The sequence below is a fragment of the Leucoraja erinacea genome, unplaced genomic scaffold (genome assembly GCF_028641065.1).
Source record: "Leucoraja erinacea ecotype New England unplaced genomic scaffold, Leri_hhj_1 Leri_929S, whole genome shotgun sequence".
Lineage (NCBI taxonomy): Eukaryota > Metazoa > Chordata > Chondrichthyes > Rajiformes > Rajidae > Leucoraja > Leucoraja erinaceus.
This window is the reverse complement of record NW_026576871.1, coordinates 1-63,498: the sequence shown is the minus strand read 5'-3', so window position 1 is coordinate 63,498 and position 63,498 is coordinate 1. Positions and strand designations below refer to the sequence as shown.

Here is a 63,498-nt window from a genome sequence, read left to right as displayed (position 1 = left end):
CCATGGTATTTCCCCTGCAACCACTGTTCTGTGCAGGACTGCGGCAGCCCACAGCATCAAGATGGCTTCCTGCATCGGGTCGTACATAACAGCAAGGAGGGGAAACAACGCTCAGCTCAATGGTGGTTTCAAATTCATCAAGTGAATGAAAGATAAAATGGATTTGATGTGAGTAAAGTATCACTTCACATCAACTTCATACCTTGGCCTGTCTCATCCCTCACCACCTCCCTCACCCTCCATCCTTCACCTCCTCCATTGTGTTCTCTCCTACCTCCCTGCAGCAGCTCGCTCTCCATCCCCAACACCTCCATCTAACCCTCACCCCTCCTCCAAAAATAATTTTTCGCACACCCTCAAGTCCAACATCCGCTCTCATCACCCTGCCTAATATCCATCCCCCTACTCTTCGTGCCATCCAGTAAACCCCCATTCCCACTCCCTTCAGCCCCTCAATCCCGCAACCCCCCTCCCGCACACTCTCTGTTCCTCACCAAAACCCACCAAGATATCAAGTATCCTCTCCACATGTACCTCCCTCCCCACTATCCATTCCCTCACCCTCTCCATCACTCCCTCCTCTCCTATCCTCCCATCTCCCCTCCCTCTCCCTCCCCCTCTCTTTCACCCCCTCTCCTCTCTTAGAAACATTGAAACATAGAAATTAGGTCAATCATCCAACTCAGTATCCCGTACCTGCCTTCTCTCCATACCACCCTGATCCCCTAGCCACAAGGGCCACATCTAACTCCCTCTTAAATATAGCCAATGAACTGGCCTCAACTACCCTCTGTGGCAGAGAGTTCCAGAGATTCACCACTCTGTGTGAAAAAAGTTCTTCTCATCTCGGTTTTAAAGGGTTTCCCCCTTATCCTTAAGCTGTGACCCCTTGTCCTGGACTTCCCTAACATCGGGAACAATCTTCCTGCATCTAGCCTGTCCAACCCCTTAAGAATTTTGTAAGATTCTATAAGATCCCCTCTCAATCTCCTAAATTCTAGAGAGTATAAACCAAGTCTATCCAGTCTTCATTGTTTTCTCTAACCTGAAGTAAACTTGCATCTCCTCTCTCTCCGTCTCCACCCTAACCCTCTTGCTAACCCTCTTCATAGACTTCAGCACCGCTTTTAACACAATCATCCCACAGCAGCTGGTGGAGAAGCTGAAGCAGTTGAAGGTGGATACTGGCACTTGCAACTGGGTCCTTAACTTTTTGACACACGGCAGCAGACAGTCAGGGTGGGAAGTCAGACATCAAGAACCATCGCTGTGAGCACTGGCTCACCCCAAGGCAGTGTCCTAAGCCCCCTGCTGTTCAGTCTGCGGACTCATGACTGTACTGCCAGACTCAGCAATAATTATATCAATAAGTTCGCTGATGAAACAACAGTGGTGGGTCTCATCAGTGACAATAATGAGTCGGCGTACAGGATGGAGGTGAAGCTGCTTACGGAGTGGCCACCATAGTGCCGGTGCCGAAAAGGTCTAAAGTCACCAACCTGAACGACTACTGCCCGGTTGCCCCAACTCCAATACCAATGAAGTGCTTCGAAAGGCTGGTCCTCTCCCACATTAAATCCAGCATCCCTGCCTCACCGGACTCTCATCAACTTGCATACAGGGCAAATAGATCAACAGAGGATGCCATCTCTCTGGCTCTTCACACTGTCCTGGCTCACCTGGACAGACAGGGCACGTATGTGAGGATGCTCTTCATTGACTATAGCTCTGCATTCAATACGGTCATCCCCACCAAGCTCACCACCAAACTCCACCAGCTAGGCCTCAGCTCGCCGATATGAGATTGGCTCCTGAACTTTCTGACGGAGCGACCACAGGCAGTGAGACAGGGCCCGCACCTGTCATATAACCATATAACAATTACAGCACGGAAACAGGCCATCTCGGCCCCACAAGTCCGTGCCGAACAACTTTTTTTTCCCTTAGTCCCACTTGCCTGCACTCATACCATAACCCTCCATCCCTTCTCATCCATATGCCTATCCAATTTATTTTTAAATGATACCAACGAACCTGCCTCCACCACTTCCACTGGAAGCTCATTCCACACCGCTACCACTCTCTGAGTAAAGAAGTTCCCCCTCATGTTACCCCTAAACTTCTGTCCCTTAATTCTGAAGTCATGTATTGTACTTCCGGTGGCGCTGGTGCCAGCAGCCTCCACCTACAGCCCGGTATCTTTTTGTTTTTTTGTTTATTTAGTTATGTTAAAGTGTGTTTTTTTTGTGTTTTTTTGGTGTTTTTATGTGGGGGAAGAGGGCACGGTGCGGGGGATACCGTACTTCAGCCGCTTCCTGGTGAGGACGCGACTATTATTCGAGTCGCGTCCTCGCCCCCCCCCCCCCCCCTCCCCCCACAGCGGCCTACCTGCCTGGATTGGCGCGGCCTTTCCTGCCAGGATCGACCAGAGCTCCAGCAGCGGCAGGACAGCGCTGAAACATCGCGGGGCTGGCGATGCCTTACCGGGGGTCGCCGTCTGGAGTCCGGAGTGCTGGACCTGCTGCACCGACATCATGGAGCTGCGGTTTGCAGAGCTCCCAACGCGGGCGGCGCTGACTACAACACGGGGTCCTGCGACTCTGCCCAGCTCGGCCAGCGGACTCAGGAGCTGCAGACTCCGGCAGCGGGAGGCGGCTGATCAGAAGGTCCGGGCCGCTGAGGAGGAGGATGCTCACCGTCGGGGTTCGGCGTCGGCATTCCACCGGCCCGGCGTGAGGGCCTGAACATCGGGCCATCCGGGGCGGCGACTGCGGGTGCTTGGAAGGCCCCGACTACGGATGGACACAGAGGGGAGGCTGGCTGGACTATGGTGCCTTCCTCACCTGGGTGCCATTTATGTTATGTTGTGGACTTTATGTGTTTGTGCTTTTTAAAAAAATTTTAATTCAATTTCAATTTTATTTTTAATATGTTTTATTATTTATTTATTATTTATTTTTATTATTTTTCTTGTGATTTGTTTTTAACGATACTGCCTGTAAGGGAAATTCATTTCGTTGTCTCAAATTGAGACAATGACAATAAATTTGAATACAATACAATACAATAAAATGTCCTCTTGTTTGAATCTTCCCTATTCTCAAAGGGAAAAGCTTGTCCACATCAAGCTTGTCCACATCTGTCCTCCACTATTACCCTGAGCACCGGTACACCACAGGGCTGTGTACTAAGCCCCATGCTCTACTCCCTCTTCACTCACGACTGTGTTCCTGCATTCGACACCAACACCATTGTGAAGTTTGTAGACGACACAACAGTGATTGGGCTGATCACCAACGGTGATGAAACAAAATACAGAGCGGAGGTGCAGAACCTGGCGGACTGGTGAGCACGTAACAACTTGCCACTAAACACCTCCAAGACCAAGGAGCTGATTATTGACTTCAGGAGGTCCCATAATGGAGAATACGCCCCAATCTCCATTTACGGGGAAAGTGTGGAGAGAGTGTCCAGCTTTAAGTTTCTGGGCACTCACATTTCAGAGGATCTCACATGGTCCACCAACACCGCTGCGCTGGTCAAGAAGGCACAACATCGACTGTTCTTCCTGAGGACATAAAAAAAGACTGGTCTGCCCCAACAGCTGCTGACAACCTTCTACCGCTGTGTAACATGCCTTGATTGCTACACAAAGTCTTTTACTAATAGTTTATTATAAGCACTACATACATACTATGCACTAGCTGTCCGTGGTCATCACTGGAGCTAGAGAGCGAGCTGGAGGTGGGGACACTACAATTATACAAGAAACAATGGGGAGTGGTTAGTAGTGGTGAGGTCACTATGTTAAATGAACATGCACTGATCTACATCCCTCCTCTTGGAAACAAAAGCATGGCAATACACAGAGCGACCACGGCTCATACGCTAGGAATACAAACCGCACCGGGAATAGTTAATCGTGTCATAATACAGCTAAGCGTGCTCCCCGTAACGGACAGGCGGCTTGACCAACCGCCCAGAGCGGGTGCGCAACCCGCATTCCCCCTCAACCGCAGGAGCAGCAGGGACAGGCAGGGACAGAGGTGGGAGAGCTGGGCGAGAAATGCACCAGAGATGGAGGAGAACAGCGAGGCGAAACGGGCACACTGGCAGGCGAGGCAGGGGAAAGAGGCTTGTGAGTGCGGGGCACAGAGAGCTGGGAGGGCTGTTTCCGTGGCATGCGAGGAGTGACGGGCTGGAAGAGCTTCGGGCAAAGTGGAAGGGATAGGCGGCTGAAACTGGTCCGCGGGAGGCTCATTGACGAGCAGGAGGTGCTGGCTGACCGACGGTAGACAGTGCCTTCATAGTCGATTAGATATGACCGGGGAGAGCCGGCATTACCAACTACAACGGCCAGCCTGTGATGTCCGGAGGGGGACTGCATCCGAACCACCTGGCCTGGGAACAGGCGAGGAAGCGGCCGGGCTGACTTGTCAAAGGAGCGCTTCTGGATGGCCTGCTTCTCGATGATGCGCTCCGTGACAGCGGCAGGGTTCTGGACCGAGGGTTTGAGGGACTGTTGCGAGACAGGGAGCGGGGGTCGAGTGGTGTGGGACATGAGGCGCTGGGCAGGCGAACCGAGCGTGGGGTGACGGGAAATGTTGCGGAGGTTGAGGAGGGCAAGGTAGAAGTCAGAATGGGAAAGGCGGCAGTGTTCCAGCAGCTCCTTGGCGCTGCGGACAGCGCGTTCTGCAAGGCCGTTGCTCTGCGGATATTCAGGGCTGCTAGTGATGTGGTGAAAGTTCCAACGGGCAGCGAAGGCACGGAACTCGGCGCTGGAGAACTGGCTGCCGTTGTCCGATTGGAGGGTCACCGGGGATCCAAAGGTAGAAAAGTGGCGGCGAAGCTTCCCGATGACGGCAGCAGAGGTGATGGAAGGTAGCTGATCCACCTCGAACCAACTGGAGTACGAGTCCACCAGGACAGGAAGTGTTTGCCACGTCATTCGAAAATGTCAGTGGCAACAGACATCCACGGCAACTCGGGGGCCGGCTGCTGCATGAGAGGCTGGCGCTGCTGATGAGGCAGGAGACTGTTGCAGGCAGCGCAGGCGGAGACCCTGTCCCGGATGTCTTGAGCCATACCCGGCCAGTAAAACTGTCTTTGGGCCTGGGACAAAGTGGCCTCCACCCCGGGGTGGCTGTTGTGGGCAGATTGAAAGTAGTGATCCCGCAGAGCGGCCGGCACCACGTCCTTGTGACCCTTCACCACCACGCCGTCGTGCAGCACCAGTTCATCCCGAACCAGGAAGTAGGGTACGGCACCAGCCGGCAGGGAAGAGCGTCGGTCAGGCCAACCACGGCGGATAACGCCCGCAAGTTGTTGTAGGGCAGGATCATCAGCAGTGTGTTTGACCAGGGACTGCATCTGCTGGGAAGGAACAATGTTAACGTTCAGTACCATCAGGTCAGACGATTCGCATGGATGGCGGGCAACGGAAGGGAGCGGCGCACGGGATAATGTGTCGGCCACAAACATATCTTTGCCCTTGCGGCACACAATCTGGAACGTGAAACGCTGGAGCTGCAGCATCATCCGCTGCAAACGGGAAGAGGCGACATGGATAGGCTTGTTCAAGATAGTGACCAATGGCTGGTGGTCAGTCTCAATGGTGAAGGTGTTGCTCAGAATGTAGTCCTTGAACTTGGAGCAGGCGAACACCACGATCCTTCTCGATCTGAGCGTAACGCTGCTCGGCAGGGTTCATGGTGCGAGAAGCGTAGGAGACAGGCAGCTGCAGGCCATCATGAAGCTGCAGACAAGCGGCACCGAGACCGAACTTAGAGGCATCACAAGTGAGGACAATTGGTCTGTTCAAATCGAAGAACTTGAGAGTCGGTGTGTGTGCGAGCTTGGACTTCAGAGCCACGAACGCCGACTGGTGATGCGGGAGCCAGACCCATGCAGTGTCCTTGATCAGCTCCCTCAGGGGAGCACTCAGTTCGCTGAGGTCAGGTATAAACTTCCCCAGGTAGTTGACCACGCCTAGGAAGCCTGCAGGAAGCACTGCAGGCCGGGTACGTCAGTAGGAGCTGGCATCTCGGTGACGCTGCCGTTTTCTGGGGGTCGGGCATTAAACCCCCCGCCGTGAAAAGTTTATGAAAGATCTGCAGGAGAAGGGGAATGAAGCTCCGATGTCCTTGCTAAAGGTACAGCCGCTCTTCACCCACCCAAACCAAAAAGAAAGGATGATCACGGTGCACATGTTCAACCCACATGTGCCCGTAGTGGATGTCCTCACCTTCCTTGCTCGCTACGTCGACGGAGCAGGGAACTGCGTGGACGTAAAGGACCTGCATGGGATTTGGACGAGCAAGAGGCAGGTCAAAGTAAAGCTGAGGATGGACAAGGAAGGAGCTCTGCTCCACCCTCCCTCGGTTTTCGCAATTGGAGGGAACAGAGGCTACCTGAATTACGTGGGGCAGCCCAGAGTATGCAGAAAATGTAACAAACCTGGGCATGTGGTGGCTCAATGCACTGCAGTGGTCTGCAAAAACTGCAAAATGGAGGGCCATGAGACCAAAGACTGCCAGACCAGCAAGAACTGCAAGCTGTGTGGGGAGGGAAGCCACCTTTACAGGGCCTGCCCAAAAAGAGCCTGCTCATACGCACAGGCATCAAGAGGGGCGGTTTCCAGCACCCCCAGGGCAGGTGAGACACCCACTACCACTGCCAAGCCCCCAGCAGAAAGGGGAAATAGGGATGAGGACAGCCCAACCACCTCGAGCCCTCAAGTGCCAGAAGAACTCCAGCACCAAGCCCAGGAGGGAGAGTCAATGGAGGAGGAGGAGGGAGGAGAGCAGAATTGGACGATGGTGAGGCATGGAAAACAGCAGAAGGGTCACAAGGAGCAGAGGCCAGAAGGGGTTGGCAAGCGCAAAAACCCCCCCAAAAAACGGTCTCTCTCCCTGACGGAAGGCAGCAACCTCTCCTCGTCGGAGGATGAGGCGACCGGGAAACCCCACAAGAAGAAAACCGGGGAGGAAAGGAGAAGGTCCATGCCGATTGTCCACCAGCACCAGGAGACCGAGAGCAGAGCAGTGGTCGAGGGGTCCCAGCCCCAGGACATCGGGAGCAGAGCAGCGGTCGAGGGGCTCCAGCCCCAGGACATCGGGAGCAGAGCAGCGGTCGAGGGGCTCCAGCCCCAGGACATCGGGAGCAGTACAGCAGCCGTTGGGCCCCAGGCCCTGGAGACCGGGATCATCGCAGCAGTCGGTGGGGCCAAGCTCCAGGGCATCGGGAGCAGTGCAGTGGTCGAGGGGCTCCAGCTCCGGGAAACCGGGAGCATTGTAGAGGCCAATGGGCCCCAGCTCCGGGCAACCGGGAGCTTTGTAGCGGCCGATGGGCCCCAGCTCCGGGCAACCGGGAGCAGTGCAGCGGCCAATGGGCCCCAGCTCCGGGCAACCGGGAGCAGTAAGTTAGTCACCGTGCCCCAGCCACGAGAGACGGGGGAAGCGGCGCACCCAGAAGGGGGTAAAACGAGCAGCCCCCCCCCCAACGACACCTCTGGTTACGACACAGGAAACCCAACTCGTTGAGGAGGGCGGGTACCTGAGCCCAGGACAGGTGCGCCAATTCACTGAAGCGGTGGGCATGAGGGAACATGAAAGTGGTCAGTGACTCTAATGGAGCTGAAACTGGCATCCTTAAACGTGCGCAGTGTGAAGAGCACTGCGCGATGTGTTAATGCCTTACAGTACCTGGCCAAGGTCAAGGCAGATGTGACTTTTCTGCAAGAGTGCGGGTTGCCACACCTCCGCTGCTATCGGAGGTGGTCGCGATGGTGGCCCCACGGACTGTCGGTGTGGTCGGGGGGCAATGACTGTCGTGCTTCCGGCCTGGGGATCTTGCTGCGGGGAGGGAACTTCGCCATCACTGAGGTCAGGGAGGTGGTTGCGGGGCGTCTCCTCGTGGTGGATGTTATGTACCGTGGTTCTCCGCTCCGGCTGATAAATGTGTATGCCCCACCCGTGCGGAGCGAGCGGCTGGCCGTTCTCCAGCAGCTCCCAGTGCTGTTGGCCACGTCCCGGCAGCTCGTTCTGGCCGGTGACTTCAACTGCATCATTGATGCGGCTGGACGATCCGGCAGTGCCGACAACAGACTGGACATCACGTCCAAGTTCCTGATGGAAACGGTAAAAGACGCAAAGCTGCACGACGCCTTCAGCGACCCTGCAGGCGGGTCACAGCCGCGGTTCACCTGGTCGAGATCGGACGGTTCAGCCCGATCCCGGATAGACTTTGTCTTCACCACGAAGGCCGTCACGGTGAGACACACCGACATCACGCCGGTGTTCTTCTCTGACCACTGCCTCCTTCAGGCTTCCTGTCACCTACAGGAGGACCGGAAGGCAGGCAGAGGGACATGGAAGTTAAACGTGAAGCTGTTGACCCCAGAGAACGTTGAGGAGCTAAAGAGGGACTACGCATGTTGGAGAACGATGAGGCCCCTCTTTGACTCCCCCACACTCTGGTGGGAAGCAACCAAGGAGAACATTAAGAGGTTCTTCATAGCCAAAGGGGTTCAGAAAGCAAGACAGAGTCAGAGGGAATTGTGTCAACTCCAGACAGATTTGCATACAGATAGCTCCTTTTGCAGTCACTATACATGTATGTGAGGGAGGAACTGAGAGAGGTGAAGGACCGGGCAAGCTCGGCTCTTTACCTCTGAACCCTCCAACATCATCTTCCGATCCAGGGTCCGCCATGTGGGGGGGGGAATAGGTGCACACGTTTCTTCTTCGCTACATTCACATATATAGCTCTGTATAACAGATGGGAGTCCGTGTTGGGCGCAGACAGTCAGCTGAGGGTGTGCAAAATCCTTTTAATTCATGGTATGACAGAATTCTCACAGAAGCACCTATTCCCAGAGTCTGTTTGTCCTGGATTTCACGCACCTATAGCGCTTCAGCAAGAGGGCAGTCAGGACCAACCAGTCCAAACGCAGGACTGGGATCCGCTCTTTGACTGAGTAAAACTTGCCCTGCTAAGGCAGCGGCTGAGGTTGTAGATGTCCATGTGGGAGGGGAGAGGGCAACCAATGATCCTCTGCGCTGTCCTGGTTACCCTCTGAAGCCTCTCCCTGTCTGCCATGGGCAGCTGCCATACCATGCTGTAATGCAGTATGTCAGCAGGCTCTCGATGGACGAGCGGTAGAAAGGTCAGCAGCAGGTTAGAGTCTAGGTTGTGCTTCCTGAGGACCCTCAGGAAGTGCAGCCGCTGCTGAGCCTTCTTGATGACCGCTGTCGTGTTGTCAGGTCCAGGAATGTCAGCCGCGATATGGACGCCGAGAAACCCAGACCTGGAAGGTGTTGACCCTCTCCACACACTCGCCGTTGATGTGTAGGGGGGCTAAGTGCGGTGCTGTGCCTCCTGAAGTCGACAATGAGCTCTTTTGTTTTCCTGGTGTTCGGAGCCAGATTGTTTTCCGAGCACCAGGTTGTCAACTTCAGGACTTCCTCCCTGTAGGCTGCCTCGTCTCCCTTTGAAATAAGTCCGACCACAGTAGTGTCGTCAGCAAATTTTTGACGATGCGGTTGTTGTTTGTGGGCCGGACTACAGTCGTAGGTGTAGAGACAGTATAAGAGGGGGCTTAGCACACAGCCCTGTGGGGAACCGGTACTCAACCTGCGAGTGGAGGAGAGGTGGGGGCCAAGTCTCACAGTCTGGGGCCGGTTTGTGAGGAAATCCTTAATCCAGGCACATGTGACAGGGGGGAGGCCGAGAGTGACCAGTTTACCAATGAGGAAACAACTGCTCCTTCTGCAGTCGAGGGGGGTGGATGTGAGGGAGGAACTTAGAGAGGTGAAGGACCGGCAAGCTCGGCTCTTTACCTCTGAATCCTCCAAGATCATCTTCCGATCTAGGGTCCGCCATGTGGAGCAGGATGAGACGTGCTCACGTTTCTTCTTCCATAAGGTTCACAGGGGGAGCTCTGTGATCAACAGCCTTAGGGAGGAGGACGGCTCGGTAGCATCCTCGCAGACAGACAGACATGCTGAGGGTCTGCAAATCCTTTTACACGGAATTGTATGACAGAAAGGCCACAGACAGCACCGCCTCCCAGAACTTCCTGTCCTCTATCACGGTGGTGTTGGAGGACAGCAAGCGGGAGAGTCTGGACCGACCACTGACCCTAGAGGAGCTGACTGGCTCCATCCGCTCCTTTGACTCGAGTAAAACTCCCGGAAGCGATGGCTTACCGGCCGAGTTGTACTCGGCTCTGTGGGACTGGGTGGGCCCGGACCTGCTGGAAGTGTACAACGACATGCTTCTAGCAGGCAGCATGTCAGACTCCATGAGGAAGGGCAGCATTACCCTAATCTACAAGCAGAAGGGGGAGAGGAAGGATATAAAGAATTGGAGACCCATAACATTGTTGAATGTAGATTACAAGACCCTGTCTAAGGCCATCGCCAACCGGGTCAAGTCTGCTCTGGGACGGGTAATCCACCCGGACCAAACCTGTGCTGTACCTGGCAGGAAAATCTCAGACAGCCTAGCGCTGCTGAGAGATACCATCGCCTACGTGCAGGACAGACGGGTGGATGCCTGCCTAGTCAGCTTGGACCAGGAGAAGGCCTTCGACAGGATATCGCACACGTACATGAGGGATGTGCTCTCCAAAATGGGTTTTGGGGAGGGAATCCGAAATTGGATCAAACTGCTCTACACCAATATCAGTAGTGCAGTCCAAATCAATGGGTGGGAATCGGACAGTTTCCCTGTAAGGTCTGGAGTCAGGCAGGGTTGCCCTCTCTCTCCTGTCTTGTTTGTCTGCTGTATTGAACCTTTTGCCGAGTCCATCAGGAAGGATGCGAGCTTAAGAGGAGTGACATTGCCAGGCAGTGGGGGCATTCAAGTAAAGACCTCCCTGTACATGGACGATGTCGCCGTCTTCTGCTCGGATCCAAGGTCGGTCCGCAGATTGATCAGCATCTGCGACCAGTTTGAGTCGGCCACGGGAGCCAGGGTGAACCGCAGGAAGAGCGAGGCCATGCTCTTTGGCAACTGGCCCGACCGATCTTCCATCCCCTTCACCATCAAGCCTGACTTCTTGAAGGTGCTGGGGATCTGGTTCGGGGGGGCTGAGGCGAGTAACAAGAATTGGCTGGAGCGGATAGCCAAGGTGGGGAGGAAGCTGGAGCTGTGGAGGCAACGCTCCCTCTCCATAACCGGAAAAAATTTGGTCATCAGGTGTGAGGTGCTCTCGGGGTTGCTGTACTTGGCACAAGTGTGGCCTGTCCCTCCCTCCTACGCCACGGGGATCACCCGGGCCGTCTTCCAGTTCATCTGGGGGTCGAGGATGGACCGGGTGCGACGGGTCACAATGTACAAGTCGGCAGACAACGGGGGTAAAAGCGTGCCCAACGTCGCCCTCACCCTGATGGCCACCTTTGTGTGTGGCTGCATCAGGCGGAGTGTAGAGCCAAGGCACGTGGGCACTAAGTGTCACTACCTGCTGAGGTTCTACCTGTCCCCGGTGTTGCGAAGGATGGGCCTGGCGCAGATGCCACGCAATGTGCCAGTCAGCTGGACATTGCCGCCCCATCTGTCGTCTGTGGAAAGCTTCTTCCGGACCAACACCTTTGACCACAAGTCCATCGGGCAGTGGTCAGCACGGAATGTCCTGCAGGCACTGCAGGGAAAGGACTCGATGGATCCGGTGGCGTGGTTCCCAGAGCAGACTGCCCAGCTTGTCTGGCAAAATGCCTCATCGCCAGAACTCACCAACAAGCACCAAGACCTGGCTTGGCTGGCGGTGAGGGGAGCCCTCTCAGTTAGATCCTTCCTGCACCGTCGGAACCTCACTACTACCAGCTCACGCTGCCCCCGGGACGGTTGCTATGGAGAGGAGACGGTTGCCCACCTCTTTGCAGAGTGTGGGTTTGCAAAAAGAGTCTGGAGAGGTATGCAAGGGTCCCTGGAACGCTTTATCCCGAACAGCTCCGTCACAGAGGACTCTGTGATTTACAGACTGTTCCCAGGGACACATTCAGAGACTGACATCGAGTGCTGCTGGAGGGTCATCAACTCGGTCAAAGATGCTCTTTGGTCTGCCCGAGCGTTGCTCACCACCCAGCAGAGCGAGATGTCCGTCAAGGAATGTTGCCGACTGGCCCACTGCAGACTGCAGGAGTACGTGCTAAGGGACTCGCTGAAGCTTGGTGCAGCCAATGCCAAGGCTCGGTGGGGGAGGACCACAGTCTAGGGTCCTTCTGCTGCTGGACATAGGGGGCACGGTATGGTGGAGATGCCCCTCAAATTAAAAATTAAATTAAGGGAAGGTATCCCACGCCAGGGGGCCACATGAGTGGCACGGGTGGGGGACATTGTTTGTGGAAATGAAAATGTCAGAAGGAATTTTCGCACTGTAAACACTGTATATATTAATTTCTTGGACAGGGGCCACAGAGTGGCACGGGTGGGGGACTGTTTGGTTAAATTTGACAAATGTAAAAAAATTGTACTGAAAAAACTTGTATAGTCTCAGAAAATGTCGGATGAATTTTGTTTGTTTGAATGGTTCAGGAATTGTATACATTTATCAATGAATAAAGTCTATTTTGAAATTAAAAAAAAAAAAAAAAAAATCTGTTCTTATCAGTTTAATATCTGATACGTCCCTTATCTAGGGACCATATATTAAATTGATTTTTGGAACAGGGAGATGGAATAGGGGCTTGCTCCGTCCACTCCACGCATCGACCCAGTATTGCAGTGCCTCTGGGAACGGTGCACCTCCCATTCGGGAGATTTTCGAAGTTTAAAAGAAAGACAAAACTTACACTCTTCACGCTTGCATAAAAGCTGCGTGTCTGCCTGCTGCTCTCTCTCACTTTGTGTGTGTGTTGTGCGTGCTGACGGGACCACTCAATTAAGTGGATGCTGCTCGCATTTCAACCCAAATGCAACTGGAACTTCCAGGAAGGAGAAAAAAAGCTTCAGCAAAATGTTCAAAGTCACAATTGCCGGCTCTGCCAATCAAGTCGTCACAGCGAGCAGCGAGCTAAGGTAGGACTCACTGACTCTCTGACGGGGGCAGGGGTGAATTTAGTGCCTTCACACGAGTGAGCGGCTGCAGGGAGAGCCATGGTTTGGTCAATGTGGCGGACTCGTCTCCCCGACAGAAGGCGGCCGGCACACTGCGCTGTCGGCTGTGTATTGGCAAGACATCTGTCTGACTGTCTGTGGCGGTGGGATGACTGGCTGTGGAGGGTGGCCGGGTTTGCACCGTCGCCAGTTTGCCTGGGTGGGTCAGGACAAGGTAATCCCGCCACCCTTTGTACCATTAATGGATCCACCTTCATCTTCTCCATCTTCTCCCTTAGCAGCGGGGGCTGAATTGTGGGTAAAGGCGCTAGGAAGTCAGAAAGTCAGCAGAGTGTGGCGCTGGAGATGCAGCAGGGCTGGCTGGTGTGCCTACGCCCTCTGCAGAAGTCATGTAAATAAGTTGCATCATCGACACTGAGTGTTGGGCTGATATGCAAGTTGTGCGAGGATGGGCTCTGAGAAGCCTCTCACAGCTGGACATAGAAGTCTTCAGGAATTACGGTGAAAATTAAATTAAGGGAGAGGGTCCCAAAGCAATCCCATGAGTGGCACGGGTGGGGTCCTATGGGTTGTGGAAATGAAAAAGTCAGTTGCAAAATATACTGTGTAAACATTGTATATAGAGATTACTTGGACAGGGGCCCAGAGTGGCACGGGTGGGGGACTGTTTTTCAAAAGCAAATGTAAAAAAATTGTACTGGAAAAACTTGTATAGTCTGCGAAAATGTCGGAAATCGTGAATTTTGTTTTGGGGAATGGTAACAGGAATTGCATATATTTATCAAAAAAAGGTCTATTTTGAAATAAAAAAAAAAATGTGAAATAATGAGAGAAGGATGGCACCCAAACCCCGAAGCTTTAAACCCTCTGGTGCCGGGATCCAGGGCCCGCTTGAACCTCTCCGTGCCGAGGGGTTCATGACAGTATGATGGCGCGACCCTTGGGAGCCACCACAGGACCCCACCCAATTTATAACCCCAGATTTCAGAGGCACGAAACGCACCGGAGGGCGACAGGCCGAGATGGATCCAGGGCCGCATGCGTAAGTCAGGGGTGGGTGTATGCTGGCAGAGGCATAGGAGGAGGGACAGGTCCAGGGAATGGACTATCCTAATGTTTAAGAGACATTTGGACACGTACAGGAATCGGAGGGAGCAGGGTCGAGGCCGAGGTTGGGCAACCAGCACCGGAGGTGGGACATGTCCAGGTGTGCCGGTGGGCAACTGGGCTCGACACGGCCTGTTCCATGGATGCAGGACATGCAGCTGCACAAAATCGTCCCCATGGGTCTTGAGTGGGAAAGGCCTGTGGTAAAGCCTCTGGAGTGTGGCGTCCGGCCTGGGCATCACAGCGCAAGAAAAACGTATGGGCAGTTTCCTCCGGAGCGCTAATGGCACATGCGGGCGAAATGTCCCATGGCGGGACATCGGGACACACCCCGCGAGCCTGCCAACACCTCTCACGAAGGCACTTTAGGGTGGATGAGGGCGTTCCCTGCTGCCCCCCACCCAACGACGGCACGAACACACCCCTCCCACAACCTAGTGGCGATCTGTACACGAGCTCCGCCCCACACACCCCCTCCCCCCCCAGCAGTCCGAATGCCCAGCATCTCCCCGGCAACTCACCCATCCCCCCCCCACAACCTCCCATACCACCCTCCTCCCTGCCCACACACCCCCTCCCCACCCACACCGTTAGCCCCCGGGTGGTAAGCCCCCCCCTGTAGCCGCACCCCCCCAAGCGACCATGGCTGACCACCACTCGGATGTGAACTATGGCCCCTGATCTGACTAGATGTGCGCCGCACCCCCCCCCGAGCCACTCCAATCCATGCGCAACCCAACGCACGAACGCACGTAGCCGTTGAAGTATCCCCCAGCGAATGGCCTCCGGACACCGCGTTAAGGATGTTTCATTCTAAATATGATTTAATATAAATGATTATAAATACGGCGGGAGAGGCCCCATAAACATTTATGACAGAAATTGACATTGTTGCTGGAAATCAACTTTGAATTCAGATTACGTAGAGGTTGTTTGTGTTGTAGAGTGCGGGGCAGCTGAGCTCCAGAATCACATGGCTGGTTCTCCGTGGACACGGAACCGGTAGAGGCAAGTATATTCTGGATGGCCCCAGTTGCTATTCACCCGCAGTTCAGTGAATTTGTAAACGGCAGCATCTTTATTCTACAAAGCAAAAAAACATGGAGACAGATCAGGGAACCTGTGCTTCAGTATGAAAGTACTGTAGGCAGGAGAGAAGATGGATTAGCTACAAACCAGACTTAAAACATCCTGCTGATCATGGATTTCAGGCCATTCTATTCAATTACATACAGCATTGATAACAAGCATTTTATCATGGAAAAGGTCGATGATTTACAGAGGTATAAGAGGAGCATATATTTCAATTACACAGGAAATAATGGGAGCAACAGCTTTACTCCATGTAGCATCGTGGATGGGGAGAGAACATGTTTACTTACACAGGCTTGCTTTGTGGCAACTGACAAATTGTGAATAAAGTGGCCCTGAAAAATAAACTTCTATTCTGGAAAGATAAAATGCTGGAGTAACTCAGTGGGTCAGGCAGCATTCCTGGACCTGCCTGACCTGCTGAGTTACTCCAGCATTTTGTGTCTTTCCTCGGTGTAAAATGACTTGATTCCTACACAGAGTCTTTTACTGATGGTTTATTATAATCACTAACACACACTATGCAATAGCTGTCCATGGTCATCACTGGAGCTAGAGAGCGAGCTGGAGGTGGGGACCTTACAATTATACGAGAGACAATGGGGAGTGGTTAGTAGTGGTGAGGTCACTATGTTAAAGGAACATGCACTGATCTACATCCCTCCTCTTGGAAACAAAAGCATGGCAATACACAGAGCGACCACGGCTCATACGCTAGGATTACAAACCGCACCGGGAATAGTTAATCGTGTCATAATACAGCTAAACGAGCTCCCCGTAACGAACAGGCGGCTTGACCAACCGGCCAGAGCGGGTGCGCAACCCGCATTCCCCCTCAACCGCAGGAGCAGAAGGGACAGAGGCAGGGACAGAGGTGGGAAAGCCGGGCAGGGAACGAACCGGAGACGGAGGAGAACAGCGAGGCGAAACGGGCACGCTGGCAGGCGAGGCAGGGGAAAGAGGCTTGTGAGCGCGGGGCATAGAGAGCTGGGAGGGCAGTTTCCGCGGCATGCGAGGAGTGACGGGGTGGCGGAGCTTCGGGCAAAGTGGAAGGGATAGGTGGCTGAAACGGGTCCGCGGGAGGTGGAGGAGGCTCATTGACGAGCAGGAGGTGCTGGCGTGACCGACGGTAGACAGTGCCCTCGTAGTCGACGAGGTACGACCGGGGAGAGCCGGCATTACCAACTACAACGGCCAGCCTGTGGTGGCCGGAGGGGGACTGCATCTGAACCCCCTGGCCCGGGAACAGGCGAGGAAGCGGCCGGGCCGACGTGTCAAAGGAGCGTTTCTGGATGGCTTTCTTCTCGATGATGCGCTCTGTGACAGCAGCAGGGTTCTGGACCGAGGGTTTGAGGGACTGTTGCGAGACAGGGAGAGGTGGTCTAGTGGTGCGGGACATGAGGTGCTGGGCAGGGGAACCGAGTGCGGGGTCGCGGGAAATGTTGCGGAGGTTAAGTAGGGCAAGGTAGAAGTCGGAATGGGAAAGGCGGCAGTGTTCCAGCAGCTCCTTGGCACTGCGGACGGCCCGTTCCGCAAGTCCGTTGCTCTGCGGATACTCGGGGCTGCTGGTGATGTGGCAAAAGTTCCAACGGGCAGCGAAGGCACGGAACTCGGCGCTGGAGAACTGGCTGCCGTTGTCCAATTGGAGGGTCAACGGGGATCCGAAGGTCGAAAAGTGGCGGCGAAGCTTCCCGATGACGGCGGCAGAGGTGATGGAAGGTAGCTGATCCACCTCGAACCAACTGGAATATGAGTCCACCAGGACCAGGAAGTGCTTGCCACGCCATTCGAACAGGTCCGCGGCAACAGACATCCATGGGAGCTCGGGTGCCGGCTGCTGCAGGAGAGGCTGGCGCTGCTGATGAGGCAGGAGACTGTTACAGGCAGCACAAGCGGAGACCCTGTCACGGATGTCCTGAGCCATACCTGGCCAGTAGAATTGGCTCTGGGCCTGGGACAAAGTGGCCTCCACCCCGGGGTGGCCGTTGTGTGCAGATTGAAAATAGTGATCCCGCAGAGTGGCTGGCACCACGACCTTGTGACCCTTCACGACCACGCCGTCATGCAGCACCAGCTCATCCCGAACCAGGAAGTAGGGTACGGCACCAGCCAGCAGGGAAGAGCGTCGGTCAGGCCAACCACGGCGGATAACGTCCTCAAGTTGTTGCAGGGCAGGATCATCAGCAGTATGTTTGACCAGGGACTGCATCTGCTGTGAAGGAACAATGTTAACGTTCAGTACCATCAGGTCAGATGATTCGTATGGGTGGCGGGCAACGGAAGGGAGCGGCGCACGGGACAATGTGTCGGCTACAAACATATCTTTGCCCTTGCGGTACACAATCCGGAACGTGAAACGCTGGAGCTGCAGCATCATCCGCTGCAACCGGGAAGAGGCGACATGGATAGGCTTGTTCAAAATAGTGACCAGCGGCTGGTGGTCAGTCTCAATTGTGAAGGTGTTGCCCAGAATGTAGTCCTTGAACTTGGAGCAGGCGAACACCACGGCAAGTAGCTCCTTCTCGATCTGAGCGTAACGTTGCTCGGCAGGGGTCATGGTGCGAGAAGCGTAGGAGACAGGCAGCTGCAGGCCGTCATAAAGCTGCAGACAAGCGGCACCGAGACCGAACTTAGAGGCATCGCAAGTGAGGACAATGGGTCTGTGCAGATCGAAGAACTTGAGAGTCGGTGTGTGTGCGAGCTTGGACTTCAGAGCCACGAACACCGACTGGTGATGCGGGAGCCAGACCCATGCGGAGTCCTTCTTGATCAGCTCCCTCAGGGGAGCACTCAGTTCACTGAGGTCGGGCATGAACTTTCCCAGGTAATTGACCATGCCCAGGAAGCGCTACAGGCCAGGGACGTCAGTAGGAGCGGGCATCTCGGTGACTGCTGATGTTTTCTGGGGGTCGGGCTTCAGACCCCCCGCCGTGAAAACGTGGCCAACGTAAGTGACTTCCGGGACTCGGAACCGACACTTCATTGGGTTGAGCTTGAGATTGATCTCACGAGCCCTGTCCAGGACTTTGTGGAGGTTCAGGTCGTGCTCAGCGACGTCTCTCCCGTACACCAGGATGTCATCCACGATGATAGCGCACGGCAACCCAGCAAACAGCTGTTCCATGGTGCGCTGGAAAACCTCACTAGCCGAGTTGATCCCGAACGGCATGCGGAGGAAACGGAACCTGCCGAAGGGTGTACTGAAGGTGGTCAGGAATGAGGAATGTTCATCCAGAGGGATCTGCAGGAAGGAGCTCTTGGCGTCTAGGACAGAGAAGACAGTGGCAGGGCCGACCTGTGCAGCGACGTCCTCCACCGTCCGCATGGGGTAGTGCGGGCGCTTGATGGCAAGGTTGAGGTCCTTGGGGTTGATGCAGATCCGGATCTCGCTCTTGTCTTTCTTGGCGGCGACGACCATGGTGGAGACCCACCTGGTGGGAGCGCTCACCTCCTTGAGGATGCCCATGGTCACCATATCACGCAGAGTAGATTCCACGCGGCCCTTCATTGCAAAGGAGACGCGGTGGGCCGGTCGAATCACCGGGTCGACACTCGGGTCGACAACGATTTTATAGTCACAGGGCAATTTGCCCAAAATGTCATCAAAACGGTCGGGGTATTCTTCCAGGGGGTCCATGGGGGCCTGCACCAGGTGAATGCTGTGGTGGAATGAGACTAACCCCAGGTCCTGACACGCACGGGCGCCCAACAGGGTGACGTTGTCAGAGTCCAGCAGGTGGAAGGTGAGGGGCCGAGAGGTCTCTAGAACTGTACAGATAAGAGTTGCCTTTCCCACGGGAACCAGGACGCCTCCCCCATAGGCATGGAGGCAGGTGTCACCAGGAAGAACTTTCTGACCAGATCTGATCTGCTTGAAAAGGCTTATTGACATAACATTGGCAAAGGCACCAGTATCGACCTTGGCAGAAAAGGAATGGCCGTTCACAGTAACATGCACAGAGGGATCTGTAATCAGAGCAGGTGCACCCAAAAGCGAAAACACCGTTGGATCGCCATGGGAGGAGCTCGTAACATAGTCTGGGAGCTCCTCCGACTCGTACTGGGAAAGCAGCGCGCTATCAGGGACTGCAAGGTTGTTTAGATCTGCGAGGTTGTTTAGACTCCTTCTCGGAGCTGGGACTGGCTTCCCACGGGAACGACAGGCGGCAGAAAAATGGCTGAGTTTACCACAGGAAAGACAGGTCTTGCCCTGTGCGGGGCAAACGTTTAATGGATGAGATGTGAAATGACAGTTAGGGCAGCGGCGTGTGGTAGTTGAGGTGGTGACCTTTGCGGGCAAGGCAGCGGGGTTACGTCGTTGAGTTCCAGCGGACTGCTGGCGACCGGCTGCACCGGTAAAGTTAATGTCCTGGGACGCCGGGTGGGACACGGAGCCAACGGCAGAGGCCATACGGGCGGCATACATTGCATCCCATAGTGTCAGATCGGGCTTCACAAGGAGCTCCTCACGCAGCTTAGCGTTCAGGAGACCATGAACCAGGACGTCCCTGATCAATTCCTCCGTGGAGATTGTTTCAAGGCGGCAGCGCCGAGCCAAGTGACGCAAAGCGGCGATATGCGTCGATATGCTCGCCTGGCAGCTGCCGCCTCTGGAAGAAGTTAAAGCGTTCTATAATGTTATTGGTGGGTATATCACAGAGGGCAGTGAACTTAGCCATGAGACATACCGGGTCGTGACGGTCCTCTCCGGCGGCGAAATCAAGCGATGCATATTGATCCATGGCCTCCGGGCCAGCGAGGTTGAGCAACAGGTGAGCCTGTACAGCAGGAGTGGCATCAGGATGAGCAATAGCAATATAGTGTTCGAAATCGCGCTGGAACACGGTCCAGCGATGGACAATGTCCGTGTCAAAGACCAACGTGTCAGGTCGACGACAGGAGTGGGACATAATGAAAACGAACGGAGGGAAGGACTGGGAGAAAGAAAAAAATAAAACAAAAACCGATAAACAGGAGACGCAGGCCTACCGCTGTGACACCATGTAAAATGACTTATTCCACACAAATGTCTTTTACTACAACTGTTTATTAAACTAACTGTTTTACACTATGCTGTAGCTGTCCGTGGTCATCACTGGAGCTAGAGAGCGAGCTAGAGGTGGGGACACTACAATTATACTGGAGACAATGGGGAGTGGTTAGTAGTGGGGAGGTCACTATGGTTAAAGGAACATGCACTGATCTACAATTTAAAAATAAATTGGATAGGCATATGGATGAGAAGGGAATGGAGGGTTATGGTATGAGTGCAGGCAGGTGGGACTAAGGGAAAAAAAAGTTGTCGGCACGGACTTGTAGGGCCGAGATTGCCTGTTTCCGTGCTGTAATTGTTATATGGTTATATGGTTGTGGTCCGTGTAGGCGATGAACGGGCAGGCCTCCAGGAAGTAGCGGAAGTGGCGCATTGCCAGGTATAGAGCCAGGAGCTCGCGATCGAACGCGCTGTATTTCGTCTGCGCGCGGTTGAGATGCCGGCTGAAGAAGGCCAGCGGCCGCCAATCTCCGCCCGTCAGTTGCACCAGCACAGCACCAACCACCGACTCCAAGGCGTCCACCGTGAGAGCAGTCGGGGCATCTTCCTGCGGGTGCACCAGCAGTATGGCACGAGCAAGGGCCTCCTTCGCGCCGCCAAATGCTGCCACTGCCTCGTGGGTCCATTCGACGTTCTTGTTCTGCCCACCCTCCAGAAGTTGATACAGCGACCGCATGATGTGGGCCGCGGATGGCACGAAACAATGATAAAACGCCACCATACCGACAAACTGCTGCAGGCCACGCACCGTGCGTGGGCGGGGAAACCGACGGATGGCGTCGACCCTGTCAGGCAGGGGAACTGCGCCTTGCGCAGTCACGCGGTGGCCGAAGAAGTCAATCTCGGTTACCCCAAAACGGCACTTGTCGAGGTTGATGGCCAAAACATGCTCGCTGAGCCGCTGACAGAGCTGCCGAAGGTGGACACAATGCTCCTGCTGCGAGCGGCTGGCAACCAGGATGTTGTCCAGGTAAACAAATACGAAATCGAGGTCACAACAAACCCCTTCCATTAGGCGTTGAAAAGCCTGCACAGCGTTCTTGAGGCCGAACGGCATCCGCGTGAACTCAGAAAGTCCGAATGGCGTGATGATCATTGGTGGACCGGGATCTGGTTATAACCCCGTACCAGATCCACTTTTGAAACATTGTGGCCCCAGCCAAATGGGCTGTGAAGTCCTGGATGTGGGGTACGGGGTATCGATCTGCGATTGTTGCAGCATTCAGCCATCAGTAATCACTGCAAGGTCGCCAGCCCCCGCTTGCCTTAGGGACCATGTGGAGAGGGGACGCCCATGGGCTGCTTGAAGAGCGGATGATCCCCAAGGCCTCCATCGTGCGTAAATCCTGCCGTGCCAGACGCAGTTTATCCGGCGGCAGTCGGCGTGCTTGTGCGTGGAGATGTGGGCCGGTAGTCTGGATAAAATGTACCACTCCGTGACTGGGGGTCGATGACCGAAACTGTGGGGTCAGGATGTCCGGGAACACGGCCAAGATTCGTGTGAAGCGAGAGTCCATGGACGACAGGAGCCACCCCACCGGCTGAGCCAAACGCAACGTGATCGTCTCCATCGCAGCGGCGTTGACCAAGCGCTGACGCCTGACGTCCACCATGAGGGAATGAGCCCGGAGGAAGTCGGCCCCGAACAACGGCTGGGAGACATCAGCAATGGTGAACCACCACGAGAAATGGCAGGAGCCGAACACGATCGGAACCATGCGCACTCCATATGTGCGGATGGGGCTGCCATTCGCCGCGGTGAGGACGGGTCCCCGCTTACCAGTACGAATGTCGGCCAGCGAAGGGGGCAGGACTCTGAGCTCCGCTCCAGTATCAACGAGGAAGCGGGTCCCGGAGAGCCGATCCCAGGCGAAGAGGCGGTGAATTTGGCCAGATGCCGCGGGGACTATTGGCAGCCGGCTCCGGCATTTCCCAGGAACATGCATGGCTGGCGGCATTGTCGTGCTGCAGCACCCCAGCGCTGATGGTAGTAGCACCAGCGCCTCATGTTGGTGGTACTTGGAGCTTGCCTTCTCCTGTTGGTGGTGCCTGCAGCTTGCTGGCGCTGGACTGCAGGTGCAGTACCCGTCACGGCCGCGGGGGGGGGGGGCGATCTTACGGGCCATCGGGCTGGAGCTGTCACTCCTTCCACAGCTCCCCCCCCCCACCGGAGGAAATCGGGCGCTGCCAGGGTGACGTCATCGGCGCGCCTGCCGACGGCCAGCGCGTTGACGTCATCAGGGCGCGTCGTCCTCAGTGCATCCCCGTGGCTGCTGACGGCCAGCGTGTTGACGTCATCAGGGCGCGCCATCCACAGCGCGTCGGAGCGCCTCCCGAGGGCCCTGATGTCGGCAAAGGAGGCGTCCGTTAGCCGAAGACGACAATGGAGCGTCGAGGTCACCAATGTGGTGCGTGGGTCTCAAAAAGGAAGAGAGGAGTCAAGTATTTTGAGAGGCACCTTTAATTATGTTCCTCCCGGTTGTAGGGAAGTCCAAACGAGAGAAAGATGGCACCCAAACCGCTGCCTTTAAACCCTCTGGTTAAGGACCGCCTCCGGACTGAACCACTCCCGTGCCGAGGGGTTCGACAGTATGATGGCGCGACCCTTGTGAGCCACCACACTGCTGGATTGGAAGCTGCCCAAACTAAATAAGAGGTGCTGTCCCTTCCATTTGCATGAGACCTCAGTGTGACAGTGGCGGAGACCCAGGACAGAAATGGGTCAGTGTGGGAATGGGAATTAAAATGTTTGGCAACTAGGAGAGTGCATAGGCCATAAGTCATAGGAGGAGAATTAGGCCATTTGGACCATCAAGTCTACTCCACCATTCAATCATGGCTGATCTATCTCTCTCCTAATCCCATTCTCCTTCCTTCTCCCCATAATCTGTGATAGGCTAAATTGGACTAAGTATGTGTTCAGTGAAATGATCACCAAGTCCACACTTGGTCTCATTGATATAGGAGCCTGCACATAGGGCAGAAATGAAGAGTAATATAGTATTTTACTTCTGAGTAACGTGAGTGACTACGTGAAGACCCCGTCCAGTCGCCCATCACGAGCGTCATTACGTCAGACGCATTGGTGCAGGCGGCCAGTTGGAGCAGCAGAGCTTCTCCAAGTGGGTAAGTTTAAAACTCAAGGTAAGTGGACAAACTTATCCTTGAGGCTGGTTTCTATGTCGGAGGTTGTGCTCCAGGAAGGATGCAGAAAGCTAGCAAGGTGTAGGCGAGGCAACCCGTGGCAAAAAGTATGGAAGACCGGGAGATTACGGTCAGTGGGTGGCTGCCTAGTTCACTGACTTTGTCGCAAGCAGGGGGGCTTGCGAGAGCAGACTCGTTGCCTGAGAGCAGCGTTGCCGTGCTGGTAGGGCGCAAAGCCACATTTAAGTTTGCCAGGCCTATAGACCCAGAGTCGGGCCAGGAGGTTTTACCGTTTGCTCACTGCTCTCACTAATCGCGCGCCAGTTAGAGAGGTAGCTCGAGAAGGACGCGCTCCGGGAGGAGGAGTGCAGTTCTCGCCAGACTGTTGGAGAGCCTGTGCCAGCAGCGCCTGTAGTAGGGCTGCAGAATCGCCCCCTTATGGAGGAGGAGGGTGAGCCGGGTCAGGAGTATACTGATCCCGAGTGATGGCTGTGTAATGCCCTAAGGGTGAAGGACAAGAGGTTTTGGTACCTAATCTGGCTGCTAAATTCGCAGTCCCCAAAGAAGCAGGGGAGCCATTGGGGGAAGAGCTGGCAACCAAAATCAATTATATGCTCTCCCACCAGCTCGAGGAGCTAACTATGGATGATACTGCGAGAAAGTATGAAACCCCGGTCAACTGTGGGTTGCTAAAGGTGCCGGTGGTTAACCATGTGATATGGGGCCAAATGGGGGTTTCAGTGAGAACACAAGAATTGAAGCTCCAGAGGGTGCTCAAATTATTAGTGTAAAGGAAACTAGACGTCGTCCTTAGTCCTTTAACTAAGACTTTATTCAACACTACTCACACACGTTCCAGTACTAACCACAACTGGTCTACACGCGTACTGGAACCTAACAGGGAGGGAACATGCAGACACTACAGTTATACTATAGAATGTGGGAGGATCAATATGATAATGAGGTAGCTACATATTTGGTTGCATGCATAACCATCTACATCCTTTCCCGTAAGAGAAACAACAGCAGGGTGATTATACAGACCTGCACATAATGACAAAATCAGTTACCAAACATCCTAAAACTAAGCATAATCGCCATACCGATCTGGGGCCCGAACAACTCTACCAGAGCGGGTCCGTATAGCACCCTCACACCCCTCCCCCAAAATTGAAGGCAGGGGCAGAGAACAACGAGGGGACGGATCAGGAGCTACAACAGGCGGATGGCTAGAAACCGGAGGACTGACAGACACGCGAGAAGGAGAGGGAGAAGTAGGAGAACGGACAGGGGAAAAACGGGGAGGAGATGCACCGGCAGGAGAACAGAAACCAGGAGGCACAGAAGCAGGCAGAGCCGAGTCCCGAACCACAACAGGTACAGGCGGCACAACCAGAGGAGGAGAGACAGGCCACGGAGATGGTGTCTCCGGGAAAGAAACAGGGGGAACAGGCTCACGGACAGCTAACAGGTGTTGGCGACTGCGACGGTACACAGTGCCCTCGTAATCTACCAAATAGGAACGGGGCGAGTCAGCAATCCCCACGACAGTCGCAAGCTTGGAAAATCCGGTAGGGGTCTGCATGCGGACAACCTGACCCGTGGAAAGGGAAGGCAAGGGGCGGCAAGACTTGTCATGGGACCAACGCTGGATCTCATGGCGTTGAGAAATAAGGCGGTGGACGGCATCAGGGGGCCGAACCACCGGGATCAGCGACTGCTGAGAGATAGGCATAGGCGGGCGGAGGACACGAGACATGAGCCGTTGAGCAGGAGAGCCCAAAACCCCATCCCGAGAAACATTACGCAAATTTAACAGACCTTGATAAAAATCACAGTTAGACAACCGAGACTGCTCCAACAATGTCTTTGCGCTGCGCACAGCACGTTCAGCCAGTCCGTTACTCTGAGGGAACTCAGGGCTGCTAGTGTAGTGAGCAAAGTTCCACTTAGTCGCAAAGGCAGCAAATTCGGCACTGGTAAACTGCCGGCCGTTATAAGTCTGAAGCTTCACCGGGGAGCCAAAGGTTGCGAAGTGACGTCGCAGCTTACCAATGACCATCTCCGATGTGATGGTGGGAAGAAGGTCCACATCAAACCAAGACGAATATGAGTCAACTAGCACTAGGTAGTTCTTCCCACGCCATTCAAATATATCTGCAGCCAGAGAAGACCAAGGCATGTCAGGGGCCGGCTGCTGCAACAGGGGCTGGCGTTGATGGTGAGGGGTCATGGAGTTGCACTCAGCACATGCTGCAACTCGAGCCTTAATGTACTTGGCCATGGCAGGCCAATAGTACTGCCCTTGAGCGTGGGCAACGGTAGCGTCGGCGCCCGATGCCCGGAGTGAGCAGCAGAATAATAGGCATCATACAGCGAGGCAGGGATGACCACCTTGTGACCTTTTATGATGATACCATCCCGAAGCACGAGCTCGTCACGAACCAGGAAGAACGGCCGCACGGCAGCAGGCAGAGAGTGGGGCTTGCGGGGCCAGCCACGCAGAATGACGGCAGACAGCTGTTGCAAGTCAGGGTCAGCAGCGGTGTGCTCGATCAGGCACTGCAACTGCTTCGAGGGGACGAAATTCACGTTGAGAACATGCAGGTCAGCTTGCATGTAAGGATGCTGGACACAGGAGGACTGAGGTGCCCGTGACAGGGCATCGGCCACATGCATTTCCGTGCCCCTCCTGTACACAATGTCAAATTCAAACCGCTGTAGCTGTAACATCATTCGCTGCAGACGGGCCGGGGCAGCATGAATGGGCTTATTCAATATAGTAACCAGCAGCTGGTGGTCAGTTTCAACCGTGAACCGTAAACCATAGAGAAAGTCCCGAAACTTTGAACACGCAAACACCAGAGCCAGGAGCTCCTTCTCGATTTGAGCATACCTTTGCTCCGTGTCAGTCACGGTGCGAGAGGCAAACGAGACCGGCAGCAGAGAATCACCATCACAGAGTTGCATGCAGGCTGCACCGAGGCCAAAACGAGAAGCATCGCAGGTCACTACAATCGGGAGCCGCAGATCAAAAAACCGGACCACTGGTGTATCGATCAGCATTTTCTTTAGGTTGTCAAACGACTCTTGGTGCTGCGGGCTCCACGACCAGGCAACATCCTTCTTAGTCAGGAGGCGCAACGGCGCACTGAGCTCGCTGAGACGCGGGACAAACTTGCCCAGATAGTTCACCATCCCGAGAAACCGCTGCAGACCAGCAACATACACAGGCGCGGGGAACTCGGAGATGGCAGTAGTCTTAGCAGGGTCGGGCTTCAGACCCTGAGAGGTAAAAATGTGGCCCACGTAGGACACCTCAGACAGTCGGAACCTGCACTTGGATGGGTTTAGTTTGAGGTTTATCTGGCGAGCACGGTCAAGGACCCTGCGGAGATTCAGGTCATGTTCCGCGACATCCCGGCCATAAACGAGAATGTCATCTACAATGATGGCATATGGGAGCCCGGCGAACAATTGCTCCATAGAACGTTGGAAAACTTCGCTGGCCGAGCTGATCCCGAAAGGCATTCTGAGGAACTTGTACCTCCCAAAAGGCGTTGCGAAGGCTGTCAGATCAGTCGACTGGCGGTGCAGAGGAATCTGCCAGAAGGAGCTTCTGGCATCAAGGACAGAAAACACGGTGGCTTGACCAACCTGGGCAGCAACGTCCTCGACAGTCCTCATAGGGTAGTGGGGCCTTTTAATGGCAGTGTTCAAGTCCTTCGGGTTGATACAGACCCGGATTTCATTCTTGCCTTTTTTCAGGGTGGCAACCATCGTGGACACCCAGCTAGTGGGCTCGCTGATAGCTTCCAGCACCCCCAAGTTCACCATTTTGTCCAGCATAGCTTTAACTTTGTCCTTCATCGCGAAAGAAACCCTATGAGACGGACGGCACACTGGAGTAACAGAGGGGTCAGTAGCAATTTTGTAAACGAGAGGCAGCTTCCCCAGCTGATCATCAAAGAGGTCAGGGTATTCAGAAACAGGGTCCAACGCAACCCGTAGCTCATGGACTGTACTGTTGAAAGCAACCAGGCCCAGATCTTGGCAAGCCTGATTACTCAGTAGAGGCACACAATCACAATCCAGCACAAAAAACGATAAGTCACGAGATATCTTCTGTAGCTTGCAGTGGAAAGTTACCCTCCCCACAGGTGTCAGTTCCTCCCCACCGTAAGCTCGCAGCACCGAGCGATCCGCAGTCAGTTGCTCATTAGTCCTTATCTGGTAGAAGAGCTTTGTTGAAATTACGCTGACCTTCGCGCCTGTATCCAACTTGGCAGTAAAGGTCTTGTTATTGACAGAGACTAGCACCGAAGGATCGGGGAGTCGAGCCTGGTTGTGTAGGATAGCGTAAACACTGGCATCCCCCATAGAGATGCTGGAGTCGGACTCGGGGGCTGACTCCTCGTCGAGCTGTGAATCAAGGACGCTTTCAATCCTCTGGAGATTGTTGAACACCTGGCGAGGTGGCTGAGCAGCGTTCCCACGGGAACGGCAGACCGACGCAAAATGATTTTGCTTTCTGCAATAGTTGCAGGGTTTACCGATGGTGGGACAAGGCGATTGCGGCAAATGTCCATAACCACAATTGAGGCACTTTCTGGCACTCTGGGGGCGGGGGGCAAACGCTGGACGAGGCTGTGGTTTTGAATTGTTAGGTGCCCGCCGCGGCACAGACAGAGCAGCCACACCGACAGCACGGTTTCCAGAACCTCTCTCCCCACTTAACGGAGTAACGACCTCAGCTAAGCGGCAGGCATGCATAGCTTCGTTTAACGTGAGGTCAGGTTTCCTCATTAACTCAGTCCGCAGCTTCTGGTCAAGCATGCCATTAACTAATATATCCTGCGTGAGCTCGTCACGCAACTCACCAAAGCAACAGCGCTGCGACAGGTGGCGGAGGTCAGCAATGAAACATTCCACCGGCTCCCCAGGCTGTTGCTTGCATGAAAACAACCAAGTTCGTTCCAAAATGCGATTGGAAGGAAGGTCACAAATCTTCGCGAACTTCCTCAAGAGACAAGCTGGGTCGTTTGGAGATTCTGCCGGCTCAACAACGTGGTCATCCACATCCAGGACCGCTGGACGGTATTCAAACGAGTTAGCCCTCCTCATGGCAGCTGGTCCGGCGAGATTCAGCAGCAAAGATGCCCTGAGAGCAGGAGGATCATTGTGGTGTGCGATGTTAACATAGTGATTGTAGTCCATTACAAACGTCTCCCATCGCTCAGCGATGTCGGCGTCAAAAACTAACGGGGAAGGCTTGCGACAAGACGAAGCCATCCTTGCACACACTCACACAATAAACAAAATAAAATCCGATACACAGAGGCGCAGATTTACAGGTTCTGACACCATGTAAAGGAAACTAGACGTCGTCCTTAGTCCTTTAACTAAGACTTTATTCAAACACTACTCACACACGTTCCAGTACTAACCACAACTGGTCTACACGCGTACTGGAACCTAACAGGGAGGGAACATGCAGACACTACAGTTATACTACAAAATGTGGGAGGGTCAATATGGTAATGAGGTAGCTACATATTTGGTTGCATGCATAACCATCTACAATTAGGAGCAGGGATTACTGCATTTGCCAGAACATTGGATGAGGGGCACATGACTGAAGTACACCAGGATGTTCTGGGGCTTTTGTGCAGTGCACAGTTTGAAATGAACAGTCTCAGAAAGAGTTCCATATGTCCTGCCATACACTCGAAATTTGCAGCACTCTGCAAACCAAATAATCTCCAGTTGCCTAATTTATTGTTCGGGGAGAACCTCGCAAAGCGAGTCAAGGAACAGGACAAAGAGGCTAAAACTGTGGGCCTCATCAAAGTGCCATCAAGTGGCCGAATGGGCAAAAGGTTTTTCCCCTAACGACGGGGTGCATTCACAGGGACTGGTGAGGGAACGAGTCGTTCATTCTCCAACTCACGACCCTGGTATCCCGCCACAGGCACTAAATCTAAGATGAGTTTCCCTACGAGGGGCTGGGGGCAACAAGCCCAGTCAGCAAATGTGCAGGTAAGAGACTTAGCTCCTCAAGGAAATAAGTTAAGTGGAGAAGATGTGCAAGTTGGTGGCAGGTTACACTTGTTTCTCAAAGAATGGCAAGAGATAACATCAAATTAACAGAGGGATCTGGGTATAACCGTGCATAGTTCCTTGAAGGTGGAATCTCATATAGATAGGGTGGTAAAGAAAGCTTTTGGTATGCTAGCCTTTATAAATCAGAGCATGGAGTATAGAAGCTGGGATGTCATGTTAAAATTGTACAAGGCATTGGTGAGACCAAATCTGGAGTATGGTGTACAATTTTGGTCGCCCAATTATAGGAAGGATGTCAACAAAATAGAGAGAGTACAGAGGAGATTTACTAGAATGTTGCCTGGATTTCAACAACTAAGTTACAGAGATAGGTTGAATAAGTTAGGTCTTTATTCTCTGGAGCGCAGAAGGTTAAGGGGGGGACCTGATAGAGGTCTTTAAAATGATGAGAGAGATAGACAGAGTTGATGTGGACAAGCTTTTCCCTTTGAGAATAGGGAAGATTCAAACAAGAGGACATGACTTCAGAATTAAGGGACAGAAGTTTAGGGGTAATATGAGGGGGAACTTCTTTACTCAGAGAGTGGTAGCGGTGTGGAATGAGCTTCCAGTGGAAGTGGTGGAGGCAGGTTCATTGGTATAATTTAAAAATAAATTGGATAGGCATATGGATGAGAAGGGAATGGAGGGTTATGGTATGAGTGCAGGCAGGTTGGACTAAGGGGAAAAAAACATTTGTTCGGCACGGACTTGTAGGGCCGAGATGGCCTGTTTCCGTGCTGTAATTGTTATATATGGTTATATGGTTAAATTAATTTGTGCTGGGTAGTATAGAGGGGTTTCAGATTGAATTCTACCCTGCTGTGTGTCCACCCACTCAGCATGTCCCATGTCGGACACTCGTGTTTTCACACGAAGAAAATATACAAATACAGGCTGAGCTTGAGATATTGTGCAAAAAAGGGGTAATTGAGAAATCGGTTCGTCAATCCCATCAGTTTGTGTCAAGTATCTTTCCTAGTTGGTAAAAAGATGGCGGGTGTAGAATCATTCTAGACCTGACGAGCCTCAACCCTTTTATGCAGTACAGACATTTCAAAATGGAAACTTTTTCTATTGCTAAACAGCTGGTTTCCAAAGGAAGTTATATGGCAAGCATAGATCTCAAGGATGCTTATTACTCAGTATCTGTTCATTGTGAAGATAGGAGATATTTGAAATTTAGCTGGATGGGTCAATTGTGGCAATTCAAAGCACTGTCAAATGGGTTAATCTCAGCTCCGAGATTGTTTACCAAATTGTTAAAACCAATTCTTGGCTTACTCCGAACTCAGGGTCATGTGGTAATGGCCTATTTGGATGATGTTTTTATTGTAGGAAACACTCGGGAGCAGCTGAATCATCTGTTAAATTCACTTTTGAGCAATTGGGGTTCATTATCCACCCAGATAAATCCAAATTAACACCACTTATTGATTACTTGGGCTTCACCATTAACTCAGATCACATGTTAGTGACTCTGCCGAGTGATAAAAGGCAACAGTTAATTGAAGAGTGTGTCAAGCTGCTTGAGGAACAACTACCCTCAATTAGACAAGTGGCCTAGTTGATTGGCAAGCTCGTGGCTGCTTTTCCAGATGTGCAGTTTGGGCCTCTGCATTATCAACAATTACAGCGAGCAAAAGAACAAGCATTGAAAGCACATGCAGGCCATTTTGATAGGCCTATGAAGTTGCCAACAGAAGCTATTTCTGAGATACAATGGTGGATTATGAATGTAGCAACCAGCTCAAGGAAGGTATTGGTTGATCCACCTTCTATAGTTTTACAGACTGAAGTGAGTGGCCAAGGTTGCGGTGCTACTGATATGGTTTCCAGCTGTGGCAGCAGATGGAATAGTGATGAGGCATCCTTTCTTCAATTGCGAGGAATCAATTATTTAGAGCTTCTGGGAACAGTCTATGGGCTTAACGCTTACTGTCTTGCCAAAAGTCATGTACATGTGCAGGTACAACACTACAGCAGTAGCATATCTGAATCATATGGGTGGAGTCAAGTCAAAAGCTTGTGATAGTTTGGCTAATCAGATCTGGAGCTGGTGTATTGACACAAACATTTGGATTTCAGCAATTAATTTGCTTGGGATGTTCAACATAGCTGCAGACACAAGGTCACGACAATTTAATGACAACATAGAGTGGATGTTGAACCATGAGATATTTGAAAATGTTGTTGCTAGGTTTTGAATGCCAGATATTGATTTGTTTGCATCCAGACTAAACCACCAGTTGCCTAAATATGTTTCATGGGAACCTGATCCAGAGGCAGCAGCTGTTGGTGCGTTCCCGCTGCACTGGGGTGGAATGTTTATATATGTATTCCCCCATTCTGCCTCGTCAGTCAATGCCTGCAAAAAATCAAGCAGGACTCCGCTTCAGGAGTATTGGTGGTACACGACTGTCCTACTCAGCCATGGTATGCTCATGTTTTGGAGATGGCTACTGAGCCTCACATGATTGTTCCCAAACACAAAAATCTACTAGTGAATCCAGTAACTGGGAATCAGCATCCGTTACATGATCGTATTGATCTTTTGATTTGCAGATTCTAAGGAGACCATACCTGAGGAGAGGACTATCCGAGAGCACCGTGGATGTTATCACTGCGGCCGGGAGGGATAGTACCCAAACGCAGCACATCTCTTCGATAAGAAAATGGGAGGTGTTCTGTTTTAGGCACAATATTATATATCAAAATGCAGGCATCCCAGATGTGCTTGATTTTGTCAACTCTCTATTTCGATCAAAAGTAAAGCTATAGTGCAATTAACACAGCCAGAAGTGCTCTGTCCTTATATTTACCCATGGTGGCAGAATTAAATTCAGTGTGGACTCACCCATTAGTCTCTAGATTCATGAAGGGAGTGTTTAATTCCAATCCTCCCAAACCCAGGTACTCGGTTATCTGGAATGTGAGCAAAGTTTTAATGCTGCTTCGCGAGTGGGCTCCTGTCACAGTACTATCACTAGCTAAACTCACCATGAAGGTGGTCATGTTTATGGCGTTGGTTTCAGCCCAATGAGTGCAGACATTACAGATGCTGCGGCTAGACAGGATGGAGGTATCAGCAGATGCCATCACTTTTTATGTTGATGATCTGCTAAAGCAGAGTAGAATTGGGGTGACAGGGAGTAAGATTCTCTTTTCGGCATACCCCAAGGATTCCCGCCTGTGTGTAGTGTCATATTTGTCCCATTAAATTGAGGCTACCAGAACTTTGAGGGGAACAGAGTCAGCATTGTTCATAAGCCACAAAAAAACGCACAGTAAGGTGTCGACGCAAACTATCTCAAGGTGGCTGAAGCAGGTTCTGGTAAGCACTGGGATTGACAATGATAATTTAAAATCTCATTCCACCAGGGCGGCAGCAACTTCAGCGGCCAGGGCGATGGACGTGCCTATAGATCATATCCTCGCGGCCGCAGGATGGTCAAGTGAACTGATGTTCCAAAGGTTTTACCATAAGACGATTACAATGCTGGGGGTTTTTGCCGATTCTGTTTTAAGTTCAGTTACATAGTTTCCCCCTGGGATAGAGGGGTTACAATTGTTGTGTTGTTTAAATAAACCATTTATTTGTTAAAGCAATGTTTTGAGTGATGCATTATTGACTATTTTAATTATGATTGAGTCAATCAATGCAGTGAGAGGCCGAATTTTGAATCTGCGGCATGAAATCACAGAGCTTTGAAATCTTCACGTAGTCATTCACGTGACCGAAGGAAAATAGTAAGATTAAACGAGAACTTACTAGTTTGAGGTTTGATCTTTATTTTATGTGGAGTTACAATGAGGGACTACGTGCCCTCCACTCCCAGCTCTCATAAAGGTCACTCTGGTAGTTCTAGTCTTCTTTATCTTACTATTATACTTCAGTCACTATTACCTGTGATTTCACACCGCTGCTTTGAAGATTGATGCACGTGTGGCTGAACGGGGTTCTTCACGTAGTCCCTCATCGTAACTCCTCATAAAATAAAGATCAAACTTCAAACTGGTAAGTTCTCATTTAATCTTACTATTGTTGTAAAGAAGCTGCACAAAGTGCCTTTGCACATCAAGGTATGTGATAGAAGGCTAATGGTGGAATTAATGCAACGGATCACCACTGGTCAACATGATGGGCTGATTGACATGTTGTATGACTCTTATCAAACTAATTATGAACGTGAGAGTCAATACCAAGCAATATTTATTATTTTAACAGTATGTGTGAAATAAAATTCATTTCTTAGCTGCGGCCAAATTGAATAATCAGCGGGCTGGGGCGTTCCCGACAAACATGCCCGGCTCTCCCACCACCGTCTCCGGTGGGACTGGGAACCCGCCCGCTTCTCACCGTCGGTGGGACCTCGCACCAAGGCTCGGTAGACAGAGTCACCAGGAGGGAGCTGGAGAGCAAGGGCTGGTCGGAGGGTGAACCACGGTAATGACTCCAGTGCTATCAAGGTCGGCTGCAGGAGGTGTCATGGGCCACAAGGATGGTGAGGGGAGGAGGAGATGAGGGGAGCGATAGAGGAGGATGGGGGGGAGGGGGTAGGTGAGTGGAGGGGGGAGGGGAGGAGAAAGGACAGGGATGTTGGTTTGGGGGAACTGCTCCAGTACATGGAGCTCGCAGGATGAGCACATGTGTAATAATGCAAAATGAATTTAATTGTGCAGTTGTTTACATGACAAATAAAGCATATTGAACTATTTAAAATATAATTTATTTCCAAGCTCCAATGTATGACATTACTGTTATGAGGGAGAGAGTGAGTGAGGGAATGAGGGAGAGAGTGAGTGAGGGAGTGATGGAGAGTGAGGGAGGGAGAGTGAGGGAGGGTGGGGACGAGTGGGAGAGCAGGGCGAGTGGGTAGGAGTGCTGAGGGAGTGGGCGGGGAGGAGGGTGATGTGAGGGGTTGGGAGGTGGGAGTGCAGGTAATGGGGATAGAGTGAGGAGAGCGGAGTGGGGAGAGGGGACGTGGGGTAAGGTAATCATGGTTTATGGGAAGGGGGTTGGGTGGGATGAGGTGAGGTGCTGAAGGGAGGGCGACAAGGGGGGAAGGGCAGGGGGCTGAGGATGGGAGGGGAGGGACAGTGAGGGAATGTGAGGGGGAGGAAAGGGGTGGGTTAGGTTGGGATGAGGATGAGGCGTGGGGGGGTGGGGGTGAAGGGGTGGGAGTTCAAGAAAGGTAGGAGAGAGAATTCAGGGAGCTCTAGGCCTGTGAGTCTCAGGCAAACTATTGGAGAATTCATTGAGATCGGATTTATTTTCAATTTGAAGAGAATGGGCTAATTAGAGATAGTCAACATGGCTTTGTAATCATAATCATAATTTATTAGCCAAGTATGTTTTGCAACATACGAGGAATTTGAGTTGCCATACAGTTATACCAATAAAAAGCAACAAGACACACAACTAAATAATATTTGGCATAAACATCCACCACAGAGGCTCCTCCACATTCCCCACTGTGATGGAAGGCAATAAAGTCTCATCTTCTTTTCCCCTTTTCTCCCACGGTCGGGGAAGTCGAACCACCCACAGTCAGGGCGATTTAGCAGCCAGTGGTCAAAGCTACCGCGACGAGACGATCGAAGCTCCTACGCCAGGACGGTCGAAGCTCTTGCGGCTTGGAGCTCCCGAAGTCCGCCCCTAACTAGGGAACGCGAGCTCCATGATGTTAAAGTCCACAGGCTCCCACAGTTGGTGCTTCTGGGGTTGATCCCCAACAGGGATCGCAAGCACCGCGATGATACGTCCGCAGGCTCCCACGGTTGGTGCTCCCAAAGTCGGTCTCCAGCAAGAGGCCACCAGCTCCATCATGTTAGGCCGCAGTGTGGACAGATACAACATGGAAATATTCGCATCTCCGTTGAGGAGAAATAAAAAACATTCCCACCCCCACCCCCCGGCACATAATACAAAACTAAAGATAAACTAACACATGTTTCTTTTACAACAAACTAAAAACACCAAAGGAAATAGATTGGACAGACCGTTAGCAAGGCATCCATCATTTGTGCCACCTGGTGTTCGTCAGGTCTTGTCTTACTAATGAGTTTTTTGAGGTGGTGATGAAGGTGATTGATGAAGTTAGGGCAGTGGATGTTGGGCTGATCCAGAAGATTCAGATGCACGGTATTCACAGTGACTTGGTCGTATGGATTTAGAACGGGCTTATTCAGAGGGTTGTGGTGGAAGGTAGGTATTCCGTCATGAGGTCTGTGACAAGTGGAGTTCCATAGGGATCTGTGCTGGGACCTCTGCTGTTTGTGGTCCATATAAATAAGGGCGGCTTGGTGGTGTAGTGGTAGAGCTACTGCCTTACAGCCCCAGAGACCTGGGTTAGAACCTGACTACGGGAGCTAGTCTGTACGGAGTTTGTACGTTCTCCCTGTGACCGACGTGGGTTTTCTCAAAGATCTTAGGTTTCCTTCCACATTCCAAAGTCGTGTGTAGGGTCGTGTTAATGTGTGGGAATCGCTGGTCGTTTGGATCCAGTGGGCCAAAGGGCCTGTTTCCGTGCTGTATCTCTAAACTAAACTAAAATGGCCTAGAGGTAAATGCAGATGGTTTGTGAGTAAGTTTGCTGATGACACCAACATTGGAGGAGTTGCACCAGAAAGTATACAGTTAATGGCAAGATCCTTAAACAGCATTTATGTGCAGAAGGATCTTGGAGTCCAAGCTCATAGCTCACTGAAGGTGGCAGCGCAAGTAGATAAGGTGTTAAAGAAAGCATATATGTTTCCCTTCATTGCTAGGGTCATTCAATATAAGAGTCAGGATATCAGGCAGTTGGACATTTGGGGTATTGCCTGCAGTTCTGGTCACCCCATTACAGTAAAGATGTGGAGGCTTTGGAGAGGGTGCAGAGGAGGTTTACCAGAATGCTGCCTGGATTAGAGAGTTTCAGCTACAGGGAGAGGTTGGATATACTTGGATTCACAAGTTATAAGAATAGAATTAGGCCATTAGGCCCATCGAGTCTACTCCGCCATTCAACCGTGGTTGATCTTTTCCTCCTTATCCCATTTCTTGCCTTCTCCCCATGGCACTCGTTCTAATCAAAACTGTGTTCATCTCTGCCTTGAAAATATCCACTGACTTGGCCTCCAGACCCCTCTGGCAATGAGTTCCACAGATTAATTACACTCTGACTAAAGAAGTTCCTTCTCACCTTTCTCAAAGAGCCCCCTAAAATTCTAAGGCTGTGACCTCTGGTCCTAGACTCTCCCACCAGTGGAAACATCCTTTCCACATCCACTCCATCTACACCTTTCACCATTCTGTAAGTTATCGATGAGGTCCCCCCTCCCACAACCTTCAAAACTCCAGCGAGTACAGGCCCAGTGCTGTCAAACGCTCATCATATGCTAACCCACTAATTCCTGGGATCAATCTTGTAAACGTCCCCTGGACCCTCTCTAGAGCCAGCACATCCTTCCTCAGATATGGGGCCACATTTGCTCACAATAGTCCAAATACAGCCTGACCAGCGCCTTATAGAGCCCAAGCTTTACAGCTCCGTTTTTGTATTCCAGTCTTCTTGATATAAATGCTAGCATTACATTTTCCTTCCTTACTACAGATTTGACTTGCATATTAACTTTTGGGGAATTCCGCACCAGCATTCCCAAGACCCTTTACTCCTCCGATTTCTGGATTCTCTCTCCATTTTGGGGGTAGAGTGCTGACGTGGATCGAGAAGTGGTTGGCAGACAGGAAACAAAGAGTAGGGATTAACGGGTCCCTTTCAGAATGGCAGGCAGTGACTAGTAGTGTACCGCAAGGCTCGCTGCTGGGATCGCAGCTATTTACAATATACATCATGAATGGATAAGTAACATTAGCAAATTTGCAGATCACACAAAGCTGGGTGGCGGTGTGAACTGTAAGGAGGATGCTATGAGAATGCAGGGTGACTTGGACAGGTTAGGGGAGTGGGCAGATGCATGGCAGATGAAGTTTAATGTGGATAAATGTGAGGTTAACCACTTTGGTAGCAAAAACAGTAAGGCAGATTACTATCTAAATGGCGTCAAGTTGGGGAAAGGGGAAGTACAACGGGATCTGGGGGTCCTTGTACATCAGTCTATGAAAGTAAGCATGCAGGTACAGCAGGCAGTGAAGAAAGTGAATGGCATGTTGGCCTTTATAACAAGAGGAATCGAATATAGGTGCAAAGAGGTCCTCTGCAATTGTACAGAGCCCTAGTGAGACCACACCTGGAGTATTGTGTGCAGTTTTGGTCCCCTAATTTGAGGAAGGACATTCTTGCTATTGAGGGCTTAGGTTTACAAGCTTAATTCACGGGATGGCAGAACTGTCGTATGCTGAGAGAATGGAGCAGCTGGCCTTTTACACTCTGGAGTTTAGAAGGATGAGTGGTGATCTCATTGAAACATATAAGATGAATGAATGAATGAATGTATTGAATGAATGTTTTATTTCAGTCATACATTAAAAAGAACAAAACGTTACAATCAATGAATATGAACCAACACCGTATCCATTACACACAACGTTCACATAATCAATGGCCGAAAAAGATATAGGCTGAAGCCACAAAGCTTATTTTTGCCTCTCCTATACAATCCATATGATAAGATAACCCAGAATATCAGCATTACAAAGGAAAGGGGAAAAAAACATTACTCTAAATTGTAATCCTTACTTATTTTATAATTTAATCATTTTACATTATAATCTTTAATTATTTTACATTTTAACGATTTTTTGAAACTCGACAGCTACAAAATTTCAACTCATCACTAAGCCCGTTCCATAATTTGACTCCCAAAACTGAGACACATCTATATTTTACATTGGTTCTCATTTTACATGTTTCAAAAATACACAACCCTCTTAAATTATAATGCCCTTCTCTTAATTAAAAAAATCTTTTGAATACAAACAGGAAGGCTTTTCTTCCTAACTCAGAAAAGTATTTCTAATGTCTTTACATGCACAATATTCAAAAATTTTAAGGGACTTTATGAATAATGGATTTGTAGTTTCATGGTAAGAAGCTTTACATATTATTCTAATATCTCTTTTCTGGAGTTTAATTATAGGGTCTATATTTGTTTTATCTACATTTCCCCAAACTTCAACACAATATGACATATGGCATTATAAGCGAGCAATACAATATATACAAACACTTCTTATTCAACAAATCTTTTGTTTTGTAAATAGCAATGGACTTAGATAATTTCCGTTTGATGGATTCTACATGTGGCTTCCAACAAAGTTTATGATCTATAATCACTCCCAGGAATTTTGATTGATATACTCTTTCAATTTCAACAATTTTATTTCACAATTAACCCTGTCACCACCAAACACCATAAATTTTGTTTTATTTTCTTTTAGGGATAATTTATTAATATCAAACCATTTTTATAGCACTATCAATTCTCTTTCTGCTGTTTTCAATAGTTCTTTTATAACATTCCCTGAACAAAATACATTTGTATCATCCGCAAACGTAACAAACTTCAATGTATTGGATACTTTACAAATATAATTTAAATAAAGTATAAATAAATGAGGTCCCAGTACCGAACCTTGTGGAACACCACAGGCTACTCTTCTAAGCTGTGATTCAGTATTATTAATTTTTACATACTGAAACTTATTACTTAAATAACTTCCCAACCAATTTTGTGTGACACCTCTTATACCATAGCGTTCCAATTTCTGCAAAAGGAAGGAATGATCAATTGTATCAAATGTTTTACGTAAATCAATTAATACACCCACAGTGTGTAGTTTCTTATCTATTCTGTTGCTATATTTTCTACAAAATCCATCACCGCTAAAGATGTCGGATAGATTACTCCTGAACCTGTATTGATGATCACTCAATAACTCATATTTCTCAATGAAGTCATCGTCTATTCACAAATAACTTTAGAAAATAGAAAAACAAAGTATTTTAGAAAATTGAGGAAGCAAAGACACAGATACAATATGTTTGTCACCATTTTTATAGATTGGAACCACCTTAGCCATTTTATTGGGAAAAACACTTTTTAGAAAGGATTTATTGCATACTAGACCAAGTGCAGACCCGTTGGGTCTGTTCCCCCAACGTGCGGTTGTGGGGGGGGGGGGGGGGGGGGGGGAGGGGGGGGGGGGCGGCATGCAGCGTCACACACTAACTACCCCCCCCCCCCCCCCCGCATCACGCTAATGGAGGGGGAGTGAGAGAGGGGGAATGAGAGAGGGGGGGAGAGAGAGGGGGAGGAGAGAGGGAGGAGCTGAGAGGGGGGTGAGATGAGGGGCGGGGGGGAGAGGAGGGGGGAGCAGGAGGGGGAGGGAGGGTGTTGAAGGGATGTAGGGGAGGAGGGGGGAAGAAAAGGTGGGGGGAGAGAGGGAGAGGGGGGAGAGGAGGGGGGGAAGGAGAGGGGGGGGAGTGGAAAGGGGGAGGGAGAGGAGGGGAGGAGAGGGGGAGAGAGGGGGGAGAGGGGGAGAGAGGGAGAGGGAGGGGGTGAGGGAGAGGGAGAGGGGGGGGGGGGGGAGAGGGGGTCGGGGGGGGGGGGGGAGGAGGAGAGGGAGGGGGGAGAGGAGAGGGAGCCAAAACCGGTCAAGAACAGACTTTTAGTAATATAGATATAGGTAAAGGGCTCGAGGACACAATCAATTACTTTTTTTATAAGTGACCTATCAATGGTGTTACCATCAGTTGATTTTTTATCCTTAAACTTTCTGACTACTTCTAACACATCACCCTCAAAAACTCCAACAAGGAACATTTAATTGCTGTTGTTAACATCAAAATGTATGTTTTCATCTCCAGGAAGGTTAATGTCCTTTGCCAAATTTTGGGCCTACATTAACAACAAAATCGATACAACTCATTAGCAATGTCCTCTGTATTTTCATAATTGAATTATCATTTGTTACAAAATATGCTGGAAAATCCATTTTACTACTATTTTTAATTATATCATTAAGTACACTCCAAATAGCCTTAATATTATTTTTATGTTTTTGCAACATTTGATTATAATAATCTTTTTTTTGTGATCTCATAATTAATGTCAGTCTGTTATTATATTTTTTGTACTTTTGTCTTTTTCCTTTGTTCAATATTTAATAAATTCCCGATGAAGCCTATTTTTCTTTTTACAAGCTTTTTCCAAACCGTTTGTTAACTATAGTATCACCCTCTTTTTGGAATTGTGTCTACTCTTTCAATGGACAATGTCGGTCATAAATTGTCAAGAATGTCTCTAAAAATGTTTCATATGATTCATTAATATCATCTGAAACTTCTTGCCAGTTATAATTCAAGAGTTCTGTCTTAAAAGCTGTAATTGCCTCTGGTGATTTTATTCTAACCAGATTATTCTGTCTCTTTATTCTTAATTTTGACATATTGTTAAACAAAGATTGTTAAAGGCTTGGACACGCTAGAGGCAGGAAACATGTTCCCGATGTTGGGGGAGTCCAGAACCAGGGGCCACAGTTTAAGAATAAGGAGTAAGCCATTTAGAACGGAGACGAGAAAACACTTTTTCTCACAAACAGCGGTGAGTCTGTGGAATTCTCTGCCTCAGAGGGCGGTGGAGGCAGGTTCACTGGATGCTTTCAAGAGAGAGCTAGATAGGGCTCTTAAAAATAGCGGAGTCAGGGGATATGGGGAGAAGGCAGGAACGGGGTACTGATTAGGGATGATCAGCCATGATCACATTGAATGGCGGTGCTGGTTCGAAGAGCCAAATGGCCTACTCCTGCACCTATTGTCTATTTAGAAAATAATCCACACCTTTATTATTACCAAAATGCATGGCTCCGCACTTTGCTACACTATATTCCATCTGCCACTTCTGTGTCCACTCTCCTAACCTGTCCAAGTCCTTCTGCAGAGTCCTTGCTTCCTCTACACTGCCGGGCTCCACCTATCTTAGCATCATCTGCAAACTTGGCGACAAAGCTTTCAATCCTCTTATCCAAATCATTAATATACAGTTGTTTTCTCTGCAATTTTGGAGGTTGAAGGGATGTATATAAAATTATGAGAGGCATAGATAGGGTAGACAGTCAGAATCATATTGATCACATTGAATACCGGTGCTGGTTCAAAGGGCTGAATGGCCTACACCTGCACCTATTGTCTATGTCTATGTGGAAATGTCCAACCTCAGAGGGCATAGCTACAAGGCAACAGGGGGAAATATAATAGAGATGTGGGGCAAGTTATTTTTACACAGAGGGTGGTGAGTAGCTGGAACATATTGCCAGGGGTGCTGGTGGAGGCAGATACGATAGTGATGTTTAAGAAGCTGTTAAATAGGCACATGGATTTGCAGGGAATGGAGGATTATGGAGCCAGATGAAATCAGTGTAGCTAGGTTCCATGTTTGGCATAAACATTGTGGGCTGAAGGGCCCGTTCCTGTGTTGTCCTGTTCTATGTTCTTGTAAACCACAAATAGCACAGATCTCTGGGGCACATCACTAGTCACAGGCCGCTGGTCCATAAAACAACATTCCACTACCACCTCTGCTTCCTTCCATGAAGCCAATTCTCTGTCCAGTCAGCTGGCTCTCCCTGGATCCATGCGATCTAACCTTCTTGAGCAGCCACTATGCGGAATCTTATCAAAGGTTTCCTGACGTCCATACAGACAAAGTCTGCAGCTTTGCCCTCAACCTTTTTGGTTATTTCTGAAAAAGCAATTTTAATAAGCAATTGGTTGAAACTCTCTGCTCTGCTAATTGTTTTATGATTTATAATCAGATTTGAATTTTAATGTTGTGTGATTTTCTCTGCCATTTCCTTTATAGGGACGTAGTTTGTCCATTTCTACGTCTAACTGAGTGATGTCATGTAGAGGCACCTCACCAAGACTGGATGTTTGTGTTATACGTCTTATTCAGATCTCCCCTCACTTCATCCCAGTCAATGTTCCAGGCTTCATCGATCTTTGCAGGTTTTGCTTTGTATTTTTCAGCAAACTGCTGATTGAAAGTGTAGAAAACCTTCTTCCAATAGGATGCTGCCTGTGAGGAAATTTCCTGCTGGATGATCCACGATTTGTAGTAATCATTGACTGTTTGGTAATCCTTGTAGGGTTTCAATTCCCAATTTGTGTCGTTATTTTTAAACGATCCATTACCTGCGACTGAAGCTGTGCAGACGTCAGTTACAAGATGTTCACTTTCTATGAAGCGATAGCCATTGAGTCCTCTAGGTCTGTGCTGCTTACAAGAGTGCTGTGAGTGTGCCGGGGTCTCTGAATCACAGAAAACCCCACAGAAAGGACATTTCTTAGTACAATTGAATAACCCTTTGAACAGCTCATCCCTGGGTTTAATGGATAATTCTTCAATCTTTGCTTGGACATCCCAGTCTGTTACCTCACTGAGGAGTCTCTGCTCCACCTCTTCAATAGATGGCAGAACTGCTTCTGCCCATTTCTTGCCATCACCGTCACTGTGAAACAGAACGAGTTTCATTTTATCTTTGGGCATTGAGATCCTGGTCTTTAACTTTTCAACAAAACATGTCCAGGAAGCTCTGAACATTTCCAGCAAAGTTCTGCTTCACTGCATCCTCAACAATCTCTTTAGCTTTCCCAGTGATCTGTGTGAGGATTCCTTTAGCCAGACGGGTAAACGTGCTCTCTCCATCACATTGTGTCTTGCAGTGTTCAATAACCTGGTGATGGAGCCAGTCTTTGGCCGAATTCTCAAGGTCAGTGATATACCGGTGATAGTCATGAAATGTACCCCTTTGTTTCAAGTGCACCAGGAGGGCCACAGTGAAGTTGTTGCGGAGACTGTACTTGCTCTCAGGGTCATTTTGTTTCATATCATCTACGATGTTCACACTGAGAGCCTTGAGGGTGGCGTCTCTGAGAGCTGGCAAGAAACAAGATTGTGCAAACCGTTCGGCTTGTCTCTGGTTCTCATCCTGCTCTGTGTAAATATCAATGAAGAGATCATAGTATTGACCCATCATGTTTTCCAGTCTTTGCCCCGCGTCGTGTTTCTGGATGAACCTCCTTTGCATATCTTGGAATCTTGGTACAGCGTAACCACACAGGTGAAGTTTAAACTCAGCCCTGAATTCCTCACTCATTGTGAAGTTTGGGTGTGAAATATTGTTAATTTTCTCCTCTATAATATTCAAAAGTTCAATACAATATCTATTGTCATAATCCATGTCCATTTTTGTGATGTCACTGATCCATTGATGGCATTGATCCTCTAGGGGCTGTGTTATCATTGCTGCCTGAATAACATCTGATTGGTGCGAGGATTTCCCGAATGTGGTTTTAACACATCTTGTCCATCTCAGGTTGATGTGTTTCCTTTCAATTTGAAAGCACTGGGTTCCCTGTCTACAGAGAGGTTTTCTTTCTAGCATTTTATTAATCACCCTCCCTTGAGTTGCTGTGTTCTGTCTGAGAAGATTTTCAATCTCCAGCTCAATGTTTCTTTCTCTACAGGGCTGATAGTCCAGCTGTGACAGTGTGTCTTGCCACATCTTTCCAAAGGCAGTTTGCAGTTCCTTGTCACCCAACACCTGATTTTCCCCTTTACACTTTAATAAAAGCTCCTTGACCTGGTGTTCGATCTTCTGGTGAAATTTATTCCAAATATCATCCACTTCCTGCAGTCCCACACGTCTGTTCACGGCATCCCTACATCTCTGCATTGAATCATCCTGAAGCCGTCTGCATAAACTGGAGATACTGAGCTTGAATTCCTCCCTGTATTTCTCCATCAGCTGCACGTTATCAGCCCCAATTTCAAACAGAGCTTTTAGTTTATCCAGAGTCTCACCCTCCCTTTTGTTAATCTCCGTCCTGATCTCACGTTCCAGTGTTTGGAGCAGTCGGTTGAGGTCACCATTGGCATTGTTTACTCTGTTTTCAGCCTCGTTTCCCCAGGAGTGTGTGAATTTGCGGAGCTGCCACTCCCAATCCTTGTACTTCACAGAGAGCTGGTTGTAAGCCTCTGCGAACAGACTGTTCTGGAAGCTGAAAATGAAATTCTCATGTTTCACCTGCTCCCAAAGGCCAGTCATCCATTTGGTAAAGTCTGGGATTGTGAAAGCTCCTTGTTCTAGTTTCCCTTTGAGTAAACATTGAATGAGACTCTTCTTCAGTTGGAAGACGTGTTCACTGTAGCCAGTGTTGACGGCAGCCATTGGGGGTGTACCTTGCCACAGACCAGGGATGTACCAGTTGTCCTTGTCAGCATCATAGTCCATCACTTCACAGAACATTACTCGTTCCACCTTCTCCAGCTTTGCTGCAGCCTCTGTCATCTTATCCAGCTGTTCCAGTAGTTTCTGACGGCCTCTCAGATTGTGATCATGTGCGCTCACATCTCCAACATTCTGGTGGATAAATATACACTTTGGTCTTTTCCCCGTCAGTTTCATGCGGAGTAAGGAATGAACAACAATCTGTAAAATATCTTTCATCTCTGCGATGTTTTCCATGCCTATGTTTACCAACGTTATGTTGCTTAATCCCACCACGAATGTTGCCAGCTCATTGTCGTGTTCGTAGCTGTCTGTTAGTGTTGCAAGTTCTGGAGCTCTCAGCCCCTCCGTGTCAATGACCAGGATGAAGTCACAGCCCAGCTCCTCCGCCAGTTTCCCTGTGACCTTCATCAGCTGCATGTAGGCCCCTCGAGTACATCGACCGCTGCTCACAGCAAACCGCAAACAGAACATTGTATTGAGGAGCGTGGACTTGCCTGTGCTCTGAACTCCAATCACTGTCAGCACAAACACTCTGGAAGCACGTCCCACCTTCTCGGCCACTGCTTCCAGTACAGCAGTGATCCATGAAACAGGAACGTTGGAGACGTCTCCATCAATGAGCTCCAGTGGGAACCCATCCAGCAAAAGTTCAGCAGCAACACCCGGTAACTGAAGCACATGTGGGTGGATCTGTGTTTGTTGCTTGATGTTGTGTTGTGTCACTGAGAGTTCATAAACCTGGCCCAGTTCCCTCATGAAGTGCTCAAGTCCCAGGGAACTATCTGTCATCTTCTGATCCATGTCCTTCAGCTCCTTGACATTCTGCTTTGAGTGTTTGCTCAGTTCTTTATAATCCCTGCGCAATCCTGCCATGATTTCCCTTGATTTACTGTCCATCATCAGCTTCAGCCACTGCAAGGAAATGGCCTTGTCATCCCCACCAGGACAGGTGAGGTGGTCAATGAATATCTGCATCTCCACCGACAGGCTCTGTGTGAGCTGAGCTTCCCGGATTCTTTTCTTGTCTTGGTCCAACTCATGGTTATACTTCTCTGTGGTTCTGTCCCCACGGAGTTTCATCCGAGACTTCTCTTTCTCAACTTTAGACAGTCCTTGCCAGGGCTCTCCATGAAAGGGCAGCACTCTCTTTTTATACCCAGTGATGTCTGCAGGGTCAAGACTGCCCAGTATTTTGGTCAGGTCCTTGGCCCGTTGTATTTCAGGCTGATGTTCATCGACCTGAATCCCACTCTCTCTCGCAATGTCACCCATTTGTTCCAGACTCAGGAAGCTCTGGTCCCCGTCACTCATTAGAATCATTTGTTTTACCTGAGAACGAAATTTTTCCACAAGTTTGGCCTCGTTTACATTTGTCCGAACAATGCATTGTTGAGGTTGTAACTTCAGATCTTTGAACAGTTTCTTTACCTGCTCAGGGGTGATGTGCTGCTCACTGATGTGAGTGTTCACTATCAGAAAGAGTTTTGCCGGTGACTGTGCGAGAGAGGTGAGGAATTCTCTTTCCTTCTCACCGATAACGTCAATGAAAATAAAGAGAGCAGCAGAGACTTTTGCCAGAAACCGAGTGTGTCCCTGGTAAGTTTCAGCATCACCTCGGAGGTTGATGAATGCAGCAGCCTCCGGGAAAATGTCCGTGTTGCTCTTCCCAGAAGGTAGATACCAGCTGATCTCAGCCATCCCATCCGATATCCCACGGGGCACATTCCCACATTCCATCCCGGAGTGCAGGAAGATGTTCTGCTGCAGCTGGGTCTGGCTCAAGGTGAGATTGAGGAGTTTGGATTTGGACACCGTGCACCTTCCGAGTCTGAGGAAGGAGACAGTTGGCACGGTTGCTGTCACGATGGGCATCTCCACAACGCGGCTGCTCCCTGTGGGAGATTGTGGGCACCACATTTTAACAATGGGCCTCATGGCCCAGAGGAGAAGGGTGGCACCAGGCCCTTCCATGGGTCCCCTCACCTTGTCCCTGGGGTAACTGTGCCCTTCCGGCAGCAGAAAGGGTAATGCAAGTTGGCACAGAGACATCTTCAGCATCAGTTCCTGCTGGAGAGAGTGGTCGGCACAGAGGAAAATGGCAGCAATGATATCCAGAGGGTTAATCCCCGAATCTCCTGGATCTTTCACTTCTAATAAATCGTTGAAATCTTCTACATCATCTTTCTTGTTTTCCAAGGACTGAGCAGGGGGCCATTCAGGATTCCTCGCCTGTGCATTAGCTGAGAGGATCATTTGGAGAAATCGCCAAGGAAGATCTTCTGGTCGAGTTGGTTTGCTGTCGTCCAGTTTACCCCAGGATACCTCCCGCATTGACACCAGTGACAGTTTGTGAGGATAATGACCCTGTAAACCCAAATCCCTCACAAGTTGTGGAGTGTTCAGGTTTTCAGACCAGCTATTTACAGTTGATGAAACACTCGCCATTCTCTCTCACTGGGTGAATGCACTTCCTGGGATCTGTATGTTCTTTCCCAGAGAGGTGGTTCTTATCCTGGAATTCCCAGGATGTCAGGGCTCCTGTCTTGTATATTGCAGTTGGGTGAACCTTCACCAGTTGTACGTTTCTGTCCCAGTATCCACCTTGAGGCCTGGGCTCCTATTCCACAATATAGCACAGTGCCTGGATACTGGCCCAGGATTTATCGAGTTGTCCGGTCTCCTGTCCCGGGATATTTCACAGAGCTCAGATGTGTTGGGGTGCTGGAGTTCCTATCCTGGGATCACAGGGCTGGTCACTTCTTTGGCTCTGACTGCCGATCCTCTTGTTGTATTGGCACCGTGTGTTTCAAATACAGTCAGTGTGTGATCATCGTGGGTACCTGGAATTGGTCACCAGAATTATACATGGCCTTGGAATTGGATTATTATTGTCACATGTATCCAGATACAGTGAAAAACTCTGCATACTATACAGTCAAATCATACCATACATGATACAATGAAGTTTTACAAAGTAGCACAAAATTAAATATACCAGTGTAGAATGTAGTCTACCATGTTACAGTGAAAGTGCAGATTAAAAAGTGCAAGAACCTCAATGAGCTATTGCTGTTGGTTTATTGGTATTCCTGTTGTTAGATTGTGAGATTTGGGATTATCCCTATTTTATGGGAGCACCATTCAACAAACTGACAGCCGCAGGGCAGTAGTTGTTCCTGAATGTGCTAGTATGTGCCTTCATGCTTTTGTAGTCTCTGCCTGATGGAAGAGTGGGAAATGAGGGAATGACCCTGGTATGAGCGATCATTGATTATGTTGGCTATTTTCCTGGGGCAGCGTGAAATGTTAATGTAGTTCATGGTTGGGGGTGGGGGGGGGGGGAGAGTCTGGTCTGTGTGATGGACTGGAATATGTCCACAACTCTGCAATATCTTGTGGTCTTGGGCAGAGAAGTTTCCAAACCAAGTCGTAATACATTTGGATAGAATGCTTTCATGTATCTTTTTTTAGACCATATCTAAAGGATTATGTACAAACCTGGTGCCCTTACCTAATGAAAGGTGCACTTTCTATAGAGGGAGTGCATTGAAGATTCTCCAGACAGTTTCCTGGGGTAAAATCAGGGAATCCGGGAAGTGCTCAGGGGTTCAGGCAGTGTCTGTGGAGAGAGAAACAGAGTCCAAGTTTCAGGTTTACACGGGTTTGTCACACGAGGAGAAATAGAGTAAAGATGCCCTCTATTCTTGGTGTTCAAAAGACTGAGCAATCTTGCAGAAACTTGTGAAATTCCACCAGGCTTGATAGACTGGACACAGGGAGGTTTCTCTTGGCTGTGGTATCCAGGGCCAGGGGCACAATCTCAGGGTAAGGGTGGGCTATAAATGATCAAGATGAGGCTGGGGGATCTTCAGAGTTATCGACCCCAGAGTTCTCTGGAGACTCAGTCACTGAGTTCATTCAAAACAGTGATTGATTGAATCCTACAGGCCAAGGGAACTAAGTCGGCAGCAGTGGTGAGTGAGGTGGACCTGGAAGAGAGGATCTGGAGAGACGGATGCATAAATAGATCTCACCCAGCTCCCGGAGACCAGCAGCAGAGCTGGAGGGGATGTCAAGAATCAGACAGTGATGCCTGGCAGTGGTGGCAGCTACATGGTGAGTAGCAAATGTGAATTGTTCTGTCTCTACTTCCTACCATCATTCACTGATGTAAGAGCAAAGGTAGGGGTGGTAAATTGTAACAGGTGGAATTGAGAGGAAGAAGGTGGTTAGTGTAATCAGCACTCTAAATTAAAGTGAGTGACAAAGGGTCCAATGTGTCCAATGGTCCTCAATATGTGGGGAATTGGACATTTCCAGTTTCCTGTTGGCCATGTGTGCAGGAGGGATGACCCGCTTCAGCCCCTGACTGGATGCATTGGCCATTTGAAGTCATAGATTCATAGAGCTGTATGACACAGAAACAGGCCATTTGGGTGAATTCCACCATGTTGCCCAACCAAGCGAGTCCCTCTTGCCTGCTCCTTGCTGATATCCCTCCAAATCTTTCCTATCCGTGTACCTGTCCCGTGTATCTTTGAAATGATGTAATTGTACCAGCCTCCAATTTTCCCCCTAGCTGCCAAGAAATAGACAATAGGTGCAGGAGTAGGCCATTCGGCCCTTCGAGCCAGCACCGCCATTCAATGTGATCATGGCTGATCATCCCCAATCAGTACCCCGTTTCTGCCTTCTCCCCATATCCCCTGACTCTGCTATTTTTAAGAGCCCTATCTAGCTCTCTCTTGAAAGCATCCAGTGAACCTGCCTCCACCGCCCTCTGAGGCAGAGAATTCCACAGACTCACCGCTGTCTGTGAGAAAAAGTGTTTCCTCATCTCCGTTCTAAATGGCTTACTCCTTATTCGCAAACTGTGGCCCCTGGTTCTGGACTCCCCCAACATTGGGAACATGTTTCCTGCCTCTAGCATGTCCAAGCCCTTAACAATCTTATATGTTTCAATGAGATACCCCCTCATCCTTCTAAACTTGAGTGTACAAGCCCAGCTGCTCCATTCTCTCAGCGCACCACCCCTGTGTGGAAATAATGCCCCTCGGATCCCTTTTCAAATCTTTACCCACTCACCTTGGACCTGTGCCCTTTAGTTTTAGAATCCCCTATCCTGGTCAAAAAGGCTGGATTTTTACCTTATCTATGCCACCCCTCAGCCTCCTGCACTCCAGGATAGACAGGCCCAGCTTATCCAGCCTCTACCTAGCACAGTATTTGTGGATATCAGGTATATTTGAGGATATTGTAGGCTAGTGAAGACATTGCATCTCTGGCTGAGACATTCGAATGAATCATCATTAGACAGGGGTGAGGTGAGGAGACTGGAGGGTGGCTAATGTTGTGCCTCTATTTAAAAAGAAGTGTGAGGAGAAACATGGGAACTATAGACATCTGTGGTGGACAATTCACTGGAAAGTCAGTGTCATACAGCACAGAAACAGGCTCTTCGGCCCAACTTGGCCATGCCAACCAAGTTGTCCCATCTACACTGGTCCCCCCAGCGTGCATTTGGCCCATATCCTTATAAACATTACCTATCCATGTACCTGTCGAAATGTCTTAAATGTTGTAACAGTACCTGCCTCAACTACCTCTTCAGGCAACTCGTTCCATACACTCACCACCTTGTGTGTGAAATCGTTGCCCCAGATGTTTCTATTAAATCTTTCCCTCATGATCTTATACACCTCTCTATGATTACCCCTCATCCCCCTGTGCTCCAAGGAATAAAGTCCTAGACTGCTCAGCCTCTCCCTATAGCTCAGGCTCTTGAGTCCTGGCAATATCCTCGTATATCTTTTCTGCACTTTCCATCTCTCTACAACAGGGTGACCAAAACTGAACACAATACTCCTAATGTGGGCTCACCAATGTCTTGTACAACTGTAATAGAGCAACGCAACGTCTATACTCAGTGTTGCCTGATGAAGGCCAATGTGCCGAAAGCCATCTTGAGCACCCTGTGATGGCACGTTATGGAACTGTGTACCTGCACTCCAGGATCCCTCAGCTCTACAACACTCCCCAGAGCTCTGCCATTCACTGTGAAATCCACTGAGAGAAACCTGAAGGATATTATATATATGCATTTGGATAGACAGGGACTGATTAGAGTCATAGAGTCATAGAGTGATACAGTGTGGAAACAGGCCCTTGGCCCAACTCGACCACACTGCCCAACATTGTCCCAGCTGCACTAGTCCCACTTACCTGCACTTAGTCCATATCCCTCCAAACTTGTCCTATCCATGGACCTGTCTGTTTCCTAAACGTTGGGATAGTCCCTACCTCAACTACCTCCTCTGGCAGCTTGTTCCATGCACCCACTACCCTTTGTGTGAAAAAGTTGTCCCTCAGATTCCTATTAAATATTTTCCCCCTCACCTTGAACGTATGTCCTCTGCATGTGGGCTGGTCTGGAAGGTTAGATCACATGGGATCCAGGAAGAGCTAGCCGACATGTGGATAAATGTGAGTTTATCCACTTTGGTGGCAAGAACAGGAAGGCAGATTATTATCTGAATGGTCAGATGAGGAGAAGGGGAGGTGCAACGAGACCTTCGTGTGCTTGTACATCAGTCACTGAAAGTAAGCAGGCAGTGAAGAAAGCTAATGGCATGTTGGCCTTCATTGCGAGAAGATTTGAGTTTAGGAGCAAGGAGCTCCTACTGCAGTTGTACAGGGCCCTGGTGAGACCGCACCTGGAGTATTGTGTGCAATGTTGGTCTCCTAATTTGAGGAAGGACATTATTGCTATTGAGGGATGCAGCATAGGTTCACCAGGTTAATTCCCGGGATGGCGGGACTGACGTATGATGAAAGAATGGGTCGACTGGGCTTGTATTCCATGGAATTTATAAGGAAGTGCGGATCTTATAGAAATATATAAAATTGGAGGATTGGACAGGGTAGATGCATGAAAAATGTTCCCGATGTTGGTGAGTCCGGAACCAGGGGTCACAGTTTAAGGATAAGGGGTAGGCATTTTGGGACTGGGATGAGGAAAAACTTTTTCCCCCAGAGTTGTGAATCTGTGGAATTCTCTGCCACAGAAGGCAGTGGAGGCCAATACATTGGATGTTTTCAAGAGAGAGTTAGATTAAGCTCTTAGGGCTAAGGGAATCAAGGGATATGGGGAAAAAACAGGAACGGGGTACTGATTTTGGATGATCTGCCATGATCATATTGAATGGCGTTGCTGGCTCAAAGGGCCGAATGGCCTACTCCTGCACCTATCATGTATGCTTCTCGTGGACTGTCTCGGGGATAGAGCCAGACAGCTATTTGTGAGACACAATCACACACGTACATGCCAATTATCCAGAACCAGCCCTTGACCATCTAAATACATGTATATCTTAACCCTCAGAATGATCTGAGTAACTTTCCAACCACAGATGTTACTCACTGGCCTATAGTTCCCACGCATTTCCTGCAGTCCATTTAAAATAGAGGCACAACATTTGACCCCCTCCGGTCTTCCAGCACCTCGGCGGTATTTAATCATATCTATCTATATATTAAAACTCTGTGTGTGTGTTTGTGTGTTTGTAGGTGTATGTCAGATTCCATTTTCAGATATTTTTTCAGATTAGATTTTGGCATTTGATTCCTTGTTCTGACAAAACCACACGCAGAAACTCCGACAATGTTTTCCATTTCGCAAGCGATTTCACTGTTACATTCGCTAATCGACTCCTCATTACATTTAGACATTTTTATGTACGCAGCCAGAAGTGCTCTGTCTTCATATTTACCCATGGTGTCAGAATTACATGCAGTGGGGACACATCTGTTAATCTCTAGATTCATGAAGGGAGTTTTTAATTCCAATCCTCCCAAGCCCAGGTATTCGGTTATCTGGAATGTGAGCAAAGTTCTAATGCTGCTTCGCCAGTGGGCTCCTGTCACAGTCCTATCTCTAGCCAAACTCACCATGAAGGTTGTCATGCTTATGGCGTTGGTATCAGCCCAACGAGTGCAGACATTACAGATGCTGCGGCTAGACAGGATGGAGGTATCAGCAGATGCCATCACTTTTTATGTTTATGATCTGCTCAAGAGTAGGAGTAAATGGGTCCTTTTCACAATGGCAGGCAGTGACTAGTGGGGTACCGCAAGGCTCGGTGCTGGGACCCCAGCTATTTACTATATTAATGATTTGGACGAGGGAATTGAATGCAACATCTCCAAGTTTGCGTATGACACTAAGCTGGGGGGCAGTGTTAGCTGTGAGGAGGATGCTAGGAGGCTGCAAGATGACTTGGATAGGCTGGGTAAGTGGGCAAATGTATGGCAGATGCAGTATAATGTGGATAAATGTGAGGTTATCCACTTTGATGGTAAAAACAGGAAAGCAGACTATTACCTAAATGGTGGCCGATTAGGAAAAGGGGAGATGCAACGAGACCTGGGTGTCATGGTACACCAGTCATTGAAAGTAGGCATGCAGGTGCGGCAGGCAGTGAAGAAAGCGAATGGTATGTTAGCATTCATTGCAAAAGGATTTGAGTACAGGAGCAGGGAGGTTCTACTTCAGCTGTACAGGGTCTTGGTGAGACCACACCTGGAGTATTGCGTACAGATTTGGTCTCCAAATCTGAGGAAGGACATTATTGCCATAGAGGGAGTGCAGAGAAGGTTCACCAGACTGTTTCCTGGGATGTCAGGACTTTCATATGAAGAAAGATTGGATAGACTCGGCTTATACTCGCTAGAATTTAGGAGATTGAGGGGAGATCTTATAAAAACTTACAAAATTCTTAAGGGGTTGGACAGGCTAGATGCAGGAAGATTGTTCCCGATGTAGGGGAAGTCCAGGACAAAGGGTCACAGTTTAAGGATAAGGGGGAAATCCTTTAAGACATTTTTCACACAGAGAGTGGTGAATCTCTGGAACTCCCTGCCACAGAGGGTAGTTGAGGCCAGTTCATTGGCTATATTTAAGAGGGAGTTAGATGTAGCCCTTGTGGCTAAAGGAATCAGGGGGTATGGAGAGAAGGCAAGTACGGGATACTGAGTTGGATGATCAGCCATGATCATATTGAATGGCGGTGCAGGCTCGAAGGGCCGAATGGCCTATTCCTGCACCTATTTTCTATGTATCTATGTATCAAGCAGAGTAGAATAGGGGCGACAGGGTGTAAGGTTATCTTTTCGGCATACCACAAGGATTCCCGCCTGTGCGTAGTGTCATGTTCGTCCCATTACATTTGTTCATAAGCCACAAAAAAACGCACAGTAAGGTGTCGATACAAACTATCTCAAGGTGGCTAAAGCAGGTTCTGGTAAGCGCTGGGATTGACACTGATAATTTTAAATCTCATTCCACCAGGACGGCATCAACTTCAGCGGCCAAAACGATGGACGTTCCTATAGACCATATCTTCACGGCCGCAGGATGGTCCAGTGAACTGATGTTCCAAAGGTTTTATCATAAGCAATTTACAAGGCTGGGGGTTTTTGCCAATTCTGTTTTAGTTCAGTTATATAATTTCCTCCTGGGATAGAGGGATTACTATTGTTTTCTTTGTAAATAAACCGTTAATTCGTTAAAGCAACGTTATGGTTGATGCATTATTGATTATTTTAATTATGTTGAGTCAATCAATGCAGTGAGAGGCCGGGATTTGAATCTGTGGCATGAAATCACAGAGCTTTGAAATCTTCATGTAGTCACTCACGTGACTCTGAAGTAAAATAGTAAGATTAAATGAGAACTTACGAGTTTGAAGTTTGATCTTTATTTTATGAGGAGTTACGATGAGGGACTACGTGCCCTCCACTCACAACCCTCATAAATGTCATCTGGTAGTTCTAGTCTTCTTTTATCTTACTATTATACTTCAGTCATTATTAGCTGTGATTTCACACCGCTGCTTTGAAGATTGACGCACGTGCGGCTGAACGGGGTTCTTCACATAGTCCCTTATCGTAACTCCTCATAAACTAAAGATCAATCTTCAACTGGTAAGTTCTCATTTAATCTTACTATGATATGTCCTATCGAAAAGACAGACAGGTGGGCAGAGGGGGTGGGGTGGCTCTGTTGGTAAGGAATGAAATTCAGTTCCTTGCGAGGGGTGACATAGAATCAGAAGATGTAGAGACATTGTGGATAGAACTGAGAAATTGTAAGGGCAAAAATGGGCCTATCGCACTTAGGCGACTTTTTAGGCGACTGCGGAGACTTTAAACTAGAACGGTTGGGGGGAGGGACTCAAATAGAGAAAGCTAGTAGACAGTGTGTGAGGCAGGAGGCAGAGAAGGTTGGATAGGCTGGGTGAGTGGGCAAATGCATGGCAGGTGCAGTATAATGTGGATAAATGCGAGGTTATCCACTTTGGTGGCAAAAACGGGAAAGCAGACTATTATCTAAATGATGGCCGATTAGGAAAAGGGGAGATGCAACGAGACCTGGGTGTCATGGTACACCTGTCAATGAAAGTAGGCATGCAGGTGCAGCAGGCAGTGAAGAAAGCGAATGGTATGTTAGCTTTCATAGCAAAAGGATTTGAGTATAGGAGCAGGGAGGTTCTACTGCAGTTGTACAGGGTGTTGGTGAGACCACACTTGGAGTATTACGTACAGTTTTGGTCTCCAAATCTGAGGAAAGACATTCTTGCCATAGAGAGAGTGCAGAGAAGGTTCGTCAGACTGATTGCTGGGATGTCAGGACTTTCATATGAAGAAAGACTGGATAGACTCGGCTTGTACTCGCTAGAATTTAGAAGATTGAGGGGGAATCTTATAGAAACTTACAAAATTCTTAAGGGTTTGGACAGGCTAGATGCAGGAAGATTGTTCCCGAAGTTGGGGAAGTCCAGGACAAGGGGTCACAGTTTAAGGATAAAGGTGAAATCCTTTAAGACCGAGATGAGAAAAACATTTTTCACACAGAGAGTGGTGAATCTCTGGAACTCTCTGCCACAGAAGGTAGTTGAGGCCAGTTCATTGGCTATATTTAAGAAGGAGTTAGATGTGGCCCTTGTGGCTAATGGGGTCAGGGGGTATGGAGAGAAGGCAGGGATGGGATACTGAGTTGGATGATCAGCCATGATCATATTGAATGGCGGTGCAGGCTCGAAGGGCCGAATGGCCTACTCCTGCGCCTATTTTCTATGTTTTTATGACTGTCTTGTAGCAGGTCGCTGAAAAACCAGCGACTGGAATCCCCAGGAGATAACATTTGAAATTGTCTAAAAAAGAATTACCAATTTAACAACAAAGTAAAACAGGAGATGCTATTGTTGTCAGGATATCAGGGGTGAAAACTGGCATGCAACAAAGGTAATGCTATGGTGGTTTGGGGAGATTTGAAGGGGCAGGTAGACTGGTAAAATCAGGTTCATAACTGGACCGCAAGAAAGGGAGTTTGTACAGTCCCTCCAAGATGGATTCTTAGAGCAGCTTGTACTAGAGCCTGCCAGGAAGAAGGCAATTCTGGATTTACTGTTGTCCAATGAATCGGATTTGAGAAGGGAACTCGAGGTAATGGAACCATTAGGAATTAGTGACCATAATATAATAAGTTTGAATCTACAATTTGAAGGAGATGATTAAATCAGAAGTGTCAGTATTGCAGCTGAACAAAGGGAATTATGGAAGCATGAGGGAGGAGCTGGCCAAAGATGACTAGAAAGTGACCCTAGCAGGGATGACGGTGGAACAACAATGGCAGGTATTTCTGGGAATAATCCAGAAGATGCAGGATCATTTCATTTCCAAAGAGAAAGAATGATTCTAAAGGGAGTAAGAGGCGACTGTGGCTGACAAGGGAAGTCAAGGACAGTATAACAATAAAAGAGATGTATAACATAACAAAGATGAGAGAGGATTGGGTTACAGTTCAATCGGATGGTGCCACTGGGGTGGCTGCCTCACCAGCAGCCGTTAGCCTTTCACCCTTTTTGTTATTTTTAGTGTGTCTAAATGCATGTTTTAAATGTTTCTTAGTATGTCTTATGTGGGAGGGTGTTGGGGGGAATAGGGGGAAACCATTTCTCAGTCACTTAGCGGGACGGAGATGCGTCTTTTCTCCGAGTCACATCTTCGCCCCCCCCCTTTCGCAGCCTACCAACTGGATTGGTGCGGCCTTTCCTACCGGAGACCGGCCAGAGCTTCAGCAATGGGCGCAGCATTGAATTATCATTGAGGAGCGGGTGTTGGAGCTCCGGAGTGTTGGGCCTGCTGACTTTAACACCATGGAGCTGTGGTCTGCGGGCGGTGCTGACTTCCATATTGCGGAGGCCTGGGAACTTTTGCCGGGGATCGCCAGGGTTGGAGCTCCGCCCAGCTCGGCCTGTGGACTTCGGAAGCCACAGTATCTGCTAGGAAGCGGCTGATTCGGAATCTCCAAGCCACAGAGTGTGTTCCGATCCGTTCCGATGCCGGAGTTTCGATCATCCCGGCGAGAGGGCCTGTACATCGAGCCGTCAGTGGCGGCGACCGCGAAGGGTTCAAAGGCCCTGACCACAGGTGTACAAAGGAGGAAGGTGGCTGAACTTTATTGCCTTCCGTCACAGTGGGAAATGTTGATTCCGATGTGGTGGATGTTTATGTTAAACACTATCATATATTGTGTTCTTTTTTATTTGTGTGGCTGTATTGTAACTCAAATTTCACTGTACCAATTGATGCATGTGACAAATAACGTAACTCGCAGCTCGTGTAAAAACAGTGCCCAGCAGGCTGCACTCTGAGCAGAGGCATTGTGACATCATCCAGCTCATTAGATTTTAAAAAGATCTCAGATTTGTGAACAATTTTAAGAAATAAGTCGGGAAATAATGAATCAAATTTTCAGATTACGTGATTTTTGAGATCATGAGGTAAATCTCTACCGGAATATGTATTTTCACCGTTAGTGCGTTGGATTTTCGAGGAGATGTGAATCACTGAAATAGACACAATCAAACACACAAGCAAATAAACAAATACGTAAACGTCCAAGATCAGAGTTTTATAATAATATAAATTATAAAGGATGGGGCTACACAGTACTTAGAAGTTCACGATAAAATAGGCCGAAGTCAGCATGGTTTTGTGAAGGGAAGATCTTGCCTGACAAATCTGCTGGAGTTCTTTGAGGAAGCTAATAGCAGGACAGACAGAGGGGAGGCTATAGATGTTGTTTACCTAGATTTTCAGAAGGCCAATAAGGTGCCACACGTCAGGCTGCTAAGGAAGGCAAGAGCCCACAATATTAAATGGAAGCTACTAGCATGGCCAGCAGGTGGGCTGGATGGCAGAGCGCAAAGAGTTGCAATAAAAGGTGCTTTTTCAGGTTGGCTGCCGGTGACTAGTCGAATTCCGCAAGGGTCAGTGCTGGGGCCGCTTCTCTTCACGTTGTATATTAATGATTAAGATAAGGGAATTGAAGGCTTTGTGGCCAAGTTTGCAGATCATGCTAAGATAGGTGAAGGGGCAGGCAGTGTAGAGGAAGCAATGACTCTGCAGAACGTCTTAGACAGGTTAGGAAAGGTGTTGTATTTTGGGACGTCTAACAAGGGTAGGACTTGCACAGGTAGGCCTTTGGGAGTGTTGTAGAGCAGAGGGATCTAGGAGGAGTGAGCTATAGGGAGAGGTTGAGTAGGCTGGATCTCTATTCCTTGGAGTGCAGGAGGATGAGGGGTGAACTTATAAAGGTGCATAAAATCATGAGAGGAATAGATCGGATAGATGCACACACAGTCTCTTGCCCAGAGTAGGAGAATCGAGAACCAGAGGACATAGATTCAAGGCGAAGGGGATAAGATTTAATAGGAATCTGAAGGGTAACTTTTTCATACAAAGGGTGGTGGGTGTATGGAACAAGGTGCCAGAGGAGGTAGTTGAGGCTGGGACTATCCCATCGTTTAGGACGGGTACATGGATTAGACGGGTACATGGATCGGACAAGTTTTGAGGGATATGGACCAAGCGCAGGCAGGTGGGACTAGTGTAGCTGGGACATTGTTGGCCAGTGTGAGCAAGTTGGGCCAACGTTCCACAGGGCTCGGTGTTGGGGACGTTACTCTTCGCATTGTATATTAATGATTTGGACGAGGAGATTTGTGGCCAAGTTTGCAGATGATATGAAGATAGGTGGAGGGGCAGGTAGTGTAGAGAAAGCAGGGACCCTGCAGAAGGACTTGGACAGGTTGGGAGAGTGGGTAGAGAAGTGGCAGATGGAATATAGTGGAGCAAAGTGTGGAATCGTGCATTTTAGTAGTAGGAATAAAGGCGTAGTCTATTTTCTAAAAGGGGTGAGAATCCAGAAATCGGAGGTCTAAAGGGACTTGGGAGTGCTGGTGCAGGATTCCCAAAACGTTAATTTGCAAGTGGAATTAGTAGTAAAGAAATGCAAACGCATTAGAATACAAAAACAGGGATGTACTGCCGAGGTTCTATAAAGCACTGGTCAGGCCACATTTGGAGTATTGTCAGCAAATTTGGGCACCATATCTGAGGAACGATGTGCTAGCTCTGGAGAGGGTCCAGAGCAGGTTTACAAAAATGATTCCAGGAATGGGTAGGTTAACCTATGATGAACGTTTGACAGCACTGGACCTGTACTCGCTGGAGGTTAGAAGAATGAGGACATACATGTGAGAAAAGGGTTGATAGAGATGGTCGATTTATACTAGAACTCTGAAATATAACTTGGAAAGAAATAAGGTGTCAGCAGAAGCCAGACTGCTAGTAGAATAGAAAGTAACGATATAAAGAACAGAGAAATTCTAGATAAAAAGTAGCAATAGAAAGACTTCAGCAGGAGTTTTAAAGGAAAATAGAACAAAGGCAAGAAGGACACGAAGTCACGCTCAACTACGCATGCTTGATGAGATTACATGAATATTCTAATCACGCCCACTATGACAAGATGCCTAATTTAAATGCATGCGATGCATGATAGGGGAGGTGTCTTTGACGTTCTCGTGGGAATCTGGACTTTATGTCATGATTGAAAGAAGCTCAATGGGGAGGGATGAGGGTGTGACAATAGTGAACTGAAATGTATAAAAATAGAAGACATCCCGATCCTTGGTGTGTCTCTAGAGGGCGACAGAGGGGCACCCTTTTCTGTGCAGAAATGTAATAAATGAGATAAACTTGTTTCTCTGACTGTCTCTGAGCATTTGTGAATTTGAATCTCACAACTTTGGGGGCTCGGATTCCGGGATCAAATACTCCGGACAGCTGACGGAAGTAGACGGACGAAGCGAAGGTGCACCCTGCTGAGTTCAGCGGTCTCAGACTCCTTGCTTGCCGTCAGCTGTTTGAGCAGTAGTATCCGGACCACACAGAGACGCGAGAAACAAGTGATAACAAGTGGGAGTAGTTGGAAATCGCGAAAAATCAATCGAGCAATTCCAGTGCACGGAACCCAGGTAGGAAAATGACTATTCAGTACTTCCTGGGCGATTGAGAATGATGAACACGGTATTAAGAATATAAGACCTTGTGGTTAACGCCCTGAAAGATTCAGGGGTCTGTACGGGCAAGGCAGGGATGATAAACACGGTGTTAAGAAAAAGGGAGGGGAAAGGCTGTAGGCCAAATCCCCGCATTCTGCCCAAAAGTCCGTTGGGGCAAATGCAGAGCCGCAGGGGGCCAAAATACCCAGGGAAGAGAGAAGACAGGGGCCGGGGTGGACGAAGATCACCCGGCCACCAGGATGGGGAGTCAAAAGGTCGGAAGGGAAAGAGAAAGAAGATCAGGAAAAATTAGACCCCTGAGGGAGGTACCTAGGAGAGGACCCCAAGGGGGAAGGGATTTGTTAATGTCCCCTTAACCAGTACCGAAGTGAGGAACTTCAGGAAGGAGATGAAAAAGCCTCCTTGAAGATCCTTTTGGTCTGACAAGAACAGTTAGATCAATTCCTTGGGCCAAACACTTATACATGGGAGGAGTTGATGGCCTTCAAGGGTTAATCTCTTCACAGAAAGAAAAGCCAAAAAAAATGAATAACCTATTTGAAGTAAGAATGGAACGAATGTGATTTGTATGTAAAAAACCGGTTTGGAATGAAAGAGGAAGTTAATATATGTGATAATTATTTTGTTTATTGCATTTGTAGATCACATTGTAAACGTTAGTAAAGTTAAAATAAACAAATTATAAAATTGAACACAGACGCCCCCCCATGGCAGAAACAAGAATTTCCACTGTAGTTAAAAACAAAGATCTTTGGTTAAAAATACTGCAAGCCGTGGGGGATTACGAACAAGCTGTAAAATTAACTCTTGGTATCCTCGTACCTGAAAAAGGGAAGTTGTAAAAATCAGCTTTTGATTTTCTTTTAATCTTTTCTTGATGTTCTTTTAGATTTCTTGTCAGTAAAGTTAATTTCAAAAATTGTTACTAGTGCTAGGAATTGGACATTTAAAATAATGGTGAATATGGATTGAAATAATTGGAAATAAGTTAATTGATGAAACATGACCAGCTTTTATGGTTTGTTGTTTTACGGTAGACATTCAAGATGAGAAACACAGAAAGAGAGAGAGAGAGAGACACACACACACAGACACACATACAGACACAGAGAGAGACAGACACAGAGAGAGAGAGGCACACACAGAGACACAGAGAGAGAGAGACAGACAGACAGAGAGAGAGAGAGAGAGAGAGAGAGAGAGAGAGAGAGAGAGAGACAGACAGACAGACAGACAGAGACAGGGAAACAGAAGTAGGAGACGACAGGGTGACACAGATTATCCCTTGGGGCACCCATAAACTGAGAGGGCTAAAAAAAATATAAATAAATAAATAAATAAATAAATAGAAAATAAATAAACAAATAAATAAAAAATTAAAAAACACCTCACCCTATATCCCTGATGGGGGAGGAAATGGATTAGCGCTTTGGAGGGGGAGAACGTGGGACGATTATTGGCCATGGAAGATTTGAAGGCACCATTGGTAAAAGTGGTGGGAACCGCTAAGTGGCACATAAAGATGGATGATGTAAATTGTTACAGCTGGCCGGCAAAAGACTACAAACATGGCCGCCGCTCACAAACTTACCGGCAACTGCGCCACCGTCAGGTCAGCTGCCGTCACTGCCGCCTGACTACCGGCCACAGTGCCATCTTCTGGTTGGATGCCGTCATTACCCACTTAAGGTGAACCCCAAGGAACAAAGGGGAAATACACAAGGAAAGGCAAATAATGTAGCCTATCTGGAAAACCAGCTGAAAAGGTGGAGAGTTGAAAATGAGCAAGAAATAAAAGGCAACCAGTTGATGAACATTATATTATGAACTATTGTGGTGGAAGTAATTCTTCTTAAAGTCAAGCAGAATTGAAGGAGGTGGTGGGATTGTCATTTATTTCCAACCCCCGATTCAGCAAACAGTTGGTCTCTGCGGTCGATGTCAATGAACAAAGGACCTGGTTGAAAAGACTGAAATAAGTGATGAACTGACACGTGAGTCCTGTGACGGAACCAAGCAGGGCCAGAGAATTACATGCCAATAATACATGTCTTGGGGAACTTTTCCTCGAAAAGTCCTATCAGGAGTGAAATTAATCTGGAGATAAGCCCTAACAGGACTGGGGTCCCCAAGAGAGAGAAAGGGATTTAAAGGAGGATGTCAAGAAAGGCTAGGATGAGGTTTTGCCTTCCATCACAGTGAGGAGGAGACTCACTGTGATGGATGTTTGTGTAAATTGTGTTGGTGTGTGTCTTGGTTCTTTTCTTGTAGGGCTGCAGAAACCAAGGTTCGAATGACAAATAAAAGGTATTGTATTGTATTGTATTGTATTGTAGGGTTTTTTTTTAAATTAGATGATAAAGGCAGAGTTGGAAGGTATACCCTTAGAAAGTATTTGATGATGTGGACAATTTGTTGGTTTGTTCCACAAGTGAAGAGAGAGAGAGAGAGAGAGAAATACTTCAGAATATAAGACAGCGGATGATGACCTTGGGAAAGGCAGGATATAGTTCAGACTAGATTGGAATATGTTGAAATTGTATGGTGAAACGGAAAAAAAAGTACATGTCAAAGAAGTTAATTTAAAATGCAGACAAAGCAGCCAGAACAGCATCTGGAAGGTATGTCTAGGATAAGTCTGAATCGATTTAGGTATGAGCACTGTAGTGTCGTTTATGATGAATAAGGTAATTAAGAGGTTTGGTAGACCTACAGAAATCAGCTTTGACAATGGATTGTTTTCATTTGATGAAAAGAATAAATGGAACATTAAAGGTTAAAATAAATAAGATTTCTGTAATGCTCTTCCATTGGCACTGAAGAAATGTTGCATGCAAACTAACCAGCAGGTGGCACAATGGAGAAGTCCCAACAAGGAACCGAGTTTGGAACAGTTAAAGATAGAATTTTAAAAGTATATGAAACAGTTAATTATGATATACAAGTCTATTTATGAACAGGTAAAGTAAAAGCTGTCGGAGATGGACCAAGAGGAAGGACCCTTTAAACCTGAAGACAAGGTGTATTTATGAGTTTTCTAAATCACCGACCGATGTTCGTTTAGAAGGTTGAGATACCTAGTACAATTTCAATAATTACATGAGGGCTGTCCCGCAGGTACGAATAGATAATAGCCCTGAGGTAAGTGAACAGGAGGACAAAGAAGAAGTAGAGTTTTAACAAGACCGTTGTTTGACAATCAGTGGTGGGAAATACTGGAAATGATACGAAAGACAATATTATAGGAATTTGGGATAAATAGGGCAGGA

The 63,498-nt window shown here is 49.0% G+C and overlaps 1 non-coding gene and 1 pseudogene across 1 annotated transcript; one reads left to right on the top strand and one right to left on the bottom strand.

Moving 5' to 3' along the window:
- Positions 1–12,565: 12,565 nt before the first annotated feature.
- LOC129695065 (U2 spliceosomal RNA) lies at positions 12,566–12,752 on the top strand. Its single transcript, XR_008723104.1, has one exon. It is a non-coding gene; the product is annotated as a U2 spliceosomal RNA (small nuclear RNA).
- A 29,040-nt stretch (positions 12,753–41,792) lies between these two features.
- LOC129695064 (up-regulator of cell proliferation-like) lies at positions 41,793–47,655 on the bottom strand (annotated as a pseudogene).
- Positions 47,656–63,498: the final 15,843 nt, after the last annotated feature.